General features: G+C 36.1%; 1 protein-coding gene across 2 annotated transcripts; it reads left to right on the top strand.

Annotated features, from left to right (window-relative positions):
- Positions 1 to 3,160: 3,160 nt before the first annotated feature.
- SUCNR1 (succinate receptor 1) lies at positions 3,161 to 54,188 on the top strand. 2 transcript variants are annotated; one of them, XM_072792264.1, is made up of 6 exons: positions 3,161 to 3,257; positions 7,622 to 7,730; positions 34,102 to 34,234; positions 46,224 to 46,414; positions 48,451 to 48,682; positions 51,155 to 54,188. In XM_072792264.1, exons 5-6 carry the CDS (start codon positions 48,674 to 48,676, stop codon positions 52,106 to 52,108), a joined length of 963 nt encoding a protein of 320 aa, XP_072648365.1. In that variant the 5' UTR covers positions 3,161 to 3,257; positions 7,622 to 7,730; positions 34,102 to 34,234; positions 46,224 to 46,414; positions 48,451 to 48,673; the 3' UTR covers positions 52,109 to 54,188. The 2 variants fall into 2 exon arrangements, with proteins under 2 accessions (XP_072648365.1, XP_072648366.1); XM_072792265.1 differs by lacking the exon at positions 48,451 to 48,682 and having other exon boundaries at positions 3,163 to 3,257.
- Positions 54,189 to 60,948: the final 6,760 nt, after the last annotated feature.

Genomic DNA, 60,948 nt, shown 5'->3' with positions numbered 1-60,948 from the left:
AATAATAATATGTACAATTATAACATTACCATTTATTGATGACCTCCTAGATGCCTAGAGTTATTATTAGTTATTTATATTCATTAGGAGTTTAATTCAAACAACAACCCTAATAGGTATGTATTAACATACCTTTATCATAAATGAAATTATTGCCTCCAGAATAGTCTAAGAACTTTCCCTTTGATCATACAGCTAGTAATTTTATGTTTCAATTACTTTACCTTTAAAATTGGGGCACCTGGGTAGTTCAGTCGGTTAAGCGTCTGCCTTCAGCTCAGGTCAGGATTCCAGGGTACTGGAACATGGAGACCTGCATCGGGCTCCTGGCTGAGCAGGAAATCTGCTTCTCCTCTCTCCCTGCCCCCGCCCCCCAAGTCATGCTTGGGTGCTCTCTCACTGAAATAAATAAAATCTTTGAAAAGATAAAATTGTAAGCATAATCCAAACGTATTTTTTAAACTATAAATACTTTTATTACATAAATTATGATTGAACGGAAGAGAGTTTATTTAGCTTTCTTCACCTTGATCCTACTCAGAGCTCTAGCTTCTTGATCTTTGGCACATGGCAAACTTTTGATTACCCTGGAATTAAATTGGACTCAAAGCGATGAATACAAGAATGAACCCTGCTGGAATTCCAGCTGAAGTTTATTGACCTTAGCATTCTTTCTTCATTGCTTTTGAATTCTTCTCGGTATAGTGTGAATGAAACATAGGACCAGTTAGATAGGATTCACTAGGGCTTCTAGGTCACTCTGTGAAAGTCATCTCAAAGACAACCTGCTTAAAACTGTAATTTTTTGAAGACACACACTCACAACACACACACACACACACACACACACACACATATTTAGGGAGATTCCTGCAAATGCTTCCCAGATTTTGTAATCTTGGGAGGAGAAGAGCAGCTGTTGCAGACGAATGACATAAGTTGACCAACACCCTTACCCTTTCTCTCTCCTTTATGAAGTAAAATCTTAATGAGCAGGAGACAAGGACACGGAAGTGTTGTCTTTCAGAGCATTGGTGAAAACCTATTACAGTTGTCAATAGGGAACAAAAATGGCAACAACAATAACAAAGACCTTCTAGGATCTGGGCAGGAGCAGTATTTAAAGTGAGATTACTAGTTAAGGAAATAGTTTTTTTTTTCACTTCATTGAGGCATAATTCACAAAACTGTCATATATTTAAAGTATACAATGTGATGATTTTATATATATATAATATATATTTATATACACTATATATATATATAAATTGTAAAGGATTTCTCCCAACAGGTTAATTAACACATCCATTACCTCACATATTTCCCTTTGGTGTTGTTGCCATGAGAGTATTTATGTTCTGTTCTTTTTTTTTTAATTCTTTTTTTATTTTATGATAGTCACACAGAGAGAGAGAGAGAAGCTGAGACACAGGCAGAGGGAGAAGCAGGCTCCATGCACCGGGAGCCCGATGTGGGATTCGATCCCGGGTCTCCAGGATCGCTCCCTGGGCCAAAGGCAGGCGCCAAACCGCTGCACCACCCAGGGATCCCTATGTTCTGTTCTTTTAGCAAATTTCAGTTGTATAAGACAGCATTATAGTCACCATGTTATACTTTGGATCCTCAGACTCTCAGACCTTATTCATCTATACCTCAAAGTTGGTACTCTTTTATCATCCTCTCCCTATTTTCTCCAACTCCTGGCAACCACTTTTCTACTCTCAGTTTCCAGGAGTTTGATTTTTAAAGACCTGTTGACTTGAGAGAGAGCACGAGCAGGGAGAGGAGCAGAGGGAGAGAATCTTTAAGCAGACTTCCTGCTGAACATGAAGCCATAATTGGAGCTTGATCATGACCCATGAGATCATGACTTGAGTCAAAATCCAGTAGGACAAATAACCAACTGAGCCACCCAAGCATGCCCCCATGAGTTTTATTTATTTTTTTAAATATTCCTCATATAAGTGATACCATGCAGTTTCTGTCTTTTTTGTCTTTTTCACTCAGCATAAGGCCTTCCAGTTTATTCATCCAATGTTGTTACAAATGGCAAGATTTCCTTCTTTTCTTAAGGCTGAGTAATATTCAATGATAACATAGAGTGATAGATGATAGATAGATTATAGACAGCCAGTGAATTGTAAATATTGTGCTACTGTAAATAATACTACAATAAAAATGGATACAGATTATCTTAGCCATGATTTTTTGTATTTGACACCACAAGCAATCCAAAAACAATAATAAGTCGGACTACATCAAACTAAAAAAGTTCTGCACAGCAAAGGAAACCATCAACAAAATGAAAATGTAACCAATGAAATGGGAGAAAATATTTGTAAACCACATACCCAAAGAGTTACTATACAAAATATACAAGGGACTTATACATCTCAATAGCAAAAAAATTAATTGCTGTCTTAAAAATTGGGCCAAGGATCTGAATAGACATTTTTTTTTCCCAAAGAAGATGTGCAAATGGCCAAGAAGTACATGAAGTAAGTGCTCAGCATCACTAATTATCAGGTCAGTGAAAATGAAAACCACAATGAGATATCACCTTGTTACTTGTTAGGATGGCTGTTTACAAAAGATGAGAGAATAACGAATGCTGACAAGAACGTGGAGAAAAGGGATGTGATGCTGGTGGGAATGTTAACTGGTACAACCCCTATGGAAAACAGTATGGTGGTTCCTCAAGAAACGTAAAAAGAATCTCTGAGAAGCGTTTGCTTTTTGATAGGAAAGTTATCACTCACAATTTCTATTGCTTGTATTTATTGTACCAACTTATTACTAATCTTTAATTTCTTTAGAGTATATTTTAAAAAGGAAATAGTGTTGAACAAGGCAAGAAACAAAGGAATAAAGAGATAGAGAATAGAAATGTTGTAGGTGATCTTCAATAATCTTTCCCTCTAGGCCTTAAGCTGCCATTTATGCCTGCCCACTACCTTCATCCACTGTCAAATAATACAACAAAGGTTATGCTTTTTTGCTTTTGGTTGTTAATATTGAGTAAATTGCCACGCAGAGTACATACACCGGACAAGAAATTCATGGAGTCATTTCCTAAGGAGGAAAAGCAGACTTTTTTTGGTAAGTACTAACAAGTGAAAGGGCATGGTCCACATTGGTTGTGATAAGTAAGAACTAAGAACTAGCCATGTAGTAGAGATGAGTCATGTCTGTGCTCAATGGGTTCAAAACAAGTTCCACTGGTGACGAGCCAGAAAAGAATCTTCAGTTAGATTCAGGTAAGTGTTTCTTAAAGTTCATGGTTCTTTAAGAGCATTAAGGTCAGAGCAGTTGTAGAGACACACAACCTTAGGTTTGATTCTCAGCCAGGCAAGTACTCCTGGAAATTTACTTCTTTGTTTTTACCACCCACTTTCCACACAGAATTCCCTTGACAACAGAAAAAGGGTAGTGATACAAACTATTTTTCTTGCTTTTCTAGAAAGTAGAACAATGACAAAGAAAAGATTAATAATCTTACATTAAAGTCAACAGAGTAGCTTAACAATACCCCTAAGGTGCCTTTGTTTCTGATACGATTTGGTGGGGTTATTAACAACATATCAACTGAAATTATGTATTAGCTAAGATAGAATTTGCAGGAGCAAGAAATGACATATTAAGCTGAGAAATGCACATTAAAAATAGGGCTTAGAAGCTCTACATCAGTGCCTTTTGTTTTAAAAGGTCCTTTATCTTTCTCCAGCATACCAAACAATGGACCTTTCTAAGACTTGACTGTCATCTTTGCAACAAAGTTTTCATTATTCCTCCAAACTATTCCAATACTACATAGCACTTAATATATTCAATTCACATGTAATAATTTTGAATTCATGAAGGATATAATAAAAATTAGATGTACCAGTAAAATATAACAAAACTTTTAATTTATTGTTATTATTGTTTATGTTATTTTTATGACTCCCTTTGCTTTCCTTCTCTTCTGGGGGGAATCTGCTTCTACTATATTTTCCAGAATCTTTGAGAATTAACATACTCTTCTCCCAGGGGATGTTCCACAATTATTTGCGCTGTGACTATCTGAAGGTAACACAATGCTGGTAGATTGGACAGGACTTGCCAGAATGTTGAATATTTGCTTTTACACCATGTACATTGAAACTTGAGCTCTTATTAGCAACACCTGATATCACATGATAAAAACTTTTGTGCTAATTCAGGGAACTCTGTGGCTAAGAAGTTAGGTAATAATAGTTCTGGGTAGGGCTTGCCTCATGTTTCCTTTGTTTTAGGCATTGAAATAAAGTATAATACTGTCTTGCTGAAGAAACAGAACCTGAGTTACAGGATGGTGGAAATATCTTTTCACTTTCTCATCTTGGGAGTCTTCATAGCTAGCATATTATACTCATACATGCCTCTCAGATAATGTCAAGGAACCGTGGAAAATGGTGTTTAATGCTGTTGCAAAAATGGCATCATATTTGTTAAATCAAATTATTTACTAATCGAGAGAGACAAGTTTTCTAGGATTCTAAGGGTTTTTTTTGTTGTTGTTGTTTTTGTTTTAAATTCTACATGTCTCTGGCTTCCTATTGTCAAAGTTTCCTGATTCCTTTATGATATCTCTGAATGACCTCAGAATTGATCTTGATAACCAGATGAGCAAGGAAGCATTCAATTTATATTTCTAAAATGATCCATTTTAAAGTAGCAGTGAATTTTTTTAAGTGACAATTTTTTCCTTCAATTTTTTTACTTACATGTGATTTTAATATTTTATACAAAACTCAGAAGTCAGATGTTTAAATTACTCTGTAGTTATCCATGACATGTAAGCATTAATACTGGATTTGGATTATATACTATGGACATGTAAGTAGGTTCTTATGAAAATATACTATAGATTGTCTGACTGAAAAGAGTGCCTTTAAAAAACCATGAGAGAAAAAAAAAACACCATGAGAGGTTAGTGGCAGTGGAAGAATGTCTATTATTATCTCTATTAGGGCTACTTCTCTGGGAGCCTGACCTAGTTTATTTCCTCTAATCCTCCCACTACCAAATTAACCTTCTCTCCTTCCCTTTCTTTTAACTTTTTACTTTAATCAGGAAAGATTTTTTTTGGTGGTAGAGATTGGAAACTGCTAAAGCTCTGATAGGGAGAAATCCTTGATCTTCATGTGCACATTTCCAGGAATGGAGAACTCATTACTTTTTTTTTAAGGTAGCCCACCCCATTTTTTCTAAATAATTTAAAATTTTATTTTTTGAATAGTAATGCATTCATATAGTTCAAAAATAATGTAATCAACATGAAAAAGGTATACAGTGAGGCACCCTGCTTCCATTCCTGTCTTTACCCATCCTTTAGACACTGAGAAATTACCATTTTTGATTTTGTTTCCAAGATATGTGATAAATTATATTCTAGTACAATTTTGTTCTGTGTTCTTCTTAATAAGAGTAAGTTTTAGAATCAGAAAAGCTCCTTTGTGCCCAGTTTTCAATTGAATTTTCTTTTTCTTTTTCTTTTTCTTTTCTTTCTTTCTTTCTTTTTTTTTTTTTTTTTTTTTTTTTTTTTATTGTCCTAGGGAGATTAGGCCTTGGTAGAAGGAAGTGTAAATTTTGTTCCCCATTTCTCTTTGTCTTTAATACAATAAATTGGCCATAATGAAGTGGTTTTAAAAAAACACTTTTCTTCATTTAAAAAATTTTAGGGCAGCCCTGGTGGCTTAGCGGTTTAGTGCCACCTTCAGCCCAGGGTGTGATCCTGGAGACCAGGGATAGAGTTCCACATTGGGCTCCCTGCATGGAGCCTGCTTCTCCCTCTGCCTGTGTCTCTGCCTCTCTCTCTCTCTCTCTCTCTCTCTCTCTCTCTGTCTATCTCTCATGAATGAATAAATAAAATCTTCAAAAAAATTTTATAATTTATCCGTGTTTAAATTATATCTCCTGGACTTTGATAGTTAGAAAGGCTTTTTCCATGACTACAGGAGAATTCACTCAGTTTCTTCCAGTACTTTCATGGCCTTTTTTATACTTTTTTACACCTTAGTTCCAATTAGAATTTATGTTAATAAATGATGAGTGATATAGATTGAACTTTACTTTTTTCAGCTTGTTATCCCAGTAGAATTTGTTTTAAAGTCCCTTAGTGATTTGAGAAAATATAAAAGATTCATACAGACTTCTAAGAAATAGCCAAAAGGAAATGCCTCCGACATTATATATCAAAATATATTAGAATAGAATGTGTATTGCTATGGTTGGGTGGAATGTTTTCAATCCGTCAGTGGATTCTGTTGGGTTCATAGTGTGTTTCAAACTTTCTTTGTGCCTACTGTTTTTCTGTTTTCTTGCTCTATCAGTTAATGAGATGAGTGTCGATCTTCTCTAAATTATTAGTGAAACTAATACTTTTGGATATTTCTATTTATCTTTTCAGTCTTCCCAGTTCTTGCTTTCAATTATGAAGCTCTTTTACTGTATGCATGCACAGTTAGGATTGCTGTGTCTTCTTGGAGAACTGGCCTTTTATTTCATTATGAAATGTCTGTAATTATTCCTGGGTGTATGCCTTTTTCCAGAAGCTTGTATGAATATATTTATCTTTTTTAATGTCATCATAATAAGATTTCTCTTTTGCCATCATTTTAATAAAATTTGGAGAAATGAGGAAAAGTTAAAATAATGCTTATTTCACCATCTTGTTCTATAAGGCACTACTTTTGAATTACACATTTGAAATATGAACATTTTTTTGTTTCTTAGAGCCCCAATCATTCTAGACCTTTATGAAACAACTGAAATCTTGAAATCACAAAGCCTTCTGCTCACTTTGTCTATTGACTAGTTGGACTATTTATTTCTATAAGTTATGTATTCTAGGTACTAATATTTTCTTATTTAAATGTATTGGAAGTATCATTATCCATATTGTGGCTTTTTTTCAATAGCTTTATAAAATATTTTGAGTAATATAAATTCTTGACCTTAGCCAAACTGAATTTATCAATATTTATGTCATAATTTCTGTTTTTCTTTTTGGGGGGGGCTATGTATGTATATTTTATTAAATTCTTCTGAAGCATTCTTTGCTCTCCTTTATCCTCATGGACTCTGGAAGTATAGGGAAAGCAAATGACCTGAAGTTCTCTATCATCACATATTTGGTTTTCTTCAGGTAACTTTAACCTGCCTGAAAGGCCTTCTGCTCAGTTAATCATACAAATTTATCTTCCCTCCAAGTCTCAGTTCAGTTACAGGTTAAAAACCCTTTTAATTTCCCAATATCTTTACAGCAATCCTGAAGAACATTGCCCTTACTTATAATAAGATATTATCTTATAACTTATGTCTTTCATTTGGCTCTGATTTTTTTGACGATGAGGAACATTTAGCACAGAATTATATATTCCATAATAGTATTCCTATGGGTGAATGCATAAATAAGGATTAATTTCACATATGGTAATTCATCATATGGTAATATAGCATCTGGATTTCTATATCTTCTGGTGCTGTCATGGCCAGTTTTTCTGAGAGAATGTAATTAAGATTCTTTGAGTCACATCAAATATTAATGTGCACTTCTTTGTTCAAAACATTTTGACACTGTGTGCATGTTTTATTTTAGGCCCAGCTTGTTGAAATGTTGGGACTAAACTACTTCAGGGAATCCATGATGTTCTCTTCAAGCTTTTAGTATGTTCCACCAACATCAGAGGAAAATGTGACTGTGAGAGGTACAACATTTAACAATACTTCTGTCCATATATATGAACCAAAACAGAAGCCAGAATCATTAAGAGGTTTATTTTATATCCATAGTGGTGGTTGGCATTTGGGTAGTAATGATAAGTGTGATATGTTGGAAAACTCACTTTATTGCTATAATTAGCTATTTTTCAGTTCATGATCTATAAATTAAATATTATGTTCCTGATTTTGGAATTAGTTTCATTAAGCGACATGAATTAATGGAGTTTTTGAAATCTCTATTTAAATAAAAATTTAAAATATTTTTGTTACCAAAATTATAAGAGTTTCTGACCTTACCACTGTGACAGAACTTAGAAATTTTACAGGATGATGATTAAGCTCCCTAGCAAATATATAAGGCTTTTTGTGTTGTGAACTTGCCAACATATAGCTGGGAATGTTTTATTTTTCCTTCAAGACTCAAATAATTATTTTCAAAGTATGCTTTCTTAATGTCCCCAGATGAAGGTGGAAAGACTATAAAGTTTCTCTTTACTGAAATGTTAGGGTCTGCTTTCTTCAAATTGTCTCTTGCTAACAGTATAGAACTAAATAGGAGTTCTTTTCTTTTTTTTTTTTTCAGTTTTTTTTCCTCCAATATACTTATCCCTTTCTCAGATCAAAATGAACTCCCCCCACAAAAAATACTTCAGATCAAAATAAACTCTAAAAAATAAGAGATTTCCCTCCTTTGGGGTATTACAATAAAAAGGAAAATAGACTAAAGGTAGAAAGACTGCGTTCAAGGCTCCAAATCCAGAGTAGGGAGTAGGGAGTGTGGTCTATAAGGAAAGACATGCCATGGTTCTGGTGGCTCTGTGCTCTCTGACAGCACAGAGGAAGTCCAAATAGTCCTTATAAGTGTGGGGCCTGGACAGGGGCCCAGATGCTTAGGTCCAAGGGGGTTCTGATGGTCAGTGTTCTAGGTTGGGTGACTCAGAGAGTGCTGGCATGAAACTATTTTAAAATGGTGAAGAAATGGGTGAGTCCATCATTTCAAGTGATTGAGAATGGTCAGAGATATGAGGGATACTATGAGAGAAGAGGATATCTAGAAAGAGGATGGAGTTGGCAGTACCAAAAGATGCAGGAATCCTGAACTATTGAAAGAATGCTTCATGGACTTGGACATTTATCCAATTTGGGTGAGGGCAGACATTATAGAATGATAGGACATTAACTCATGATGAGTGAAGAGTAAAGGAGAGTTGAGGAAATTTAAGCAGTGATTATATATAGTATTTCAAGAAGCTTCATCAAGGAGGGAAAATGAGAAAGAAAGAGACAAAAAAGGAAATACAGACATGAGAATTTTTACATTTCAGTAGAGGAGAAATGTAAAAAAATACATAAGATTTAGTTTAAAAATAGTTAAATAGCAATATGTTGAAGGAACGGGGTTGATGACTGGGGCAGCATAGTCCCAGATGCAACGGTAGGGAACCAGGGTGAGATCTGAGGGCAAAGAATTTCCAACACACAGGAGGAACAAGTCTTGCTATGAGGGGGAAGGAAAAGAAGGCTTCAGTTGAACGATTGTATGCTAGCAGCAGGAATGTGCAAGGTAGTTGAGAGAGTGCAGCTCAGTGACATCTGTGAATGAGTTTGTCTTTTAAATGGGTCCAAATTCTCAAAGTTCTTGCTCTTCAAACTATTTTGCTAAAGCTGTCCCTCTCTGAGTGCCAACCCTCCACACACACACACACACACACACACACACACTTTTCTCAGAAACACCCCTCCAACCCTGTTGTCTCTAGTCTACCCAAATACTTTTTAAATTATTTTCAACACCTCCTGACTGATTAATGAAGGATCTGTCCTATATGTCAACACTGTTCTCTCATCACCTCCATTAAGGAAGCTATTTTTTGTGTTTCTGTTTTTGGCCTCTCTCTTATAGATGTGACATCCTTAAAAGTTAGAGAACATGTCTCTTCAAATGCATATGCCCAGCCTCTAACTACATGCCAATCACATAATAGGCAACCAAAGCAAGCTAGTTTGGAATAGACTATTTGGAAATTTGGCAAATGGAAAGGAAGGCTTATCAATGGCTAGTGAAAGGGTCACTGAGAAGAATAATTCACATTCTATTGAGATGTGAGTATGAGCATTGATTAATATGAACCTAGTATTTAATTTTTTTCTTTATGTCATAGTTCAAGTTAAATGGAAGAAATAGAAAATCATCACAGTGATTTCAGTATTCTTTTTTCTTTTATTTCATATCTTAATACCTATGACTTGTCAAGATGGATAGGAGACAGACTTGAAGCAATTGACATATCAGTCAAGTAAGAATTATGTTGATTTCATTGTAGACTAGATGCCTTACATGCTAATATTCACTCAAGTATTTTGTTTTATTATGTAAAAAAAATTAATCTATGTCACTGATGATACTAAGTATGGCCAGAGAAACCTAATGTCAGAGGCTGTATCAATGTCAAGTCCAGCATCAGATAAAAAAGGCACATAAACCTAATGTCAACCCCAGCATCAGAGAGAAAAGACACATACATACAGGTCAAGAAAGCATGAAAGCCAGAAAGTCAAGAAGTTGTTCAAGTGAAATTTAACTGTAGTATTACTTCTAACATCCCCCTCCTCCATTAATTAGCAGAGTATTGAGGATGAAGACTTTGGGAGGGGGTCCAAGAGCACCCCCTAGGCATAGGAAGATCTGCACTCAACTTCTCCCAAGGACACATGAAATCTATAGCTACACGTGGGTCATTTCCCTCTGAAAAATAACTGAAAACTAGATGAACCACTCTTCATGATGTAAAAGGACCACACAGAGATGAATAGGAGAGGCAGAGACTCAGTCTCACAAAAACCTCACCTCTGGTGTGGTGATACACAATGTGGGAGGGGGCTCACCAGACAGGTGCTTCACCCAAAGGAATGAGGCATTGGTGCCCTACCTCAAACACCCTGGCCCTTGGATCTGCACTGGAGAAGACAAGACCCCACAATGTCTGACTCAGAAAACAAACAAGGCTGATCTCTGGGCATCCCAGAGTGCTAAGGAAAATGGAAATTCTTCTCTTGAGGGACTCACATGTGGTCTTGCTTGCCCTAAACCCAGCAATCAATCAATCAATCAATCAATCAATCAATCAATAAAATAGTAGTTTGAAAAGCACCTGGATTGTATGTGAGGGAGAGTCAGTTGCTTGGAGGACAGTTAGAAGCTGTCTGGAGACAGAGAGGCTGGCAGATGTCACTGTGGCAACGTCCACATAGCCTGTTAGCATGGGCAGCAAGCTCACAGCACCCTCGCACTGCCGTGCTGGGCCACCGAGGGTGGGGGCAAGCATTGGACTCTTGGTTTGTGTTCAGGTCCAGCTCAGGTCGTGATCCCAGGGTCATGAGATAGGTGATTGCAGAGTAGTTCCATTTTTAACTGTTTGAGGAACCTCCATGCTGTTATCCAGAGTGGCTGCACCAGTTTACATTCCCACTAATAGTGTAAGAGTGTTCTTCTTTCTCCACGTCCTCACCAACACCTGTTGTTTCTTGTGTTGTTGATTTTAGTCATTCTGACAGGTGTGAGGGGATATCTCCTTATAGTTTTGATTTGCATTTCCCTGATGATGAGTGATGTTGAGCATCTTTTCATGTGTCTGTTGGCCATCTGGATGTCTTCTTTGGAAACAACGTCTATTCATGTCTCCTGCCCATTTTTTAATTGGATTATTCATTTTGGGGGTGTCGAGTTTGAGAAGTTCTTTTTATATTTTAGCAATTAACCCTTTATCAGAGATCTTAGTTGCAAATATCTTCTCCCATTCTGTAGGTTGCCTTTTAGTTTTGTTGTTTGTTTCATTCGCTGTGCAGAAGCTTTTAATTTTGATGTAGCCCCGATATTTTATTTTTGCTTTTGTTTCCCTTGCCCCAGGAGACATATCTAGAAAGAAGTTGTTATGGCCAATGTCTGAGAAATTACTGTCTGAGTTCTCTTTTAGAGTTTTTATAGTTTCAAGTCTCACCTTACGCCCTGAATTTATTTTGTTTATTTTTGTATATGGTGTAGGAAAGCAGTCCAGTTTCATTTATTTGTGTGTAGCTGTCCAGTTTTCCCAACATTCGTTGAAGAGGCATTCTTTTTGCCATTGGATAGTCTATCTTGCTTTGTTGAAGATTAATTCACCATATAATTGTGGGTTCATTTATGGGTTTTCTATTCTGTTCTATTGATCTATGTGTCTATTTTTTGTGCCAATTTCACTTACTTACCAAACCATTTCACTTACTCTAGTTTTGTGATATAACTTGAAGTCCAGTATTGTGAGGCCTCTAGCTTTGCCTTTCTCTTTCAACGTTGCTTTATCTCTTTGGGATCTTTTGCGGTTCTATGTAAATTTTAAGATTCTTTTTTCTAGCTCGGTGAAAAATGCTGTTGGTATTTTGATAGGGGCTGTATGAATGTGTAGATGGATTTGAGTAGTGTAGACATTTTAACAATATTTGTTCTTCCAATCCATAAGCACAGAATGTCTTTCCATTTCTTTGTGTATATTCCATTTCTTTTATTGGTTATTTATTTATTTATTTGTTGTTTATTTATTTATAAATATTTTATTTATTTGACACAGAGAGAGAAAGCACAAGCAGGGGCATGGCAGAGGGAGAGGGAGAAGCAGGCTCCCCACTGAACAGGAAGCCCAACATGGGGTTCGACATGGGGTAAATACTAGAAGTTTTACTTCCTCCTTAGCAATTTGGATGCCTTTTATTTCTTTATGTTGTCTGATGGTTGAGTCTAGGACTTCCAGTACTATGATGATTGGAAGTGGTGAGTGTGGATATCCCTGTCTAGTTTCTGACTTTAGAGGAAAAGCTCTGTTTTTCCCTATTGAGAATGATATTACATGTGAGTTTTCTATATATGGCTTTTATTATGTTAAGGTATATTCCCTCTAAACCTACTTTGTTGAGGGATTTTATTATGAATGGATGTTATACTTTGTCAAATGCTTTTTCTATGTCTAGTGAAATGATCATACGGTTCTTATTCTTTCTTTTACTGATGTATGAGGGATTTTATTATGAATGGATGTTATACTTTGTCAAATGCTTTTTCTATGTCTAGTGAAATGATCATACGGTTCTTATTTTTTCTTTTACTGATCTTATTCTTTCTTTTACGTTGATTTGTGAATACGGAATCTCTCTTATAACCCAGGAATAAATCCCACTTGATCATGGGGAATGATTTTTTTAATATATTACTGCATTCAGTTTGCTAATATTTTATTGAGAGTTTTTGCAACTATGTTCATCAGAGAGATTGGCCTGTAGTTCTCTTTTTTAGTGGTATTTTTATGTGTTTTTAGTAACAGGGTAATGCTGGCCTCATAGGATGAATTTGAAAGTTTCACTTTCTTTTAAGTTTCTTGGAATAGTTTGAGAAGAATAGGCGTTAACTCTTCTTTAAATGTTTGGTAGAATTTGCCTATAAAGTCATCTGGTCCTGGACTTCTCTGTTTGTTGGGAGTGTTTGGATTACTGATTCAATTTCTTTGCTGATTATCTGTTTGTTTGTTTGTTTTTTAAGAGTTTATTTATTTATTCATGAGAGACACACAGAGAGGCAGAGACACAGACAGAGAGAGAAACAGGCTCCATGCAGAGAGCCTAATGTGAGACTAGATTCCAGAACTCCAGGATCATGCCCTGGGCTTAACCGCTGAGCCACCTGGGTGTCCCTTACTCTAAGCCTTATTATTTCCTTCTTTCTACTGGCTTTGGGTTTTGTTTGTCTAGCTTCATTAGGTGTAAAGTTAGATTGTTTATTTGAGATTTCTCTTGCTTATTGAGGTAGGCCTGTATTGCTGTATACTTCCCTCTTAGGACTTCTTTCCTTCCTTCCTTCCTTCCTTCCTTCCTTCCTTCCTTCCTTTCTTTCTTTCTTTCTTTCTTTCTTTCTTTCTTTCTTTCTTTCTTTCTTTCTTTCTTTCTTTCTTTCTTTCTTTCTTTTCTTTCTCTTTCTTTCTTTCTTTCTCTTTCTTTCTTTCTTTCTTTCTTTCTCTTTCTTTCTTCTTTCTTTCTTTCTCTTTCTTTCTTTCTCTCTTTCTTTCTTTCTTTCTTTCTCTTCTTTCTTTCTTTCTTTCTTTCTTTCTTTCTTTCTTTCTCTCTTTCTTCTTTCTTTCTTTCTTCTTTCTTTCTTTCTTTCTTTCTTTCTTTCTTTCTTTCTTTCTTTCTCTTTCTTTTCTTTCTTTTCTTTCTTTCAGACTGGTTTTGCTGCACTCCAAAGGTTTTGAGACTTTGTGTTTTCATTTTTATTTGTCTCCCTGTATTTTTTTTTAACTTCTTCTTTGATTTCCTGGTTGGCCCATTCATTGTTTATTAACATGCTGTTTAACCTCCATGTATTTATGGTCTTTTCAGAATTTGTCTTGTGGTTGACTCCCAGTTTCATAGTGTTGCGGCCAGAAAAGATGCATGATATGACTTCAATCTGTTTTGAAGTCTAGTTTGTCAGACATAAATATTGCTACTCTAGCTTTCTTTAGACATGGATTTACATGATAAATGTTTCTTCATCCCCTCATTTTCAATCTGCAAGTATCTTTAGATCTAAAATGAGTCTCTTGTGGGAGGCATATAAATGTGTCTTGTTTTTTTATTCATTCTGACATGTCTTTTGATGAAGCATTAAGTCCATTTATATTCAAAGCAATTACTTATAGATATGTATTTTTTGCCATTTTATTACTTGTTTTGTGGTTATTTCTGGAGATTTTCTCTGATCCTTTCTTTTCTTTCTCTCCCTCATGTCTTGCTGATTTCTTTAGTGATATATATATATATATACATACATTTCTCTCTCTATTCTTTGCCTGTTTGGTAGTGGTTTTTGATACGTGGTTACCACTAGGTTTGTATATAACCTCTTCTGAAAATAGCAACCTATGTTAAGTTGATGGCCATTCACATTTGAACTCATTCTTCTCTCCTCCCCATGTTTTAGGTATATGTTATATTTCATATCCTTGTTTTGTGTGTGAGTTCCTTGACTGATTTTTACAGAAATATTCATTTTTACTGCATTTGTATTTCCTGCCTTAATACTATCACTTTTAGTCTCTCCATTCCACTCAAAGAATCCCCTTTAATATTTCTTTCAGAACTGGTTTAGTCACAAACTCGATTAGTTTTTGTTTGGGAAATTCTTTATCTCTCCTTCTATTCTGAATGATAGCCTTGGGAGATAGAGTATTCTTGATCACAGACTTTTACCGTTCAGCACTTTGAATAGATCACACCTGATTTGCTTAGACTTTAAATGCCAGCATTTGAAGGTTGTAAAATGTGTCCAGTGATAACTCTCCAGTGGCTTACTTTGACAACTAAAATGTCAATATTGATTTTGTATGATAAATCATTAAATTTTTAGCATTTAAACAGGAATTTTCTAAACTATAATATTATTAATCAATATTATACTTTACTTAGCTTTATATTACTTAATCCATATCTTTTGTTTTATGTTTTATATTACTTGCAGTTTTTTCATGCATTAGAGGGTTTGTTTTTGTTTTCTTTTATTTTTTTGGTGGGGTAATTTGTGTTTTTAGTTATCCGTATTTGAAATATAGAGTATTCTCAAATGAAATGTATAAAGAATAAACATAAGTATTATAATCAGTCACAATGTCATTTTCCTGAGTAGTGTTTTGATATGACCATAATCTCTAAGTACAGTGCAGTATATTGTTTCTGATTGGAAATGAAAGAAAGCCAGGTGAGCACAAACATATACTCACATATGTACACATGTACACACAGACACACACAAAATTTTCTCATCAAGACTTTCACCTCTTTGGATTTACATTTATTACATACAAAATGCTAGTGTGGGAGGTGGTTAGTATTTTTCAAATGAAGGTCTACAGATCTTAGTGCCCACCAGCCTTCCAGAAAAAATTTACAAGTATTTTGTTTTCATGATTATGATCATCTAATTATACATATAACTTGTATATCATTTAGATGAACACTTTAAAATTGGGCATGTTCATGAAGCCAAAACCTAAAGGAAAGCCTTTGAATTTGTAAGAGTTTTTCAATACATAGTCCAAGAACCTTTGTCATCTTCAAAGAATTTCTTGATAGTCCGCAAGTGCTTAAATATGAGAAGCATTTATTAAATTCTTTTCAGCATTTGATATTTATTTTAAAATATGATACTCACTTCCTTTAAGTGAGCTACCAGCAGAAGGCAGCACACCACAGAAGAAAGACAAATTGATTTTTCTCTGTTATTTTTGAGTGTTCAGGTTCTACAAGCATTTCAAAAGAAGCAAACTGATTTAGAAGACTGTTAGGCATGTGATAGCTAAAGCAAAACTGCAATAGTGTTGTGAAAGAAAACTGACAACCTCCTGGAAGTGTTTGCTGAAATATCTAGCATAATGATGGTAATCTGGAGTGCTTCTTGGCAGAGTGTGCAGAAGGGATATCATGGGATCTGAGGGAAAATGAAAGGAAAAAAACCCCATATTTGTAAAATCAATCATACTGAAGCAAAGAACGTTAAGAGTTTTAAGGAAATATATCCACAAGCACACAAGTCTGTCCAGTAAGTCTTCAAAATAATTGAGCTTATACAGAGGTGAGGTTATGAACAAATGGATTGAAGAATAATAAGAGCAATCGATCAAAAGGCAGATTGGTTGCTGATCAGGTTCAGACTAAACATACTCCAAAGGGGAAGATGGTTCAGAATATTTATACTAGGCAGCTGGAATAACTCCAGACAGAAGGAAATAGGTGATATATAGACTAATATTTATTTATTGGACTTCTTACACTTGTTTGTTTATAACTAAGATCATAGGACCAACAAAAATGATAGAGTCAAACTCCATTACCATTAACAAATAGTTTAAGATCCACAAATTTGTTAGGACCAATAAATAGGGCAATATTCAAAAATTGTCAAATATAGTATTTCTTGCTTTTAAGAGGCAATATAATTAGCTAACTAGTTAATATATTGATGATACTTTCCTGATTTGATTATTTGAATTTTATTTGATTTAGTCTGATAATTTGATTATAACACAATTATGAGTCTGTTACTAAAATATTGAGTGGTTAAAATTTTTCATTAAAGCATTATAACTAAAAATTCATCACTAAATAAAAAATTTTTTATACAACATATCATATCTCTCACTTACACATATGTTTTATTTTGGTACATAGAATAGGAGAATTTATTATGGTATTGTGACTACTTTTTAAAAGCTAAGATTACTTCTTTTATAAAGAGGATTTTTTTTTATCATAAAGAAGACTCCTTATGGCCCCATATAGTCATTCCTGATTAAACACAGCCAAAATAAATACACAAACTCAGATAATAACAAAACTAGACATCTATGTTGGCTCTGCCCCTTCCTTTCGTACCAATAGAGAAAAAATAACCAGCTTGAACAACTTTGTAGGAGAGATGCAACTGACCTAGAGGTCAAAGACAAACAGCAGAACAGGCCATATTTTATTATGATGTTAACACAAATAAAAGAGAGAGCAAACATCTCTCCCTGCTTTCATAATACAGGATTAAAAGCAACAGCTGGCTTAGCCTTCCTAAAGCCATCTATCATGAACGCAATTGCCTAACACTTACTTACAGAGAACACAGTTTCAAATGAATTGAAGGTATATGAAGAGAAGGAGCCTATCATTTCTCTCTTGGGACTTCTAGATGACTGAGTCTGTTAAATCTACAGCACACCCTCTCATGTTCTCCCTCAGCTCAGAACAATGTCTCAACACTTCACTAATTTGTGTAAGAGCCTCCTGATTTTGCTATATCCATGAGCCTCCTAGACTATCAGTTCTCTATTTTTTTGAGTAATTAACTATTGTAAATTAAACATATTTATTCTTAAAAAGCGAACTTCATATTATATCATCAGCAGGAAATCAGTGTCACCTCTCATGAATGTAATGAATTTAGAATACTAATAAATACATACTATCCGAGTCTTTTTGCCTATCAATGCTCTGAGCCTGAGGAGATTTCATACCCCCTTTTAAAAAAGAGTAATAGCAAGTGCTAAAGAATATTAAAAACATGAGATAATCTAAATCAGACTCTCTTCTTGAAAGGCAATTGAAAAGGAGGTAAATATTTTTCTTATGATGTGAATGAATGTCATAGTATCTCCTAGAGTCATCTGATGTCTTGCCATCAATAAGAGGATGACTTTCTGAAAGTACAAGTGGGATCCAGGTATAGCAAGTCCAAGATTGATGATAGTCCAGATCCTTAACTTTCTAGGCACATTATACAGAAAAATATGAATTTCTTATCAAGTTCTTATATGACTTGGCTTAGCCTATCAGGTCTCCTCAAGTAGAGGTGGAGTCTGTTCAGAACTTACTGCAAGAGGCATAACAGGTTTTATCGTCCAAAGACTCTGCTTTGCATTTGTCCTTGCCATTTCTCTCTCTTGCTAGGCTGTTCTTTCACCATGTTATCTCCAAAGCAATTGGTCATTGACATACACTAGCTATTGTATGAGACTCAGAGCAACTAAGGGGTGTAAATTAAACACAGTTTAAAAAGATTTGGCAGAAATGTGAAGTCTGGAGTATGTTGTTGTTTCCAAGTTCACTTCCCTCCAAGTGCCAGGTCGAGGTCAGAGTTATGTTTTTGTTTTCTCACATTTATCAATCATTGAATGTTTAAAATCCATTTTTTGTTTGCCTCCAAAATCTGCCACTGATCAACCTATAATTCCATTTCTAGGAACAAATGATAAAACTTGACAAAATAAATTATGCCAAATCACATTAGGACTTTGGTCAATTAACACCACTTAGGTGAACACTTAAATCTCCGAGATTCAAATCAAAAGCATACTCTCTTCCTTTAGTTCCTTGATAAAAACTTTACTTCTTTAATTTTAGTGTTAATTAATTTCATCCTCTTTTTTGTTACTAGTTTTTCATTTCTGTGTTCCCCTCTGGTGCCTATCATAGTGTTTGTATTTAAAAACCAAATAAGTCTTTCCTGAATCAGTTTAGGGAAGGAATAACTAGGAAGTGATGATATTCACGTAATCCCTATTCCAGTCTTCACAAATAATATGTTGATTTTGTAAAGAAGATATCTGTTACTTCTTGCATAACAATATATTGAATCTCTAATAAAAATGAGCTTTGAAATATAATATTTAGGACGTTAACTTTGTACTTTAAAATCCAACATGTAGAATTTTGCCATGCATGACAAAGTTCAGCATACAAAGGTACTCTCTTCTTCCCCAAGAATGAATAAAGTCATACTTTTACCCTTATTTCATTTAATAGAAATGTATATCAGCCCTCAGAGAATTTATTTCACCGAAGGTTTATTTTTTATAAATCAAAACTACTACAACTATGACACAGAATAACAACTTATATTCAGATGTAGAGGCTAAAGCTTTTAGAGTTGTTTCACAAAAACAGGACCAGCAGACTCTTTTAAAATGTTTATTTTTTTTACGTAACTATAATTTATTACTGAATAAGATGAGTCAAAGTTAAGCATTCTCTCTATTTGTATTGTTTTAAGAATGTGTCTGAAATGGTGAATTATTTTCTCATTGGAATTTTAATCAATTACACATGTTATATTTTATAAATTATTTAGCTAATAATTAATCTGCTCTTACGTGTTAGGCACTTCAAGTATATCATGATTAATCAGTTTTTGTCCATTCTGTTTATTTGGGGCTCTTTGGGTTCAAGTTAAAGAAACACATTACAGCTGGCTACAGAATAGAGCAGTTAGTGGGGAAAGAATGTGAGAGTGAAATTATTAAGCTATGAAGAATGGCTCATAGAAAGCCAAGGGCAGGACCACATAGAGCAAAAGTTCAAGGGAATAGAGGATAACAAGCCCTGGGAACCTCAGATTCTTAATCCCAGGATGGGGGTTCCTCTTCCTTGCCTCAGAATTCTGATATAAAATGGAATAAATGACACAACCACACTCTTCACTTCATATGAAACCTTGATATATATATATATATATATAGTGACTTCTGCTCTTGATGCTGCCTTATTTCCTCAGTGACCCAAGCATTTTATACATTTTTATTTTTTTAAAGATTTTATTTATTTGAGAAATGGAGAGAAAGAGAGAGCATGAGCGGGTGAGAGGGGCATAGGGAGAGGAAGGAGGCTCTCTGCTAAGCGGGGAGCCCAACCTGGAGCTCATGGCCCCAGAACCCCAGGATCATGACCTGAGTCAAAGGCAGATACTTAAATGATTTAGCTACCCGGGCACCCCTGACCTGAGCTTTTCAAAGAGAAATCTGATTGTTAGGCATACTTTCCCAAACCAGGCCATTTGAGTGATAAGTCAGGTCAAGACCTGCTACCCCTTTTCCCACAGAAGAAGGACTCACTTGTTCAGCAGGGCCTGGGGGTGAGCAGGATCTTCTAAGTGCGAGTGGGCTTTCTCATCCATTTCCCTCCAAAAGCTTATGATTTTGTTAAGGTAGGCAAGCATATTATCCCAAGCCTTCTTTGCATATTCAGAGGTAAAATCTAATTTCACCCATTCATTTTTCAAATAATATGTTGATGTAATAATAGCACTTTTCTATGTCACTTTCCAAGTAAAAATCTTAGCAGGTTACAGACTTAATTCTACTTTCTGAGATATTTTTCAACACTCTAATTAAAAATCCTTAAAACTATTTCCTAAGATTTTATTTCAGCTCCGTGTATCTATTTTCATAATATGCTGGTATTAATATTTGCCTTTTGGTTTTGCTCTGGTCAAAACTGGGGGAAAAGTCACATTTTTTATCCTTGCTAAGAGAAATCAGAAATAAATCATGCTTTTTATATCTTTGAGAAGTGTTTGTAAAGCGGATACCATAAAAATTATTCAACACTAAAAATTTTTTTAAATTCTGTGCAATTTATTTTTGAGGTTGTTTCCTTTTTACCATTAATTCCTCTTTTATTGTTCCCTTTATGTTCCCTACTTGATACTCTTATTTTTTGCTATTTTGTGTTTCTAAGAAGTTTTCCATTTCCAGTTGGGAATAAAAATTTACATTATTTAAATATAGTATTTAGACTTTTTAATGGATAATCTTTCTCTAGTTCTAATTTTATTTAATGGCACATCATATCGGTCTTTCATGAATTAAGTTGATACTTTGACCATTTGGAAATCCAGATAATTGATATCACTTAGCTTTCAATTTTATTTACTTCCACTCTTTTCAAAATTTCCCCTTCTGGGTTCCGTTTTGGTTCTGTAAGTGGAGACTTACTGGTAGTAGTTGCATTTTGGTTGTTTTATGAATATAGACAGGTCAATACATTACCCTTAAGGAAGATCTGGTGACATGCCTTTTGTAAAAGATTATGTTGTTATTTTTATTTTTTTGTCCTTTCTTTTCCAACACTTAACATAAAAAATTCTTTTTGTTTTAAATAAGTAGGATTTGATTTGGACCTTGAAATATCGATAGAATTTTTTTTTTCCATCAAACTTTTGTTTTAATGGGTCTCAAAATTCTGTTACAGATTTTTGGTCAAGTTGTTTCCATTAAAAAGTACTGATTTTAAAAACTAATATCTTAAAACTGCTCCTCCCCCAAAACCAAATGGTCCACAACACATTCTTCTTTCCTTCTGAAGGTTTTATGATTCACTGTTATCATTAACCAGTCTTTTACTATTAAACTTAAAAGGCCAGTTGACAGAAACAGTTGTGAGACTTTTCTTCCAACACTGATTACACTGGCAGATATTGGGGAGAATATTCATTTAGCCTTCTGAGCTTTCTGGGCAGACTTGGTGACCTTGCCAGCTCCAGCTGCCATCTTGTCCACTGTTTTGATGACACACACAGCAACTGTCTTATGTCATGAACAGCAAAACAGCTCTGAGGATAGTCAGAGAAGCTCTCAACACACATAGGTTTGCCAGAAACCATATCAACAATGGCAGCAGCATCAGATTTCAAGACCTTGGGACCTCTTCCAGCTTTTTTTCCAGAACGACAATCTATCTTCTCCTTCAGCTCAGCAAACTTTCAAGCAATGTGAGTCATGTGACAATCCAGTACAGGTGCATATCCAGCATTGATTTGGCCTGGATGGTTCAGGGTAATCACCAGAGCCATGAAGCCAGTTGCTTCCATTGGTGGGTCACTTTTGCTGTCACCATTGCCATGCGAACATCATTGACAGATATGTCCTTGGCATTGAAGCCCACATCGTCCCCAGGAAGAGCTTCACTCAAAGCTTCATGGCGCATTTCAACTTCAGTTGTAACATTGACTGGAGCAAAGGTGACCACCATGCCAGGTTTAAGAACACCAGTCTTCACTAGCCCACAGGGACAGTACCAATACCACCAATTTTGTAGACATCCTGGAGAGACAGACACGAGGGTTTATCAGTTGGACGAGCTGGTGGCAGAGTGCAATCCAGAGCTTCAAGCAGTGTGGTTCCACGGGTATTCCCATCTTTATGGGTGACTTTCCATCCCTTGAACTAAGACATGTTAGCACTTGGCTCCAGCATGTTGTCACCACTCCAACCAAACATTGGCACACATGCTACTGTGTCAGGGTTGTAGCCAATTTCCTTAATGTAGGTGCTGATTTCCTTAATGATTTCTTTGTATCTCTTCTGGCTGTAGGGTGGCTCAGTGCTGTTAATCCATCTTGTTAACAGCAACAATCAGTTGTTTTACACCCAGTGTGTAAGCCAGAGGGCCTGTGCACAGGTCTGCTCATTCTTGGAGATATGTGCTTCAAATTCACCAACGCCAGCAGCAACAATCAGGACAGTGCAGTCAGCCTGGGATGTGCCTGTAATCCTGTTTTTAATACAGGCTCTCTGTCCTGGGGCACCAGCGATGGTCACATATTACTGGCTGGTCTCAAATTTCCACAGGGAGATGTGAATGTTGATACCACGTTCATGTTCAGCTGTCAGTTTATCCAAGACCCAGGCACACTTGAAGGAGCCCTTTCTCATCTCAGCAGCCTCCTTCTCAAATATTTCGATAGTTCTTTGGTTGATCCCACCACATTTGTAGATCAGATCACCAGTAGAGGTAGACTTGCCAGAATTTACGTGTCCAATGACGATGATGTTGATGTGAGTCTTTTCCTTTCCCATTTTGGTTTAGGTTTAGTGGTGGTTTTCACGACACCTGTGTTCTAGTGGCAAACCCATTGCGAAAAAGCAATAGGTAGAATGTTTGACAGGAGGTATTGGAGGGAGCATTCCAAGAGGAGGAGTATCATGAATTAAAGAAAAAAAGAGTGTGTCATCCAACGTGTGTAAGAGGCAGTATGCAAAAGAGTAACACCGTGGACTAGAAGGATAGAGTAGGATGTATTGGCTACGCTCCTTGCATTGGAAATTGGGGGGTTTAAAGTTGAACCCATAGGGTAGGGAGCTGCTGAAAGTTTTTGAGTGAAGGAACATTTTGATTAAAAAAATTGCTTACCACTCAGATATTTTGAGGAATAATTGAGCTAGAAATAAGAATCTCGTGAAATTATTCTAATGATTCAACCATGAGACAATAAAAGTCAAAATTAGAAAAGTAGAGAAAGCGTGCGTGTGTGTATGTGCACACATGTGCACATGTGTGAGAGAGAGATTCTTTCAAAATTCAGATGTGATTATGATCCTGTCATTTCTAACACTTCAATTGTTCCCTCTGCCTTCATGATATATATTATCTCCAACCTTAAGCTGGCCCACGTGGTTTTGCTGCCCGAGGTAGCCCTGCATATTTTGTTTTTTTTTCTGTTCCAGTTTCACTGGCCTCCTCTCACTTCCATGATGTTCCCCCTCGACACAAAGCCCAGGTTCCTTGCAATCCTCACCCACACTTTACTGGTTGACACAAATTGCAATCTTCACCCTGTTTATGCCCATCACGATGAGAAACCTGGGCCTCCCAGTACTATTCAGGTTTCAGCTACTCGGGGCTCTGAATATTATCTTCCTAACTTACCTCATCTTGCACTTTCTCCTTCTTGAATCATTCTATTGTTCCCTCCAGTGGTCATGCAGCTATTAATTAGCCGTTAATAGTAAGATTTCCTTTACTTCAAACCTCAAACTCTGCTCTGAAAATTTTTTATCTTCTCACTCTAACTAAAACCTATCTTTCATTCTCCTGTAGCCCTTGAAGTCAGTGCCTCCCTTATACTAATGCACCGATGTGATTCTTCACTGCCTCTTCCAGCCCATTCTCCTCTCTCTTCTTTAAAACCCCCAGAATTGAAGCCCCCGCTTCCAGACTATAACCACCCTCTAGCCCTCCTTATTGCTGTCATATATAGACTTCTGAGCCACTCCCATTTTACCTTGCAGATTTCAGCTCCTGGATTACTGATAATTCTATCCACTCTCTTCATTCAGAATTGGGATTCCAATATTCACCTAGATGATCATTCCAGTACCCTTTCAACTCAGGCTTTTGGTCCTCCTCACTTGGGATGTCCAGGTCTCAGCCACTCATAGCCACTCATAGCTCCCTAGATTTTATCATTACCAGTAATTGCTTTTCCTTCATAAACTCAACTTCTGATACTCCACTCCCTGACTGCTTTCTCCCATCTTTCAGATCATTTTCTGTTGATATCCCAACTTCAATAATTTTTCAAACTTACGAGGATATTAAGCCATGAGAATCTATTACAAGTATTGCTTATTTTTTCTCTCTCACTAAATTAATGCTCTTACATCTTTGCTTTCCCAGCTTAGATTCCATGGTCTATCATTTCCATCCAACCATTTTACAAACGCTAAATTGCCTGCCCCTCCCTGTCACTCCCACACTTATCTGGCACAATCTTAATTGTAGTTAAATCCAACTCTGCCTCCATACTCACAGCCAAATGAGCCTGGAGAAATACAAACAATTATGCAGACTCATAGCAACTAAAACCAAGTGGACCCTTAAAACTACCCAGAAATCCCACACTTTTTCCTATTGCATTGGCAATGTCTAATACATAAACACCTACTTCACACCTTTTCTTTTCTCCCCAGACCTCTGACACATACTTCTCTTTACTATAGTAGACCACCTACTTAACTGAAGCAAATAAATGTAAGAGGACTTCTCAACATTCCCCACTACCTTTTCTACCAGCATATCTACATTATTTGCAAACACTCTTTCACTTTGTAACTATGTGTTCTTAAATAAAACTGAGCCATCTATAGATTCTTTTTTTTTTTTTTTTTGGTATATATATTTTTGGAGTTCAATTTGCCAACATATAGTATAATGCCCAGTGCTCATCCTATCCAGTGCCCCCCTCAGTGCTCATCACCCAGTCACCCCATCCCCCTGCCCACCTCCCCTTCCACTACCCCTTGTTAGTTTTCAGAGTTAGGAGTCTCTTATGTTTTGTTACCCTCTCTGATTTTTCCCACTCATTTTCTCTTCTTTCCCCTATGATCCCTTTCACTATTTTTTATATCCCCCTTATGAGTGAAACCATATAATGTTTGTCCTCCTCCAATTGACTTACTTCACTCAGCATAATACCCTCCAGTTCCATCCACATTGAAGCAAATGGTGAGCGTTTGTCCTTTCTGATTCCATATATAGACCACAGCTTCTTTACCCATTCATCTGTTGATGGACACAGCTGGCTCCTTCCACAGTTTGGCTGCTGTAGACATTCCTGCTATAAACATTGGGGTGCAAGTGTCTCAGCTTTTCACTGCATCTGTATCTTTGGGGTAAATCTATCCCCTCTTGCCTGACAAAGCCATTGCTCCAAAACAGTGTTAATACTAGACTCCAATTCCTCGCCATTTATCCTCTCATATCCACTGCAATTTGTTTTATTCCATAAATCCATCAAAATAGTTTTGAATGTGTCACCAATGGCTCCATACTGCTAACTGTAGCCATGAATTCAGCCAACTATGTCTTACTTGTCTTATTGGTTAGGAATCCTACCAGTTGATGATCTGATTTTGGAATGTGGAACTTAACAGTCTTGATGTTTTGGCTTTCTCAGTTTCCTTTGTTAGTCATTTCTCCATTCTTCAATTTTCGAGTGTTGGCATACCTCAACGTTCAATCCTTGATCTGTGGTTTTTCTTTTTTTCTCTTTGGATGATCTTTTATTACCCCTAGCTATATTGAGACATGATTGACATTCAACATTGTGTAAGTTTAAGGTATATGACATAATGATTTTCTATATGTATATATTGCAAAATGCAGTATTATTAATTGACATATTTATATCACCTCACGTAGTTACAATTTTGTGTGTGTGTGATAAGGACTTTTAAAATCTACTCTCAGAAACTTTAAACATGCAATACAATATTGTTAACTATAGTCAACATTACATCCCCAGAATTGATTCATCTTATAACTGAAAGTTTGAATATTTGACCACTTTCACTCATTTCCCCCATTCCTTGCTCCCTGCCCCTGCTAACCACCAATCTGTTCTTTATTTCTAGGAGTACAGTTTTTTTCAGATTCTACATGTAAGTGATACCATACAGTATTTGTTTTTCTCTGCCTGACTTATTTTACTTAGCCTAATGCCCTCAAGGTTTATCCATGTTGTTGTTAATGGTAGGATTTCCTTCTTTTTTTATGGCTGAATTATTTACCTATGTGTGTATACGTTTACATATATCCCATTTTCTTTATTTATCTATTTACTGGACACTTAGGTTGTTTCCATGTCTTGGCTATTATAAATAATGCTGCAATAAACATAGGAGTGCAGATATCCTTTCAAGATAGGCATTTCATTTGCTTTAGATATATATCCAGAAGTGGAATTGCTGGATCACATGGTAGTTCACTTAGATGATCTTTTAAGATGGCTTTACTTACCACCGAAGAGGGCTTCAGATTTGTATCTCCCATTTATCTCTATATTTCCCACCTATTTCTCTCTCCTGAGCCCCAGAAACATATGTACTATTGGAGATTTGACATATCTAGCAGACAATCAAATATCACAAGATAAAAAATAGCTGTTCCTATAGTCTTCCAAACTATATGGAATTTTTCCTTCAGTAATCTCATATTAGTCTTTTCTTCGTCCTTCCCTTACATCTCACATCTATTTCATCAGTAAATCAGTTGGCTCCACTTTCAAAATTATCCCAGTAATCCCAAATATATTTCTCATACTTGCTGTCACTACTAATCTAGTGGAAGCCACCATTATCCTCATTGAAATAAACTCTGATAAACTGCTATACTTTGGGGAGTGAATTAAAAATTGATATTTTAAGACATAATTTGTTATTTCTTATAGTCAGCCACTATAAAACATGACCAATAGAAACAAACTTGTTTTTAATTAAGGATTAAGTAGGATATTTACCAAATAATTTAAATATGTTTTTTTGTTTGTTTGTTTGTTTTGTTTTACCACAGAAATGAAAGCCCAGTACAGAGGTTGCTTAGAATGCTGTTATAGTTCATACAAAATGTTTGGGTCAAAGCCCCCCCTCCTTTTTTAAAGAATCAATAACCAAAAATGTGGAATGCTTTAAAATCAATAAGATTTGTTGCATGTATCGTATGTCCCTTGGAACTCCTAATGAATATACCCTCGAGTTTAATTCTAAAACGTTTAAGAACAAAGGACAATATTTTTAAAAATATGAAGAAGGAATATAAGCATAAGATTCAATCAGTGTAATAGTGCTTCCCTTTAATTCATGTAACATTTATTAAACTCCAAGTATGTGCTTTTCCTATGAGAAGTGCTCTAGAACCTTAACAATGAAAACAATAAACTGAATATAATTATACATCAGAATGTGTTATTTGCCCTAACAAAATTATATTAAAAAAATACTAGGGAAGGCTAAATTTTTAATTGATTAAAAGTAAGGAGGATTAAGAGCACAGCACAAAATGGTGGCCATTAAAGCAATTACATTTTTTTTCTAGAAAATAAGTAATAGAGATCATAAATCAAGGTCCTATAATTTTGACTGGAAGTCATTTTGTACATACACTTCCAACCCTCTGTAAATATATTGTTGCAAAGTGAATCAGAAAGTGGGACACTGTAAAATAGTTTATAGATTTCTATATAAATCTGACCAAGAATCAACATCACATAAATTACAGCTTTGGTCATCAAAGTCATAAGAACAGATATGCAATAATTAGATGCTTATTATTCAAGTTAAAACAATTTACACTCTTTCTTGTACAAACATATGCATGAAGACATTGGGGCACACAATTCTCATGAGCAAATATTTGTAAAGAATAAAGACTGTTCTATTCTAAATATTGAGGGAAATATCACTGCAATTAATCAAATGAAACAGGGCCTAAGATGGATAAAGAAAAAAATTGTAAGAATAAAACCAAAATGCAGAATTGCTCTTACACCCAAAATTTCTTTAAAATATGGGAAAGAGTAATAAATTGTGCCTCTTTCTTTATCTTTTATTTCTAGGTAGTGCTACTCATGAGTTTGCTGAAGTAAGGCTAGATGTATTTAAACTTCTCATTTCAAACCCCATAATGCAGAGGCCCAAGCGCTGAACTGAGCCAGGTATTCTGGGTACCAGGGATGGTAAGGAATCCTGGCTGGAAACGGGAATGGAGTCAAGAAATAATTCAGACATAAGAAGTGAATAGTCATTATTTTATCACTATCCAGTTAGCTCCCTTGCTGTTGATTAAGGTAGGAATTAATAAGTAATTTACCTATTAAAGGATTAACAGTAGTGGCAAAATAACTGCAGCAAATCCAAGGTTTCTTGACTTTCCTGGTTACAAATACTCAAATCTCCTGTTAGATGAGGCCAAGGGGATTTCCAGAGTCAGAGTGCCTATGCTAAAAACCCGGTTCTGTCTTTTACTATGTAGGTCATTTTGAATAAGTTACTTAACTGCTCTAAGTCTCCATTTCTTCATCTATAGAATATGGATACTATATTAAATTTGTACTTTTTCTGAAATTGAATGATAATAATATACATAAAATTCCATCAAGTGAATGGCACTTGAATCATATAATCAGTGTATTATCAGCTGTTAAGAACAAATTGGTTATGTGGAGATAAAGAACGAAAGCCAACTGTATCTCTCACCTTTTTTTCTTTAAAGATTTATTTATTTGAGAGAGGGAAAGAGAGAGCAGGGGAAAGGGAGAGAGAAACCTAAGAGTATACTCTGGGCTAAGCATGAAGCCTGACACAGGGTTTGATCTCACGACCCTGAGATCACGATCTGAGCCAGTACCAAGAGTTGGCCGCCTAACCAACTTTACCACCCAGGTGCCCCTCTCCTATCTTTTTGGATTAGATAACTAGATGAATGGTGATGCTTTTCATGAAGATAGGAATATAAAGAAGACAGATACAGTGTGGATATGGGTTGGAAAGATGTGGAGAAAAGAAAGAGGATTCTAGTTTTAGGCATATTACAGTTAAAGCTTAAACGAGGTGCCATTCACCACTTTCCATCAATATCCCTTTCTAAGGAAAACTACATTCAGCAGGTATTGAGAGATGGTAGATGGACAGATAGACAAATATAGATATGTAGAAAGAGAAACTAGCTTTGATTTTTAAAATTGCTGGCTTTTAAAATTCCATGTTCTTAGTGAGGCTTAACTGTACTTGCATTTATATTCTTATCTGTGATTGCTTCCTGAAAATATGCCCCCTTTGCAACCAGATGTACCCTGACTAGTGTGGGTGAAGCCATCCATCTACTGGTGTTCTCTGTTTTCTGTAATTCCCCAAAGGGCTCTATATCATTACCACATTTTCTCAATAAAAAAAAAATGATAGATTCTATTTTTAAAAGATTGGGGTGATGATATTACTGAGAAGTTCGTATCATACTCATGTACTTTGAACTCACATATGTATATTCCTCATTTCAGAGTTGGCCTGACATGAAGGGCTATGTTTATTTCAAGCTACTTAATCTAATCCTCCTCCCAGAAACCCAAGAAAAATCATCACTAAGCAGACAGTTTTGTTGCAAGCCCTTCTGACATGATGTCACATAAAGTTTAATAAAGAAACATAGCAAAAGGCATAAGATGCAGTGTGCTAAGAAACCAAGAGTCACATAATTTCATATTTTTCTAAGTCCCATATTTAGTATTCCGCATGCCAGTGAGTCTTTGAGGAAAGAAGGGAAAGGTGAAGCCTCACATTAAGAGTCTAGCTCAATCCTCACTCTCATACTTCTGTGGTTCCTGGGAGGTAACTGATAGTTCCAAATACATTATTAAGTTGTTTTTAAAGGTTGGGGCTTTATTTGATTCATGTTTCTTTACCTGGAGACAACTAATGTAATATTTAACCATAACAGGCAAAATTTAAACATATCATTAGTATATTTATTAACAAATCTACGTGAAAAGGTGGCACTCTTTTATTTATGGAATGTTGTGAGTAATACGATGCAATGTAGCACAGAAAAATTAATGTGTTTTTTAAGTTACACTTACTCCTAAAGATTTTGCCCAACTACAAATAGTCTGCAATAGACATCATTGGTTCACTGATTCAAGCAAACTGCTTCTTAGCTTGCCTTCCATGGAACTCTGGTCTGAGGAATCAAGAGGGTAATACGAGACTCAGAGTCCATGGCCTTGGAAAGGGAGTATCATTGAATTATGAGCTGTGGGAATTGAAAGATATAAGAGGTCAGGGAACTGACTGTCACAGGACATGGCCACACAACAACTATGAAACACAAGAAAATACACTTTGTGAAAGAAGATCGAGGGAACATAAAAATGCAAGTAAAAGATCTTTGAAACCATCATGCAAAATTTTAACTATTGATGAATAATTGTGGTATGTGAGTGCTAGTATGGAGAAGAACTCACTAGGGTATTCTATCGGTAACAATAAAATGTTGCCTGTTCAAAATTATAGTCCTCATTGGGTCTTTCTCATGAACATTATCAGAGCTGCAATTTTTACCCTGTAAGCTTTGCATCTCAGGGACCTTTAAATCTCAGAGAAAAAAAATGCAAGTCTAAAAAAGAAACACTATAATTAGGTGCATTCTCTTTAGTATAGTTCTCTCTCATCCAGAATCTGAAAAGTTCCTTTCTTTAAGGCTTGGCCTCTGGTAGGTGGGAACTCTGTTACATCCTCTGTGTATAGACATTGTCTCAGAGACATGACAATTTGCTAGTTTGAATTACCTTGCTGACTTATTTTAAATCTGAAATTTCCTCTGTTTTACAACTAAATATGACCCAATGTCATGTTTGTAAAGAAAAAGGCCATTGAGAGGTGGTGTGGACACATGACTCATATTCTTGTAATCAGTTATCACATTACTGGCCGAGCCATCATGGAGGTAGGGAAGACTCACTCATTAGGATTACAAAATCCCAAGCATTTGTCCCCTTTGTCTGCAACAAAGGACAGAGGAGAGTGGAATTGCTCTATTCTGGGAACACTTTTGGGATTAAGCATGGGCTTCATTTCTCCCTACAAGATGAAGAGTGCCAATTCTTCACAACAGAACACTCATATCCCTTGACCCTGATAAGGCCCCAATCTGACCTCCTAAGATTATGCCACTTTAGGTTTCTGGATATACAAGGTCAGGGAAAGATTTTTAAGGGGCATTTCTTTCTCCTTTAGATGAGAACTTTTGTAAGGACAACAATGAATCATATTTTTTTTCTAGTTCATTTAAATCAATTCTCTATGGAAGTTATAAAGCCTTTATTGCCAGAGTTAAGACAACTTATATGTTTATTTTTTTTTCTTTATGATACTTGTAGAGTTTGAAATGGGATACATTAAACTAGCAGAAATTTGAGAACAAAACCATACAAATGATAGTCAGTACCATAAATGCTATCAAGAGAATATTTCATTTGCTGTTATGATTACAGCTAATACAGTATGTAACTTTAAATTAAACTAAGACAGGTGCAAATCTAGATGCACATAATTTTCCCTCTGAGGACTGTGTGGCAATTATTTATGTGATGACAGAAATAATACTCTTAAATTTCATAATTTGAGCAAGCTACACAATTTCAAGCCATTTATCATTTAGCTCCTTAAAAGCAATAATAAGACATTAAAACAGAATCATTATCAGTTCAAACTTAATGATCTTAATCATGAATTATATTTTCTCATTGTACAGATATTTTATTTTTCTCTATTTAACTGATAAATGCCTGAAGGAGACCAAAATAAAATAAATCGACATTCAACATTTATATTATACAGCTTTCTCTCCCTTCAGGCCTAAACAGGCAGTTTAAGTGTTTCTATATTAGGAAATTTTAAAAAAAATTTGTAGTTGGGAGTGAGAGGAAGGGCAGGCGTCTTATTGAAAGATTTGAATGAGGGATCCTGGGTGGCTCAGTGGTTGAGCATCTGCCTCTGGATCAAGACTCCCCAGTCTGCTTCTCTGTCTGCCTGTGTCTCTGCCTCTCTCTGTGTCTCTCATGAATAAATTTAAAAAAAATTAAAAAGGGAACAAGTTGAGGTTAAGGGGTATGATTTTCTCAGTCTTTTTTTAAATAAATAAATAAATATTTTTTTTTATTGAAGTTCAATTTGCCAACATATAGTATAACACCCAGTGCTCATCCTGTCAAGTGCCCCCTTCAGTGCCCGTCACCCAGTCACCCCATCCCCCTGCCCACCTCCCCTTCCATTACCCCTTGTTAGTTTCCCAGAGTTAGGAGTATCTCATGGTTTGTCACCCTTTTTGATATTTCCCACTCATTTTCTCTCCTTTCCCCTATAATCCCTTTCACTATTTCTTATATTCCCTGTATGAATGAAACCATGTAATGTTTGTCCTTCTCTGACTGACTTACTTCACTCAGCATAATACCCTCCAGTTCCATCCATGTCAAAGCAAATGGGGGGTATTCATCCTTTCTGATGGCTGAGTGATATCCCATTGTATATATAGACCACATCTCCTTTACTCACTCATCTGTCGAAGGACATCATGGCTCCTTCCACAGTTTGGCTATTGTGGACATTGCTGCTATAAACATCGGGGTGCAGGTGTCCCATTGTTTCACTGCATCTGTATCTTTGGGGTAAATCCCCAGCAGTGCAATTGCTGGGTTGTAGGGCAGGTCTATTTTTAACTCTTTGAGGAACCTCCACAGGGTTTTCCAGAGTGGCTGCACCAGTTCACATTCCCAACAGTGCAAGAGGTTCACCTTTCTCCACATCCTCTCCAACATTTGTTGTTTCCTGTCTTGTTAATTTTCACCATTGTCACTGGTGTGAGGAGGGATCTCATTGTGGTTTGGATTTGATTTTTTTTATTTTGTATTTCCCTGATGGCAAGTGATGTGGAGCATTTTCTCATGTGCTTGTTGGCCATGTGTATGTCTTCTTTGGAGAAATGTCTGTTCATGTCTTTTGCCCATGTCATGATTGGATTGTTTGTTTCTTGGGTGTTGAGTTTAATAAGTTCTTTATAGATCTTGGATGCTAGCCCTTTATCTGATAGGTCATTTGCAAATATCTTTTCCCATTCTGTAGGTTGTCTTTTAGTTTTGTTGACTGTTTGCTGTGCAGAGCTTTTTATCTTAAGTCCCAATAGTTAATTTTTATTTTTGTTTCCTTTGCCTTCATGGGTGTATCTTGCAAGAAGTTGCTGTGACCAAGTTCAAAGAGGGTGTTGCCTGTTTTCTCCTCCTGGATTTTGATGGATTCTTGTCTCACATTTAGATCTTTCATCCGTTTTGAGTTTATCTTTGTGTCTGGTGTAAGAGAATGGTCTAGTTTTATTCTGTTGCACGTGGCTGTCTACTTTTCCCAGCACCATTTATTGAAGAGAGTGTCCTTTTTCCAGTGAATATTCTTTCCTACTCTGTTGAATATTAGCTGACCATAGAGGGTTTGTTTTTGTTTTTTAATATTTTATTTATCTATTCATGGGAGACAGAGAGAGGCAGGGAGAGAAGCAGGACTGATGCGGGACTTGATCTCAAGACTCTGTGATCATGACCTTAGTCAAAGGTAGATGCTCAACCCCTGAGCCACCCACATGTCCCCTAATTTTCTCTGTCTTAAATGTGAAGCCATGAAGCGAGATGGGGAGGGCTGAGCTGGGGCCAGGAAGAGAAGGAAGCAAAGTTCTCAAAGACCCTGAATCCTTGTGGTGAGTCCTCCTTCCGTGCCCAGCTATAGTCACACAGCTACCCCTGCCTATCTGCTGCATCTAAGCAGGAGAGACCTGCCTTTCCATGCTTGTGATGGATACCTCCTGACAACGGGAGGATTTCTAGACGCTCCTGGAATGTATCCTACAGTGCTCTATGTCACTATTATTTGTAACTTCCTTTAGGCAGAGAATCTGTGCATGCTCCCCAAAAGTGCTAAGGAATTTTCAAGCAGTCATATCTGTAAATATTTGTTTAACTATCAGCTGTCTGTAAGAAATATTTACTTCACGACTCCAAGAGGAAAATGAGGCAAAGGTAAGAAAATGTCACAATATTATTTCTTGTTTCAAATTAGGGTTTTTCCTAAAACTAAGGCGGGGATTTCTTGAAGTCACTTGTGTTCCCTAATGGACCTCGTACAGGTTCTACCGCAGGGCAGTGTTTAAAACACATCCTGGTTGGAAAAGTAATCTTGGACTATGTGTGTATATGTTTATATATAATCATATGTGTGTATATAATTGTATAATAAATAATATGTATATAATGTTAGCTATACACATTGGCTGTATTTATCTATTTATTTAATATATATTTAAGTGCTAGTTAGTAATGATGGCAAGTGTAAAGATTTATGGAGAGGTGTGCTGGCAAATGTTTAACAACTATCTCTTCGAAAAGCGGGTGTTGAGGGGAAGATGGTGCTGATTTAAATGCTTTGCCAGTTTCCATGATGTAAATTTTCTCCTATGTCCAGTTCAAACACTACCTTGTCCCCAACTAGCTCAAAAAATTGCTGAAAATTTGACAATAGGATCTTAGGAGCTGGTCTGAGCGGGATTCAGCACTCCATTGACTATGGATGTATGTATCTGCTTGTATATGTAGGTAGTCAGAATAAAAGGTATCAAATTATGTAACAGTATTCCCTGAATCCCTGAACAGTAGTCAGAATAAAAGGTATCAAATTATGTAACAGTATTCCCTGAATCTTCCAGGAAGTGACTTTTTTGTGTCATATTCCTCTAGACATTCTCATTCTATATTGCCATTGGCTTTCTGTGACTTGTGTTGCAATACAGTAAATCAAATTATAAGTGTATCAACCATGGACAGTCTTATCAGTGTCCTTAGGTAGTTGGATACAATAGATTGAGCACAATTGATCTGCTGGCAAGAATACATAAATATTTTTTAGAATTTTAACAAAATAAAAATAAAAATTTTAACTGGCATACATCTATAGTATACACATGTATTTGGTTCTGAAATTTCTGTGATACATAGACAATGGAAGAAATTAAATGTTTCATTACATGAAAGAAACTACTATTTTAGTGATACAAAAGTTTAATGTAAAATATAACAGCTATTCTCATTTCTTCTTAGCATTTATCTTCAAAAACTCACTTTCTAACTCACTTCCTATTTTCTTTTCAGATGACCTCTGGCAAGAATAACCTTTGTAATTAAAATTGAAAAGAAAAAGAAAAAGAAAAATCAGTTTAATATCTTTGAACTTTCTAATGTCCAGAATAATTCTCGTGTTATGCTGGCACCTTTTTGAAACTTTTTGAAGTACCTTTTAGACAGATTTAAAACTTAATTGGGGGACTAAAAATTAGTATATCTGAGCCTTGAAGTTCTTCCAAGTAACTGAAGTCATTTCAGTTATCACTTATCCAGATAATTTTGTGCAAGAACACTTCCAGAAGCCAATCATGGCGGTTTTCTTTTAACATTGAAGCAGCCATGACACATAACTACAAGAGGGAAATACAAGAATGTATATATCAACACTGTGACTTATTTCTGTTATCTTAAAGGAAAAAATGATTAATTTATGTTGTTTAATTTAAATTACCATGTTAGAGGACCTCCGCTTCCAGGAAGATGGAAGACATATAGTTTTTCCTAATCTCCTTGTTAAATGCAACTAAAAAACATAAGACAGTGAATGTGGGAGAAAGGAAGGCAGACCAGCTGGAAACTTTGGTATCCAAAGAATAACAGTGGTGACAGTGGTGACTCTTTTTTTTTTTTTTTTTTTTTTGCCTCATATATGCCAGACCTGGAGCTAAAGAAGCACAATCTAAAAATGCCAAAGAGCATAGGCAGAAAAAAAAAGAGCTCCAAAAGTTTGTCCTTTCTAACCAAAGGGATAGATAAAAAGGCGAAAGGATAGAAACCTTTCAGGCAAAAAACACTAATGAAACCAGACACCAGAGAGAAAACTGGTGCACCACCAGCCACTGCAGGAAAGGCTGAGCGAGGAGTCTAGGATCCTACCCTTGTCAGGCTTTTAAGGGTAGACTTCTGTCCTTTCAGGTACCCTGTGGCTGCATACTCTCCTCTGGGGAGGCAGGACTTTCATCCCCATCGGGCACTAACAGGGCACCACCCTCACAGCTATTCCAGCTGGAGTGGGGTTAGAGGAGGCCAAGTGGAAGGTCAGGACTGTCACCAACTTCCCGGTGGTAGTGAGCCACCGACACAGCAATGTCAGCAGAAGCCCCATAGGGAATAGCAACACAAAATACTGATGAGGATGCAGAAAAACTTGAATCACTCATATGGTGCTAGTGGAAGTGGAAAATGGCAAAGCTAGGTGAGGAAAACAGTTTAGCAGTCTCCTAAGAAACGAAATAGACAACTACTACGTAACTCAGCAGTTTTATCCCTGGGCATTCATCCTAAAGAAATGAAAACTTAACGTTTACACCAAAATCTGTACACAGATGTTCATGGCAGCCTGATTCCTAGTAGCTCAAACCTACTGGAGAGAACCCAGACCTCTTTCAACAGTTGAATCATTAAACTAACCATGGTACACATATCCGATAGACGACTACTCAGCAGTAAGAAGGGATGCACGATGGATACACACGACAACGTGGATGATTCTCCAGAGACTTAGGTTGAGTGAAAAAGAAAAAAATAAATCCTAGAGGGTTACATTCCACCTGATTTCTCTTACATAACATTTTTGAAATGACAGACTTGTAGAAAAAGAGAACAGAGTAGTGCTTACTAGGGTTCAAGGAAGTGGAAGTGGGTAGAAAGTGAGAATGGGTATTAGAGGACATCATGGGGGATCCTTGTGATGCTGGAAACGCTTTGTATCTCTGTCAGTGTCCTGGTTATGAGACCATACTACAGTTTTGTAAGATTTTGCCGTGGGGGGAAACTGAGTCAAGAATGCAGGAGATCCCTCTGTGTTACCCCTTACGATAAGCATGCATCTCTACTGTCTCTTAAATAAAATTCTTAAATATTACACTGTGACTGAACCAGAAAGTGTGAAATGCAGATACTCTTATATGAATTCAAACGTATTTGTAGGCATAGTCATATTCATAGTCCTTGCTTTTTAGTGCCGTGACTGTGATGGAAACTCCTATTGGCTCATGTTAACCTTTCATCTGCACAAATAACATTTTCCCACCTCCCCTTTCATGCCAGACAATCAAATCTTTGTTCTTTTTCCTTTATTTCTCGGTTTAACAGTACAGGTTTCTTTCTAAAAAATATGATCATATTATTTTTTAATTTCCCTAGAGCTAAACATAATAAAACTTCACCTGCAAATTTAGAACTTTGTATTGCTGAATACCTATAAATAAACTTTAAAAATTATGATTGGCAAGTATTTCCAACTTTGTCAAAGCATAGAATGCAAACTAAAATTAACAAAAACATATCAGTTCTGGCAAAATCTTTCCCATCTGTGTAAATAAAACTGGATAGTTATAAAGTTAATGGAGGCCATGGACTGTCTTAATTAAAATAAATATGCAACAGACCCAGTTAAAGAGAAAGGTAAATCAGATTCCTTAAATTTTGCTAATTTTTATCATCAACAGTGTATTTATTGCTTATTGTTGATGAAGTACTTGTTCTTCCCATTAATTTCTGTTCTTTGACCTTGGCATGCATGTATCTATGCTTCCAAACATTCCTCTATGTCAGCACTGTCTTTGATGTCCTGGATTCTCAGAGGATTTTCCCCCATTTCTATGATTTATTTTCTTCTTCATTTTCTTCTTGAGTTCTAGAATTGTTTTTCCTGCATTCCCTCCTCCCACAGATTATCTAAGAGGCTGGGATTTCATTTCTCTAGGGAATAATATTTGGAAACTTTTTGTCCCTGTTCTGTATACATAATTCTTTCTGCTATTTAAAAGGAAGCTTAGGGAGCAACCAAAGGTAGACAAGGCCCTTGCATTAGTCACAAGTCTACATATTACAAAAATGAATTGTGAAGATTTCAAGCACTATATGTTGGCACATGGTCTGGATTACTTTAAGGTGAAACTGTTACCCTATAAACCTTGAATGAGGGTATAAAGGTCATACAAAGAATAATCACTGAAACAATAATTCACTTATTATTTTTTAGAAGCTGACATTTTTCAGAAAGTAGTTGAAGCAGCTTATAATAATTTTCAGACATAATAAAACCATTAAATCCAGAATAAACAAATCTAGCTAATGTGTCAACTGTGGTCAAACTCACAACCAGGAGTTTTCTAGAAACCTGGACAATAAGGAAACATGAAAGGGTAGGAAAAATTGGGGGAAAATAAAACTGCCATATGATCCAATTATTCCACCAGGTATTCATCTAAATGCCAGGTATTTATCCAAAGAATATGAAAACACTAATTCAAAAGGCTTATATATTCCCCTACGCTCGCTGCAGCATTATTTACAATAGCCAAGATATTGTAAGTGCACATCAGTAAATGGATTAATAAAGATGATAGGGTCTATATATACAATGGAATGCTGCTCAGCCATTTGTGACAACATAGATGGACCTTGACAGTATAATGCTACATGAAAAAAGTCAGAGAGAGACAAACCATGTTATTTTACTTAGTTGTATGGTCTAAAAAAAATGAAACAAATGAGAAAATGAAACAACCCAAAAACAAACTCATAGCTATAGAGAATGGATGGATGGTTACCAGAGGGAAGGTGGTGGTGATGGGCAAAATGGATGAAGAAGATCAATTGTGTGTTGATGGATGGTGACTAGACTTACAGTGGTATTTACATTGTGTACCAACATTAGTGTGTACAAACATTAAATTATAATGTTGTATGCCTGAAACATATATAATGTTACATACCAATTTTACCTCAATAAAAACAATGAATAGAAAAAAAAAAAAACAAATTCTCAATTGGTACTAGATCTTTGAGAGGAAGTTATCACATGACAGAACCAAGTAAATTATAGTTAAATGAGAACGCCTATATTCAACCAAAATGTATCAAGAATGTTATCTTTAATTTGTATGGAGTTGCTGGAGCATTCTGTTAAGAAATATTCTGGGCATAAGTTTGTATACAGAAGCAGCAATAGCGTGATTGATAAATAATGTTTACCATGAACTCAAGCATGGGGAGGGGCAGCCCTTGCATCTCTTATTTGCCATTTGTAACTCAGCTCACCAATTTGCTCCATCTGTGAGAAAATCAAGGCTGGGTAACGATGTAAAATGTTCAAGATCACATATGAAATATTTGTCTTCGGCAATCAAGAAGAGTTTTTCAGGGACTATGGAAGACCTAGATCATTAATAGAGTATGTAAAAAATTTTTTTCTTCTAAGAATTCAAACAATAACAAGCATATATTATAGACTAGTTGATGTGATGTGAGCAAGAAAAGTTCCACGGAGGATTAGACTTTATTGAGAATTCTTAAAGGATCTGAGTGTAAGAAGGCCATTAATTCCTTGAGGTTAGGTTTTGTAACTATTCATCCTTTTATTTTTTGTATCACTTTGAACATAATAGGTGATCAATACATTTTTGTTGAATTCATTTAAAATGAAGGCAGGACATGAGCTAGGCAATGAAACATTAGTGTCTGACTAATGAGGAAGGAATGGAAATAAGGAGAGAAGAGAAATATCAGATATTGCTTGTGGAAGTCTTTCTTAATCTCTGCTTTTTCTCCTCTCACAAAGCTTGTTATTTAACATTCAAGAATCTAGTATCATTGAAAAATTCATATTTTATTTTCCCTATATCCTAAGCTCTGCTATAAATGAGCATCTCACCATTTCCAGTTCTTGATGGATATACATAGAGGTCTTTAAAAGATGTTGAGGAAGGAGAAAGAAATGATAGAATAAAGAGATTGGGCCTCTATTATTCAAAAAGTTTGCTTGGAGTTTGAGAGTTGCAGGCTTTATCAGTGGCAAAAACAAATTGATGCAGCTGGGGCATTTCACTATGGTCACAATGTACAAACAAAATAGGATTTTGTTTGGAGTTCATCGTCTTTGACATAAGCTCTTGTGTTTTGAGTTCTTTGGCAGTGAGAAGCTCCTGATTTGTTATACCCTTCTCCTGAAGATAGAGGCATCATGGTGGGTCAAATTGTTGGAGCCTTTTTCTCAAATTTGCTGTTATTTTTTCTTTTCTTCTTTTTTGTTAAATAAAAGAGACAACTTTGGGCACTAATCTGGGGATGGATCATGAGTGGTTTACTCTTCTTTCAATAGGAAGCAAAAGATAGAATAGATCGATCGATCCATAGATAAATATCACTCCTTCCTCCCTCAATACGGATCCTGGCATCTCTGTTGTGCACAGAACATCCCTCCGTGTTCCCAGAGTCAACCTTCTCCATGTCCTTCAAAACCGTTGAGCCTGATGTCCTTGTGCTCAGGGTGAGGCAGCTCTACGCAATGGTTTCTAAGCATTTTCCTGATCCAACAGCCTGTACTAGAGTTTTGTTCAGCAATAATAACTCTTTTACTTACTTTTTAATTGAAGTATAATTAACATAAAGTGTTATGTGAGTTTCAGGTTTGCAATATAATGATTCGACAATTCTATACATTACTCAGTGCTCCTCTAGGTATGTATTCTCTTCTTTTAAATCATACAAGCGGTGTTGGGTTTTAAAGTTAGGTTAACATGAAAAAAAATACTACTCATAGACACAAAGAATACAGACAGGGTGGGAGATATTTTGAAAAGGCAGTGTTTGAAATATTTTCTTAACATTTTATGTTTAATTGCTATCGTCAGAACTACTACAGTCTGAAAATTCTTCATCACATTACGTCTATTACAATACTGGCCTAAGGTGAAATCAAATTTTATTAGTTTTGTAGTATAGTAAGCATAAGACATACTTCAAAATTAATAGTTGTATCAATGAGTATGTTGCAGAGGTAAAGATACTAAAACAGAAGAATTACACCACTAAATGTTTTATTAATGGAGCAGGCAATTTCCTTAATTTAACCTATAATGCACTCACAAAGCACTTAGCTCTCTAAATGAACATATTTCCCATACTCTAGGGACTTTTGAAAACTTCTCAACTCAATTATTAAAGTGCACAGTGAGACTCAATCAAACTGACTTCTTGTTCCTTGTTCCAAAGGTAAATGATGAATTAGAGCAAACAAGTAATGCGAGATGGGGAATGGTTGATTAGTACCCAACTGAAAGCACATGTATGTACATCAAAACAATGAACTAGCTGTTTTTTGTTTTGTTTTCATAAATAATGCAAAATATTCCAAGAATTAAGTGAATTCATACAAAATACAATAAATGTGACTGGAAAAAGACTGACTAGGTCAATAACCAATTAACAATTGGATAAATTATTTCAATATTTCAGGCAAACTCTTCTTTTAATCAAAAAGGCTATGCCTTAGTGACTGTTAATAATGAAAATTGTCACCATATTTCACACAAATGTTTAAATGTTTAAATTTCATATCAAAGAAACAAGACAACATTATTTTTGTTGGGAAACACCTGTGATTAAGTTTGCCGTCTATCAGTAAAAAATCATTTATCTGCTGGAATTTGAATATAAGCTGAAAATTAAAAGGTGACTTTGCCGTGTTTCCCAATAAACTATTATTAGTTCAAAGAACTTAGAACTTTTTCAGCTGTAGCCAGATACTTTTAACAAGTAACATATTTTATTTAAATCAGCAGAAAACAATTTCTTTGAATTATGCCCCAAAATAATAAACATGTCACATTCTTCTAAATTGCATGATACAAGAAAAAATACTGGCAACAATGTTGTACAAATCTGCATTACTAATGTGACTCTTACGTGACAAGAACTTTTATGTAAAGAGGAAACAGATTGCTTTGCTTCAGCTTGCATGCCTATCTTGAATGGACAACTTTCCTGGTAAAGCATTTTTGGTCAATAGATCGTTTGGCTTCTAGAATCTGGAAGGGTTTACAGGCAATGCATATATACCTTGTATTATGTTTCCTGTCTTGCTGTTCTCTTATTAATTTCTTATGTAGAACCATAATTGGATGGGAAAATAATCATGTAGCCCCGGGTATGTCCACCCAATACAGCAACACCAAAATATCCTCCTCAAAAATCTTGATTTGTTTCAATCTCTCTAGAGTTGTGATATTAGTAGTAAAGCAATAATATTGTTACCACTCCTACAGGTTTAGGAGAAATTCCTCGAATTGAATTAATTGTCCTTTTCATTTTCTGCTTGTGATTCCTTGAAGATGTCTGTGACCCTTAGGCCAGCTTGTTTTCCACACAGACTTGTTTACGCTGTTGCAAAAAGTGCATCTTCCAAACATGCGTAAGGATGTCACTAGTAGTACCTTCCTGTAAACACTTTGCTTACTCATTTTCAACATTTCTGGTTTCTTATCTAAAATGTTTTATTCTACTTAGATGGTAGATAATTAAATTTGATAACCAGTAAATCTAATAGCTAATAAGTAAACTTAGTGAAAGTTTTAAACTTACTTTTATTAGGCCAAAACACACAAAAGTGCCATATGTAGGAGTCAAAAAATATCCAGCAATAGTCATTTTATGTTTTGACCTCATATTTCCATGAGAGGGACAAAATAATAGTCAGAGGTTTAGTCAGGAGTCAAACAGATAAGACTTAAAATTATAACCCAAGCACTTATGAGCTGTGTGATTATAGATAATTATTTAATCTTTGTTCCTCTTCAGTTTCTTCATCTGAAATTAGGGATATTAACAGTATACATTGCATTGAATCCTAATAAATATTAAAGGAACTAATGCACACAGTGTTGTTACAGAGTGAGTCCTCAGAAAATGCTGGACTGATTATGAACATTGGATTTAATTGGTATTTTGATTGTCCTTCCACCCTTTTATTTTCCCTCTTGAATTTCCTGCTGAGTGCTCCTGGTTTACATGAACTGCCCTTTGCATTCCTGGTTGATAGCATTTTTCATATAATATCTTATTTGATGTGAGGAACACTATGAGGTTTATGGGGTAGGAATTATTATTCCCCTTTTCCAAATGAGGAAACCAAGTTACGTTGCCTTTTCAAAGACCACACAGAGAGTAAAAGGCAAGGCCAGAATTAGATTTTTTTTTTTTAACCATACCGGTTTTAATAGCGTCATTTTCTTTTATTTATTTATTTATTTATTTATTTATTTATTTATTTATTTATTTACATCATTTTAAATGGACATTCCTGGGCAGCAAATATTCTAACATTGATAGTATCGGATTGACATGATCATTTTGAAGAGGTCTTCTTCTCATTTGTCATAAACTTCTAGAATAACCAGCATTTTTATAGAAATTAATAAATACCCATATCATTTATTATATGTACAAATTGTATTATCCCTCATTTTCAGATAAGAAAAGAGCAAGATTTGAAAGGGGGCAGCGTGCCTCCAGGGCATCTGCTCTTAGCCAGTATGTTACCTCTTAGACAGTAAATTATACGGCAAACTTCCATTGCCTTTGAAATTTAAATTGCTCTTCCAGCAGTAAGTTTCAACAGGTCACACTGTTTCTAACAAAACAAAAATCCCCAAACCAAAAACGTTGCCCGGGTGAAATTTTATATGCTGACTAGAAGTGATTTTCTAGATGGGGACTCTCACAGTTAAGACCGCTACACGATTTGCACAGCCCAGTGCCAAATGAAAAGACAGGCCCCTAGTGAAAAAGTCATTAAAAAATTTCAGCTGGAATGAGACAGTAGAGCATTAAATCCAGTATGTGGTCCTTTACAGCGTAAGGTCCTGTATGGCGGAAAGGTAGCACAAGCCCAGGCCATGAGCCCTGCTCAGAGCCCATAACCCTGACTCCGGCCTTGACTGCTCAGTAAGGTCCTGCAGACCTGAATAAAGACTCATAACATGAATAGAACAGAAGTGCTGGAGACCTTTTATTAAGTCTGTCCTAGAGTCACTCTAGCTTCTCCATTAAAAGCATCCTGAGGAGGGACACCTGGGCGGCTCACAGGTTGAGCATCTACCTTGGGCTCAGGGCGTGATCCCAGGGTCCTGAGATCGAGTCCCACATCGGTCTCCCTGCATGGAGTCTGCTTCTCCCTCTGCCTGTGTCTCCCATGAATAAATAAATAAAATCTGTAAAATCAATCGATAAATCAGTCAATCACCCTGAGGCAAGGGGAGCTTTAGTAAAGCGAGACATAGTAGGGAAGTGAGGCTACCAGGCAGTAAGTCTGATCACATAAAAGGAGAAAGGAGAAGTAGAGGCCACTTTTCATCTTAGAAGTCTAACGTCAGGATGTGGGGAGACCAAAGGGGAAGTTCTGGGGAACTCACAACACCCCACAAAGAGGGAATAGAACTTGGCTTTTCATCAGAATAGCACAGGAACTTGTGACATATATCCATGTGCCCTGGTTGTTTGGAGGGAAGCTGTATTAATTTTTATTTAAGTTAATAAGCCTGGCACTGGTCATCCCAATTCTTTGCTTTTTGCCCTTTTAAAATCATAGACAAAAATGATGTTTTTAGCCCTTTTTTCTTCCTTTTAAAAATAGAAAAATGCTGCAATTCTGAAAAATAGTTTTCATTAATTCAATCTGTCGTGTACATTAAAGGTATTGTTATTCAGTTTTGTAGACAATCAAGAATCAGAGCAGGTGATTTTAGAATCAAAATATAGGGATCCCCGGGTGGCTCAGTGGTTTAGCGCCTGCCTTTGGCCCAGGGTGTGATCCTGGAGACCCGGGATCGAGTCCCACTCTGAAGTGGGAGCCTGCTTCTCCCTCTGCCTGTGTCTTTGCCTCTATCTCTCTCTCTCTGTGTCTCTCATGAATAAATAAATAAAATCTTTAAAAAAAAGAATCAAAATATATAGATTTAGATTCAAAGATCTGATTCAAGAATCAGAGCAGGTGATTTTAGAATCAAAATATATAGATTCAGGTCCCTCTTACAGATTCTGTGATCTTGGAAAAGTAAATTAATGCATCTCTCTGAGCCTCTGTTTTTGAATCCATAAAATGGGAAAATATTTAAAAAATAATAACCTTGGAGAGTTTTTGTAACATTCAGTGTATAAAGGTTCTAGTGCAAAACCTAGAATATCATAAGAACCCAACAAATTATAGATACATCATTTGATATAAATACACATGCATTTCCTATATAAATACATTTATATTTTATGCACATGTATACTCTTTTAAGTATGTAACCATATATATGGGGGTCTCTATATATAAGGTATGTTTTTTTTAAGTTTCTAAGTTTTGGGCTCTCAGAATGGGAAAGGCTTGGCTAGAAGAACTGGGTGTAATAATAGAGTTTCTCTGGGAACTTCTGCTTGTCACTGCTAACTCAATATTCGACTTTATAGTGTTCCAATGAAATGACTACATGACAAGAGACTTCCTCAGTATAAACCCTATGCTTCAAATTAAGCAGACTGAGTGTTTACTTGAATATAAATCTAATATAATACTCAGAAAAAGCCAGGTGTGCTTCCTGTCTGAAATCGTAGTGATGTGCTTTCAGGTGCTCTGGCAAACATTGATTGGGACGTATGAATTGCCATGTATTGAGGTTATTTTACCTCCCTAATCCTCAGCCATCTGATGTGTGTGTGTGTGTTTTAATGTGTCTCTTGATTTTAATCAAGAAAATAAAACAGGAAATACCTGAAGCTCTAGTGTCCCTTTTGCTGGAACACTGACAGAGCACATAACCAGAGTAGTTTTAAAAATTTCAGTTTTACAGCTCCTACAAAATTGTTGATAACGGTTGCTTAGTTATATGCCCAGTGTGGAATTCACTAAAAATTGTCAATTTGAGAAATATAGAAAAAGTCTAAAACACAGAAGCAATTGTATATCCTATAGGAACTATGCTAACTTTGACTATGCAAATCAACATGAAAATACCGAATGCTTCTCTGAATGTCACTGTTTTGACAGTGAATAAAATGATTTCGACAGCAGTCCTTACAAACTCTACTTGTGAAATGCATAATTTGTGTCTTGACCTCACAGGAAATTCCTCTTGAACTGTACTTGGAAGTTCGACTGAATAAATTATTCCTGGACTTTTGAATTATTAATCTTGTCTGCATGATATGCAAATTAGACTTCACTATGTCCAGTGACACAGCTTTGGGTTAGAAGCTGTGTCAAGTTGCTGGCAAAGAATATCTGTCAAGGGATCAGGGCCTTCCAACGGAATGGTAAGTTATAATGCAACTCATGTCACACAGGTATACAAAGTAAGGCTGGACTTCCCATTACGGGTTTCTTTTAAAAGTGGCCTGTGAACAGTTAAGATGTGTAAATGAACTATTATTCATAACACATAGAACAACAACAAAAAAAAACTAAGAGGAAGTCATAATTTTTCTCCTGTGTTTATTTTTTACTAAATCTAATACCTTTTTAAATTGCCAAATACTAAATTTATTTTACAGAGGTTTATCACGTTTGCTAAGTGGGACAACATATTGGTAACATTTCAACAAAAAGGGTAATCAGGTTTAGTTAAATATAACTACTTAAAAAAATTTCAAGTTCCTAAATCCAATGAAACAATGAATATATATAATAGTTTATGTTTAGAAAATACTATGTGAGAGGAAATCTCAAGGCATTCTAAAAATTAAATTTAGCATTTAGGTTATAAAAATTACAATTATGTTTGTAAAAATTGCAATTATTCAAAATGGGGAATTGCAAAAACTATTGCTGGCATACCTTTCTGAACTTTTTATAATTGGTGAGTTATTCTTTTAATTCATAAACGTATAGTTTGATCTCTTACTATCACTTTTTAATGTATTGATTTACAGTGTAAATTCTGGAATATATAAAAAATGTAGTTATCAATATTACATGATTGTCTCTTTTCAGTATGCATTTCTATTTGTCCATTCGAATTGTTTATTACTGAAAATAGCAATGGATTTAAAAATGCTCATATGTAATAATGAATTAATACTGCAAGTGTGTCTTGAACCGGGTCAGGGTTAAAATGCACAAATGATCTTTGTTTAATCGTGATATTCGTAAGAAAAAACAATTTAGGGGGGCCTGGGTGGCTCAGACAGTTAGGAATCTGCATTCAGCTCAGGTCAGGATCTCAGGGTTCTGGGATGGAGCCCCTGTACTCGGCTCCCTGCTCAGTGGGGAGCCTGCTTCTCCCTCTCCCTCTGCCCCTCCACCCTGCTCCTGCTCTCCCTCTTGCTCTTGTGCTCTCTTTCTTACAAACAAACAAACAAATAAATAAATAAATAAATAAATAAATAAATAAATAAATAAATAAAATATTTTTAAAAAAGAAAAAGAATTGAAAAGCTAGCAAGCTATCAAATATGTTTTTAAATCTAAGCTTCAAAACTGTACGTTTTTAAAAGGCTGAATTCAGCTAAAGTGAAAGAAACATTATTCCAAATTAAAAATGAATACTACTGATCTGCTTCTGTCAGTAAATTGAATATTGCTTTTAACTTAATAATTCTAACAGGTTTAGATATATATTTGGATATGTAATTAAAGACTTCACTTTAATTACTGATAGCTTAAGAACAGCTAAAAATAATTCATCCCAAACAGCTATAACCTATTTATCATGATTTCTATTTCCTGAAAATTGAACATACAACGACTAGAAAGTGGAAGAGAGAGTTTTAATTTTTCATGAGGGACTTTTCCTTCAATTGAGAATTTCCCTTAAAGGATCAGCTTACTTCACCAATTTGTAGAACTGTAATCCCCACACTAAAAACACATTCAACTACAAACATCATCTTATTTGGACTCTAATACCCAGAAAATTATGGGTCTTGGTGAGGTTTAAATTGACCTGCAAACATTAGACAGATTGACATTTAAAAACCATAGCTCTTTAATATTAAGGATTTAAGAAAATTATTGTAAGAATAAAATAAATGTATCCAAAAGCAGATTACAAAATATCATAAAGAGCATAATATCATTTAAAAAAATAAATTCAAATAAATATTAAACTGTAAGAGGATATCCAAATAGTGGGAGTGTTTGGTTTATGGACCATTTTCATTTCTTCTTTTTGCCTACCTGTGTCTTCTTAGTGAGTGCTACAGAATATCATGCATTTTTAAAAGTTATTTTTTTTAAAAAAATGGATAAAGCAACCACTCTCAGAAGTAGGATAAAGGTGAATTGTCATTCATTGTCCTTATTCCAGTTCTGGTATTCTCTACCTATGATCTCCCTCAATTTCCATTCCCAGTGACACCTCGAAGCAGGAGACTTCTCCATGGCTTTAGCACAGCCCCTGACTTGCCCGAACGGTAGATATTGAGAATCTGGCACATGCAGTTACACGTCTTTATGGCTGTCTTTTCCTGCAATGGCAGTCAAAACCTCCTGCTGCATGACAAGCTAGTCACATGGATCATCTAAGAACTGAGTAGTTGGAAAAATAAGAGAACTAGAAAAAGAGGAAATGCAAAATGAAACAAGTGAGTCTTATGGAAACTTTCTCTTGCCTTAATATTCCTTTGAGGGAGTGCATCTGCTTTTTGAGCTTTCCCAAAATAAGGACGTTGCCCAGATCTGAGCTCTGAGGAGCTCCAACATTTAAAGTTGGGGCAAATAGTCTACAAAGAGAGGAAGGAGAACCATAAGGATATTGCTGTAACATAGAAGGCAAGGAAGAGAGTGCTTTCAGAAGTCTTGGAATTGAAAGCAGCTGGGAAGAGAGTTAAAACTAATAGTGAAGAATTATCACTAATCTTTAAAACAAAGCCTTTAAAAAAAAAAGACCATTAAACTTTTTGCTTTATTTCTACAAATCTTAATAATATCAAATACAGGCTGATTTGGGGAAACAAATAGAGAATCCAGATAAACTAAAAGGAAAAAGGACTCATTAAAAATTATCTGGTGTCTCATCTCTAGGAATAAAATTCTTAATGCCTTGGTTACATATTCTAGGCTTTCTGATGCTTATTAATTTCAGATAAAAATTCCTAATTTTAAAATAACCTCAGTTTTTTTTTAAAAAAAATTGAGCCTGAAGATATATATGAAATTTTGCCTTTCACAAATGTGTGTCTAAGCAAAGCTACCTACTTCAATTGCCAGTTTTGAATATTAGTCATATTACGTGCAGTGTCAGAATTATAGTGAGATAAAGCAATGCGCTCAATTTGGTGGACTTACTACTACTTATCTGACCTTAGAGGAAAAAATATTTATAAAAGTGTTTTCCAAACAGTCAAATATTTACCTTCATCTCCACGCAGCAGGCATTTACAGACCATCTCCTATCTGGCGGTCACTGTGCCAGATGTGGAAGATAAACAGGAGTAACCTAAAGTTTCAAGAAATTTGAGCAAGCTTCGTAAACGATGAGAATATCAAATGGGGAAACTGAGCTTAGACTGATGGGTCAGAGTTTGTCTTGTGAAACCCGCTCTTACACTGAAGCCTAAGGCAGTGTATGTGATGGGGCAAAGGTCACAGGGCGGAAAATGTGAGTAGTGAACTGAGCATTCAGTGAACTGAGCATTGGGAAAGTTCTCTGTGGGGTCTAAGAACAGGAAGACAGAGGCAAGGAGTAGAGCCATGCTAAGTGAGCTGCACTGGCCTAGAGGAGCCAGATCATGCCTGCCTGAATTCCTCATTCCCTGGAGAGTGAAAGGTCATTAAGTGTTTTGGGTGAGGAGAGTAATATGATCTGAATCTTGGTAGTAGTTTCCAAGATTGTTTGGCTCTCAGGTTGAAGGTAGGTTGAAAGGGAGCCAGAGAGGATGTGAAGAGACCATAGAAGATACAGTACAGTCTAAGATAAAGGTCATGGTGGCCCGGATTTGAATGGTGATGAAGGCCATGGAGCAGCGGTGATGGACTCGAGAAGTAGCCAAACATTACAGGCAACAAGACTCGGTAGCTTATTTGTTATTGGAGAAAAGGTCCAGCTGACTTCAAGGAGACGGCTTAGATATGCTACAAGATTTCAGCAAATCGTGGTCACTCCTCTTATTATTACTGAGATTTTAGGCTTCATATTTTAAATTAAAAAAAATCATGTTTTAAAACTGAATTGAAAAAAAATAAAAATAAATAAAACTGGAATTGCATTTTATAAATTTAGGAAAATAACCATAAGTCTTTGACAATATGGAAGCAAAATAAAATCTATTAAAATAGCAAGACTGGAGTTCTAAGAATCTCTGTGTCGTCTCCTAGATTGTGCTTCAGTTAAATCTAACTCAGCAGACTTCGTCACACAGTGGTGCTATGCCGGGGATCATGGTAGGTGCTAGAGACAGAAAAAGGAATTAGATGCTCCACGTGTTTTGTTGCACCATTTCTTGGCCCCTGTGCTATTTGTCAAGTCCTTTGTGTGTGTTTCCACCTCCAGGCCTTTGCACGAGCTTTCCCTTCCATCTGGGATATATTTTTACCATTATGTGTGACATGCATTTATTTGTGTCCTGGATCTTTCCAAGATAGTATAAATTGTTTGAGATTAGGAACTTTGTTTGACTCAGTGCTGTTATTCCCAGTGCCTACCATATAGTTCAAAGGTATTCAATATTTGTTAAAATAATATATTAGTGACATGTCCGTATATGAATATGTACGTATATGCACTCCTTCCCAATATAGTCAGCCTTTCATAGTTCAAGTGTTAAGTGGTTTTTAAATTCTTCTTTTAATGTTTAAAATATTTAATCAATTAATTTACTTGACAGAGAAAGAGAGAGATTGAGCACAAGCTGGCAGAGGGAGAGGCAGGGAGCCCAATGAGGGGCTCCATCCCAGGACCCTGGGATCATGACCTGAACCAAAGGCAGATGCTTAACCGACTGAGCCACCCGGCCACGTCAGAGTGGTTTTTTAAGAAATTATTATTATGTTCTGTGCAGTTTTGTCTTTAGTCATAGTCCAGAGTTTCAACCTTCTCTTTTCTCTTTCTTTTTTAGGCGTGGAATGCAACTTGCCTGAATTGGCTGGCAGCGGAGGCTGCCCTGGAAAAGTACTATCTTTCCATTTTTTATGGGATCGAGTTTGTTGTGGGAGTCTTTGGGAATACTGTTGTTGTTTTTGGCTACCTCTTCTGTCTGAAGAACTGGAATAGCAGTAACATTTATCTCTTCAACCTCTCTATCTCAGACTTGGCTTTTTTGTGCACCCTTCCCATGCTGATTAGAAGTTATTCCCATGGAAAGTGGATATATGGGGACGTGCTCTGTATAAGCAATCGATATGTGCTTCATGCCAATCTCTACACCAGCATTCTCTTTCTCACTTTTATCAGCATCGATAGATACCTGCTCATGAAGCATCCTTTCCGGGAACACTTTCTGCAAAGGAAGGAATTTGCTATTTTAATCTCTTTGGCTATTTGGGTTTTAGTAACCTTAGAGCTACTGCCCATACTTCCTCTTATAAATCCTGATCTAGCTGCCAATGGCACCAACTGTATTGATTATGCAAGTTCTGGGGACCCCCACAACAGCCTCATTTATAGCATGTGTCTAACCTTCTTGGGATTCCTCATTCCTCTTTTGGTGATGTGCTTCTTTTACTTCAAGATTGCTCTTTTCCTGAAGCAGAGGAGCAGGCAACTTGCTACTGCTTTGCCCCTTGAAAAGCCTCTCACCTTAGTCATCATGGCAGTTGTGATCTTCTCCGTGCTTTTCACTCCCTACCACATTATGCGGAATGTGAGGATCGCTTCACGCCTGGAGGAGTGGAAGGAGTACCAATGCACCCAGGTCGTCATCAACTCCTTTTACATCGTGACCCGGCCGTTGGCCTTTCTGAACAGTACCATCAACCCTGTCTTCTATTTCCTTCTGGGGGATCACTTCAGGGAGATGTTGATGAGTAAACTGAGGTACCAATGGAAATTCCTTACATCCTTTAGAAGATGAGGTCTTGGATGGATGTTCCCACTCATCAAAAGTGAGATGCTTCTGTAACCCATTGTTTTATATATGCAGCAGTCGGCCAGTTACATTTGGATTCAACGCACAGATGTAAATCAGAGAGGGACAGACCTGACACTTGTTTGAAAGACACACTGCATCTGGATTATGTGAAAAGAAGAAAATGGGGGAGTATGTATTGGTTTCTTCACCTAAGAACTGAAAGGAGTTAGGCCGGCATTGTCTAACGTTTTGAACATGGAAGTCCAAAACCCTACGTGTTATGAGACTGTCTCATCAGTATAGAAGAAATAGCAGATAGATGCAGCATCAAGTAGTTTAACCATTGGTCAGATCATAAAAAAAGAAAAAAATATCTGTGTTGGCAACATTGTCTAGGTTATTCTTATTTGTTTGATGTTATTAATGTGAAAACTGAGTAACAGATTAGGCATATATGATTAAAGTTTGTGTTGAGAAATTGTGCTCTTGAACAAAATTTAAAGTAAACAGTAGCAGGATCCCTGGGTGGCCCAGCAGTTTGGCGCCTGCCTTTGGCCCAGGGCGCGATCCTGGAGACCCGGATCGAATCCCACATCAGGCTCCCAGTGCATGGAGCCTGTTTCTCTCTCTGCCTATGTCTCTGCCTCTCTCTCTCTCTCTGTGACTATCATAAATAAATAAAAAATTAAAAAAAAATAAAGTAAACAGTAGCAGTAAGCAAGAAACCAATGCCTTGAGTTCAAGGATGCCTATATGACATTTCTTTAGGTTGGTCATGAATTGGGGTCAAGTTGTAATCAGAAGTCCTATTTTGTTATATGGCTTTTAGTGCAAAGAATCATATTAAATGGAACCCAAAGAGATGGTTCAACAAAGAGAGAGACAGGTTTGAGCTTGTCTCTCAAGGAATTTAGGTTTAAATGATTGTACCAGAATACTAGAAGAGAGGTATCAAGGAGAGCTGCAAAAATCTCAGAGTTCTAGAACAGAAAGCACCTTTCAGAAAACCCAAAGCAAATTAAAACAAAAGAAAACAAAGGTAAATGCTTTTGGACAACTTTATCTCAATGACAGTGACTTACATCTGGAATAAGCCTTGTTTTCACAGAACATTACAGAAGGCCTTGAAGTAAGTGTACTAAACACAATGCACTTCATGAAATTATAGAAAATGGGGAATATTTATGTGCATATCAAAATGGATTATCCAGATACTACTCCATGCCACAAAATAAATATAGGAAAAAAATAAATGGATGCTCCATTAGCTATTTAGGGTCAAATTAAGTATCACACAGTAATTAAGTTATACACAACAATATGCATCCAAGGCCACATATCTACACTCTTTTTCTTAAGGTTATTAGCTGTAACATAAAGGATACAATAAGCATTATGAGTGCAAAGAAATAAAATTCTCTTGCCCGTCCTGCTCTGAGATGCTCTGGTGCTGTTGTAATTCTGACATTACAAAAACCCAAAATACTCCCAGTTAATGCTTCCAATATGTGAAGCTACTGAGGTATTATAAAAACATATTACTCCCAAAGGATGTATTTTCATACTTATCATTAGGCTTTAAGATATTTTTTCATGCCTTGCCTTTATCGTCAATATTTTAAAAATTTTAATGTGATTTCATAACTGCCTCATAATAAACTGAAAACACAATCTCCTGAATTTCCTCATCAAAAAAGGCTATGAAAGGGCCTTAGGAAAGAAGCATTCGCTTATTTCTGCAAACGTAGACATGATTTAATTGTAATTTGTGTTTTATGCATGGGCTTTAATTTGTAAATATGGCATTCAGTTTTCCCCACCCCTACCCAAAGAAGTAGTGGACTCCTCTAAATAGTACAGCGAAATATTTTATGAGACCATAAACTCTCAGATACATCTTGTAACCAAAATGTTAAGTAATTTCATAGCACATTTCTTAATCCTCTTCTTGCTCAAATCTATCATCCTGTAACCTAATCCTCAATAGACTAAAAACATCTGCCCTAAAATTATTAGGGCTATTCCATTTACCTTTTGTACTAGGTGATTGTGAGAAGCATAAACAATAAATAATGGAAATCCTTTCTGGGTTTGTAGTTTTCAAAGGAAGTGATGTTAAGTTTCTACGTCTTGTCTTTTAATTGGTTCCTTACTGCTTCTAGAATCATGTGTAACTATTTGGCCCAGGATTTTGCAACCTGGGCCCACCTACATTACCATATATTGTCTCCTCCTACTGTTGTCACAAACTAAACCCTCCACCCAAAGGTGGCTACTACATTTCATTATATGCAGAACTTTCTTCACTATGTACAGCTCAAGGCTCACTCCTGTCCCATCATGCCCACATATGAATACTTTAAGCGTCTTTTAAAGTCCATGTCATCTGACACTCCTTCTTAAAGCCCCCCTTTAGATCTCCTCCACAAATCTGGAAATAAATGTATCAACCTCTGGGACATCAGGCTGCTCTTAAACACTTTTCATGAAATGCATTATTTTTTACCTTATAATATTGTTGTGTACATTCAAGTCAACTCTAAGATCTGTGACTAGAAGAACCACATCTAATTTTTCATTCCCCTCTAGCACGCAGCAAGGTCTACTTTAAATGGTTGCTCATTACAAATGAATGTCCTACAGACCAAATTTGAATTCAATGCTCCTCTTTACTGTGCATAATTGAGCTACCTTCTGTTCTCTCATTACTTTTATAAGTAATGCTATCTTATATGAAGAATAAAGTGTGAATACACAAGCACGTGTGCCAGACACCATTGCCCCATCCCTTATATTTTCCCCTGTACCTTTGAGCATAGTTTTAAGAGATGCTTAAAATCTGTGTTACTAGTTTCAAACTTCAGTCATATCAAAGTTGATCTCCATTGATTGCCTTTTATCTTGAGTATGGGCTACAATTTCCTGTTTTTTTTCATATTTAATAATTTTAGAATGTATTCTGGACATTTTGAGTAATATATTGTAGAGTCTCTGGATTCTCATATAGTCCATTGAAGAGTACAAATATTTTGTTTCATGGCTGAAGTCAAACTCCAAACTCTGCAATCTCATTCCAGTTATCGTAGCCCTAACCGAGCTGCTTAGAATCTATGCAGCACATCCATAGTTCAGAGGTCGGTAGGGTATATACAAGGTGTACGGTTCCCTTTCTGTGGCTCTTTCTTCTCCAGGATCCTTTTCTTCATTTTCGAGTTGCTGAGTTCACTCTGAACTTGCCATTTGCTTTTTCATTGCCAGATAGACTGTGGGTTTCTTTCTGAATTTTAGCAATCCTGCATGGCCTTATAAGGACCTGCACCCAGGATAAAATTACTTTAAAATATAACTGGGAATGTCATTCAATGCCTTTTACTTCTGCCAAGTATTGGTCCCCTTCTTGAGCTTTATTTTGTTCACTTTCTAGTGTCTTTATATAGTTGGTTGTATATCATGTTACTGGAGTTTAGAGATGTTCTTTGCAAGAAGCATGGTTTGGTAGGAGTTACTAGGCCATTACCAGAGCATACAATTTTCCCCCCTTTGAAGTTAATGAACTTAACTAGATAAAATAACTCTATATCCTAAATGGTTTAGATTCCCACTCATAGCTTCTAAATATCAAGGGCTTTCTTCATCTTGACCATCATTTGGCTTTAGTTTCCACATTCAATCATGCTTTTTCTCTTTTCCTTTGTACCTGTTTTGGTTTTAAACCTAACCTCTGCAGTCATTTCCAACAAAAAAAGTAGTTTAAAAAATAATTTTCCTGAAAACAAATAGCATTCACTGCTCTTCGTTCCGCCTTTTGTTGGTCTCCATACCTCCCTCAGTCTAAATTCCCACTCAATGCTTTGTGAAGGATAAATTTGCCCGACTTGGAGAGAGTGGTACTAAGAATATCTGAGTATTCCAGTGATCTTAACAAACAATTCTTTTAAAAGGAATCGGTGATGGTGTTAAGGAGGGTACTTGTTTGATGAGCACTGGGTGCTATATGCAAGTGATGAGTCACTAAATTCTACTCCTAAAACTAATATTACACTATAAGTTAACTAACTAGAATTTTATTTTATTTTTTTAAAATTTTTATTTATTTATGATAGTCACAGAGAGAGAGAGAGAGAGAGAGAGAGAGAGAGAGAGGCAGAGACATAGGCAGAGGGAGAGGCAGGCTCCATGCACCGGGAGCCTGACGTGGGATTTGATCCCGGGTCTCCAAGATCGCGCCCCAGGCCAAAGGCAGGCGGTAAACCGCTGCGCCACCCAGGGATCCCACTAACTAGAATTTTAAATAAAAACTTGAAATGTTGAAAAAAAGTAAGATCATTCCTAAAGGAAACTCTTGTCTCAAATCCAAAGGGAATTGAATATTTTTCATTCTCCAGATATACTTCTCATTTTCCTATGAGAAATGTTTTTTTTTTTTTTTTTTTTTTTTTTTTTTTTTCCTATGAGAAATGTTTAAAACATTTTCTCGTCCATTGTTATAGGAAAGGGGGTATATAGGGAAACATCTTCTCCTGGAGAATTTTTTCCACTAAGCAATTCTCTGTGACACCACCTGAGTATCCTATAACTTAACTCAATTCTGATACTATTAGAGAAGATAGATATACCTATATCTCTACAGATCTATATCTATCTACCATCACGTGAAAGAGATTCTTCTTTATTTCCCTACAAAAATGTAGAAGAGGCCTCAGGTTTTCTAGTTGTCATATCTCTGATTAGATTCATATGTTTAAATTAGTGGCAATACCCCACTTCGGTCTTGAGTTCAAGCTCACTTTGCAATCCAGGCTTACCAGTAACAAATCAGGTGCTTTGATCTCTATTTGCTATGGATTCCTGCAGGGATGCTCTATTATTCAGAACTCTAAATGAGATTGGTCAGGATTGAGTCACCAAATCCCATCCTAAACCATCAACACAAGTAATAGTAATAGCAAACACTTAGGTTGCACTTAAAATATGCCAGGCATGGTTTGCTCTAGCGCTTTATATATTTAAGTCATTCAACTGTTGCCAAGCACTATGAAGATTTCAGATGAATAAACCAAGGCACAGAGAGTTTAATAATCACACAGCCAGTAAATGGTGTGGCTGCACTTCAGAGACCATGGTCTTTACTTCCATACACTAGGCTACAACTGCATAGAAGAACTTCATGGTCATTTTCAGATTCTTTTTTTTTTTTTAACTTATTTTTTATTGGTGTTCAATTTACTAACATACAGAATAACCCCCAGTGCCCGTCACCCATTCACTCCCACCCCCCGCCCTCCTCCCCTTCCACCACCCTTAGTTCGTTTCCCTGAGTTAGCAGTCTTTACGTTCTGTCTCCCTTTCTGATATTTCCCACACATTTCTTCCCCCTTCCCTTATATTCCCTTTCACTATTATTTATATTCCCCAAATGAATGAGAACATATAATGTTTGTCCTTCTCCGACTGGCTTACTTCACTCAGCATAATACCCTCCAGTTCCATCCACGTTGAAGCAAATGGTGGGTATTTGTCATTTCTAATAGCTGAGTAATATTCCATTGTATACATAAACCACATCTTCTTTATCCATTCATCTTTCGATGGACACCGAGGCTCCTGTTTAATCACATCGTTTGATCCCAGTGTCATCTTGGAACAGAACTTGAAAGAAGACAACTCCAGGATGATGTGAGAATGAGTTTTAGAATAGGCTCTTGAGTCAGTCACATTGTATTTACACATGCAGGATATTGGACTCATTTGTAATCTTGAATTTAACCATGTGGTATGAAATCCATGGATAATGTTTTCACAAGATAGAATTATCTTGAGAATATGTAACATATCAGAATAGAAATTTCTATATATAATGACCAGGTGTACAAGGTTTAGAGGTAGCTGGCTCCTTTAGCAATGCAATGTTAAGTCCCATAACCCAGAATCTTGTGATTATGTTTTAGTGAGATTCCCAGATAGAATCATTAAGTCATGTTCATACTTTGTCCAAATTTTAATCATATGGACAATATTTTATTAGAAAAATTACGCAGGACACCTGGGTGGCTCAGTGGTTAAGCATCTGCCTTTGGCTTAGGGTGTGATCCCAGAGTCTTGGGATCGAGTTCCACATTAGGCTCTCTGCAGGGAGCCTGCTTCTCCCACTGCCTGTGTCTCTGCCTCTCTCTATATATCTCTCATGAGTAAATAATTAAAATATTTTTTAAAAATTACTCTGATAACTTTCTATTGAAAGTAACAATGTATTCAAATACAAAATTTGCTCTCATTCTATAAAACATAGAATTAGGTTTATAAACTCTTGCTGTGAATATATGGACTTGACTTGATCCCCAGAGATAGTAAATCATAACTTTTTCATGTCACCTTTAAATCTATGTAGACCATTACTTGAAATACACAATGTTATACTGATTCATAAAGAAGATGACCAAGGAATGCTCTGTAGAAAATAATTGCTATGTCTTGGTAACTCATTAGATCCCTCAAGAGCCTTGCCATATTGGTTGTATTATTGTTTCCAATGTACTGTTGAGGAAACAGGATTTAAGAAATTAACTAAGGCCAGTGTCAGAATTGGCTTTGAAACTTACACCTGACTTCAAAGAAACATGAACTCTCCAGGACAATCTCTGTTAAGAAGTCCAAGTGATCACCCAAGTTTTAATCCATGAAAGTATTTTTAAAAAGCTATTTACAAACCATTATGGAACATTATTTTCAATAAGAAAACACTGATATGAGGAGGGGAGATTTTTAATTTCCTCTTCCTCAAAATGTAGGTTTCTTCATTTGAAATTTAACTTTTAAGAATTCAAAGAGTTTGACATTAATTTAATGAAAGCTAATTTCAGAGCTTTCCATTCAAAACATACCAAGTTAAGATATATAAAAGTGCATGTTTTAAAAGTCTCCATTCAAATTAATTTGTAGAAAAATTTAAAATTACTATCATGGGGGAAAGGATGAGGGGATTCATTCTTTTTTTTTTTTTTTTTTTTTTTTTTTGAGGGGATTCATTCTTAAAGTCAACAGCAGTTGCTGAAACAGCTCTCAGCTTGCATGCATTACATTGTACCCACTTCCTGTGGTTTTAACGATCAAAAATGAAGTAGTAACTATTATGGTGTGTTCAAAAATTGTAGAAAATCCTACAAGTTATCATGTGTGCGTTAGAAACTATTACCTCAATTTTAGCTTCAAGTTGTCTGGAACGAGGACAAACTCTTGCTCCGTGAACCATGGGGCAGGGCAGCATGCATTTTGTGTCTGTGAAGGGTTCCACGGGGGAAGAACTCATCATCAGTGAATACAGGTGAATGCAGCCAATTCTTTTTCTGGACAAGGCCTTTGACATGAGAAATAGGTGATTCTGAGTGCAACACAATTTGGGTCACTTAGGTTTGTTTTTGTTTTTGCTTAAGTCTCACATAGTCATGTCTGAGTTTTGTGGAGAAGAGTGGATATAAGTTAATTGAAAAAGAGTGGTTCCGTTAAAATCTTTGTAAAACATTGGGGCACAAGTGGCATAGCTTTGTGAGCAACACCCCCTACCAACACCTACACCTATTACCCAAAACTTCCACATAGTAGAAGGTAAATATAAAGAAGATTTCCCCATGTAAACTTGGAACATCAGGCTATTTTGAAACTTGAATAATAGTATAACATCTATTGGCAATGATGGTGGTTTCCATTAGAGCTTTTGATGCGAGATCTAAGTGGAAGTACATATCAGAAGCAAAGTGGTTAATCAGATCTGGGTTCAGCAATCCCAGCAGGACGCCATGAGAAAGAATCTGCCAGAAGCAGAAAAGGAAGTAAAAGCATATTTATGATCCTAAATGAGGCATTTCCCAGTGGCCTTACATCAATACACACCTGGGCAGGATTTCAGACATGTTGAGTTAGTGGAGCATAAGTAAGACAAAGCACTGGTAACTATGACTCTACTCATCCTCTCAAATTGGTGGACCTGGAGGAAGTCTTGACATACCCATATAAATGTGTTAGATAGAGAGATAAATATATACATATATAATAGCTTTAACCAGAAAGTTCATTATATCCATCATCAAATCGGTTCGTTTCTATGTCATATTTTCTCATTAAACTTTTGTTTATACTGGAGATTGATGATACAAAATAAACTGAGATTGCCCTTGGTTTTAGATACATTCAAAATTGAGTGCTGATTTAGTTGGGTGATTCAGTTGGTTGGGCAACCAGTTCTTGATTTCAGCTCGAGATCTTAGGGTCATGGGATCAGGCCTTGTGTTGGGCTCTGCCCTAAGGGGGGAGTCTGATTGAGATTTTCTCTCCATCTCCTTCTGTCCCCCACCCCGATATCCCTCTCTCTTAAATAAATAAATAAATCTTAAAAAACTAAAATACATTCAAAATAAAAATAAAAATCATATTATGAAAACAGGCAGAATGATGTGGCAACTTGCCACTTCTATTAATAAATATACTTATTCAACAAATTGCATAAATATTCAACAAATAGTCACCAAATCCCCAGTATTTGCCAGAAATTTTGTCATTGTTAAGCTACGAACAACAAATGTTCCCTCCCTTCAATGAGCTCATGATCTTAATAGGAAAAACAGATGTATAAACAGACACGCATAATGTGGTCAGGGCAAAATCAGAGGTATGCCCAAATTGCAAAAAGTGCTTGGAGGAGAAGTCCTAATTTTGTCTTTGTAGTTTAGAAAATGATCTGAAGGTGCTGCTAATTCTGCTGAGGGCTGACATGGGAATGAGCAGGGCTACAGAGCAGGACGCTGAGGTATGAAGGCAAAGGCCCAGAAGGCAGACGTTGGGAGGCAAAC

This window comes from Canis lupus, chromosome 22 (genome assembly GCF_048164855.1).
Source record: "Canis lupus baileyi chromosome 22, mCanLup2.hap1, whole genome shotgun sequence".
Classification (NCBI taxonomy): Eukaryota; Metazoa; Chordata; class Mammalia; order Carnivora; family Canidae; genus Canis; species Canis lupus.
Note: the sequence above shows the minus strand (reverse complement) of the source record. Positions and strands in the feature narration are given on the sequence as shown.